Source organism: Daucus carota, chromosome 1 (assembly GCF_001625215.2).
Source record: "Daucus carota subsp. sativus chromosome 1, DH1 v3.0, whole genome shotgun sequence".
In the NCBI taxonomy this organism is placed as follows: domain Eukaryota; kingdom Viridiplantae; phylum Streptophyta; class Magnoliopsida; order Apiales; family Apiaceae; genus Daucus; species Daucus carota.
In genome coordinates, this window is record NC_030381.2 from 10,312,400 (window position 1) to 10,384,488 (window position 72,089).

Below are 72,089 nucleotides of genomic sequence, written 5' to 3' on the forward strand. Positions count from 1 at the left end.
TCCACAGTTTCCTGTGCTTTGATCATTCGGTTGTTTTAATCACTAAACTAGAATACATCCTGTCGAATTTATTCTACGAACTAGTGGACATTAAAACGAACCATATTAATTATATAACGACTTAAAAATTGTTATATTAATTAATTTAAATCTGATTAACAAGTTAAACTCCAATCAGATTATTCCGCCGCGATTATTTTGTGACGATTGTATTCAACCCCCCCTTCTACAATCGTATCTGGACCTAACAATTGGCATCAGAGCAGTTGATACCATTTTCAGTATCAGATCCTATACACACTCTGTAACGTCCAAATATTTTTTATTCGAATTAATTTTATTCCAAAAATTAATTTTGATTTAAAATATTTTTTCTTTCAAAAATCCAAATCTCTCCAAACACTATTCACTTCAATTTCAAATATTTTTTAATTCGAATTAATTTTTTTTTAAAAAAAAAATTAATTTTGATTTAAAATATTTTTCTTTCAGCAATCCAAATCTCATCCAAACACTATTCATTTTAATCTTAAAAAATGAGTACGCAAAAGATCAGTAGCATTAAAATCCCACCGTTCAGCCAAGAACACTTTGGCCTATGGAAGAGGCACATGTTCCTATTCCTCCGCACTGCGAACAGAAAATACATCGGGATTTTGGACAAAGGTGTTACTACTCCGATGAAGGTCATTTTAGCACACGAAGAGGATGGTGTGTTGATACCTCATCAGGTCATTCCGAAAGAACTTTCTGAGTACACCGATGAAGAGAGTGATCAGATGAACTTAGATGATGCTCTTCAACTAATCTTGGTTGAATCTCTAAATCCAGTGATGTACAATGCTGTTGTAAATTGTACGAACGCCAAGCAAATCTGGGATACATTAGAGATTATCAATGAAGGCTCAGAGGAAGTTAGGGAAAACAAGAAAGAGATACTGATGGCTCAGTATGAACAGTTTGGTTCCCATCCCGGTGAAGGGATTTCAGAAGTATTTATCAGACTTAATAATTTGATAAATAATTTAAATCTGAATGGGAAATTCTACGACAAGAAAGAAGTCAACTTGAAGTTTCTCTTGACCCTTCCCGAACATCTGGAACACAGAATCACTGCCATCAGGGAAAGCAGAGATCTGCATGAGATTTCTCTGGAAAGACTCTACGGAGTTTTGAAAACTTATGAACTGGAGCAAGTTCAGAGTAAACAGAGATATGGCTGGGGTAAAACACAGAACCATTCGAGAGCTCTAGTTGTTGAGTCACCTGTACTGGAAGAAAAGAAGAAGGATGTTGTTGTTCCTTCTAAGACTACTCAGGAGCTTGTTGTACCTGAGATGGGTCAGACTGCTTCTTCCAGTGGTGATGATGAGTTCTATACAATGGAAGAGCTGGAACTGTTAGAAGATCAATCTCTATCCCTGTTTGCCAAGAAGTTTGGAAACATGAGATTCCGGAAGAACCCTTCCTATAAATACAAACCTACTGTTAGTAAGTTTCAGAAGGGAGGCTATTCATCTTCTACAAGCAAAGGAGGATACAAGACTGGGATGGTGGACAGAAGCAAGTTCAAATGCTTCAATTGTGGTGAACCTGGACACTTTGCAACTGAATGCAAACAGCCCAAGGTTCAAGGAAAGAGAAAAGATTCGTATGATGAGCTGAAGCAGAAGTATGATGCACTGGTTAGAAAGCATCATGGTACTTCTGGAAGTCAAAGCTTCAAGAGCAAATCATATCTAGCAGAAGGGAAAAGCTGGGATGATACAGATAGTGATGAAGAAGAGCAGATTGGGAATGTTGCTCTCATGGCTAATGCTGGATCATCTTCACCTCCTCCTGCTGGAAGCTTTCAGGTAGATCCTACATGCCCTAAACTTTTTATGCAATTAGGACTTGAAAGAGATGATGCTATTAAAAGGTTGAAAGCTGCCAATCTTAAAATTGATACTTTAGTCTTGGATATTCATGCTTATAAAATGAATGAGATGAAAGTATTAAAACCTAAAATAGAACAATTGACTATGGATTTAGGATTACAATGTGCTAAAGTCAAAGTTCTAGAGAAAGGTGAGATTGCTTTAAGACTTCAGCTAGACGAAGAGAAAGTGAAATGTAAAGCCTTTAAGGATGCCTCCATGATAGTCAAAGAACTTAATGATAAACAAGAGATCAAGAGAACTGTTGGAATAGGCTTTGACTATAACAAATCTGTAGGTAAGGCTAGTAACATTACTCCCTTTAAGAAGAGTGCAAAGGAGAGAGGAATTCCTTTTGTTTTGAAAGATTCCCCTCAACCTTTGTTTAAGGCCTCAGAAGCTGAACCTCTGTTAGAAACTCCTGTTGTCATTAAATATGAACTCAAACAGGAAGACCTTAAAATGAAAGAGAGTAATGAGAAGAAAGATGAGATCCTGACATCACTGAAACCAATCAAAGTGAAAGGCAATGTTAGGTTGCCTAAAGCTGGTTTAGGTGTCAACTCTGAGAGAACTAAATTCAACAAGCCTAATAGTTTCGTGAATAGTAAGAACAAGAACAATAGATGTCATTCTACTGAGAACTTTAAATCTGATAACAAGGTTAGAGTAGAATCTATTGATGTTCCTACTACTATGACTGATACTCCTGTTGTTCCTGCTTTTGATGCATGTCATAAATACTGTGGTGTTGATAATTGTATGACTTGTGCTTTCAATTTGATGTCTGCATATTTTAAAAATTTGCATGCTAAAAATGAAAACACATCACCTAGACAACACACAAACAACAAGCATGCTAGATCAAAGACTGCTAGTCCCTCTCACAAGAGAAAGGAGACTTATGTTCCGAAGCCTAAAACCAAGGTTTATAAGGCTGTTCTTAAGGAAGTAAGTTTAGTCAAATCTGAACCAAGTATCAGTCCAAGGGGCTCTGTTGTTACACCTGATAGAAATCAGTTCTTTAAGTTTGCTGGACCCAATCAAGTGTGGGTCCCAAAGGATGTTTAATCAAGTTGTCTTTTGCAGGGTGCCAGTGGAATTGTTCGTGTTACCTGGGTGCTTGACAGTGGAGCGTCAATGCACATGACTGGCAACAAATCCCTGCTGGAGGACATAAGAGAAGGAGCTGGCCCTACAGTCAGTTTTGCTGATAATAGCAAAGGTCGTACTGTGGGATATGGCAAGTACAAAATTGGAAGGATCATCATAGAAGATATTGCAATAGTTGAAGGACTTCAACATAATCTCCTGAGTGTCAGTCAATTCTGTGACAAAGGATATTATGTTCATTTTGAAAAGGAGATATGTATCATTAAACATATCAAGGATAAGCGTCCTTCACTATGTGGCATAAGGAAAGGCAATATATTCGTAGCTGATTTGTCTTCAGGACCTGGAAACGAAGTTCACTGTTTCTACGCCAAAGCGTCTGCTGAAGATAGTTGGTTATGGCATAAGAAACTCTCACACCTCAACTTCAAAACCATGAACTCTCTAGTCAAGAGAGATCTAGTGAGAGGTTTGCCTTCCCTGGAATTCTCAACTGATGATCTTTGTGAAGCTTGTCAGAAAGGAAAAGCGAAGAGAGCATCTCACAAAGGCAAAACCATCAATACCATTACAGATCCACTTCATTTGTTGCATATGGATTTGTTTGGCCCTGTGAATGTTGCATCTATTGATGGAGGAAGATATGCCTTAGTCATTGTGGATGACTTCTCGAAATTTACTTGGGTTTACTTCCTGGCTTCTAAGGATGAAACCCCGTTGACAGTGATTGATCATATAAAGTTAGTTGAATTGGATAAAGGTGTGCCAGTCAAAGCTGTAAGGTCAGACAATGGCACAGAATTCAAGAATCAAACTTTAATCAACTTTTACTCTGAAAAGGGAATTAGAAGGCAGTATTCAGCACCAAGGACTCCTCAGCAGAATGGAGTCGTCGAAAGAAAGAATCGTACACTGATCGAAGCTGCAAGGACTATGATTGCTGAAGCGAAGCTTCCACTGTACTTTTGGGCTGAAGCTGTGTCTACTGCCTGCTATACCCAGAACAGAACTTTGATCAATAAGGATCATATGAAAACTCCATTTCATCTGTATAACAACAAGAAACCTTATGTCAAACATCTTCATGTCTTTGGAGCCAAGTGTTATGTTCTCAAAGATGGTGAAGAGAACTTGAACAAGTTTGAACCAAAGGCATCTGAAGCAATTTTTGTTGGTTATACAAATAATGCTTATAGAGTTTTTGTAATTGATACTCTGTCAGTGAAAGTTAGTGTCAATGTTACATTTGATGACACTAAACTACCAAGTTTACAATCTGCTGATCCATCTGAATCTCTGAAGTTTGATAACTATCCAGATTCTGATTCAGATGATGATGTGCCACCTGAGGTTGCAACAGGTGATGACAACAATGATAATGATCCAGGCAATGGTGGAGGAAATGGCAATAATGCTGGAGATTCCACTAATGCTAGTGGTGGATCATCAAGTCAACCTGGCAACAGCTCAGGGGGAGCTGGTGGATCAACTAGTCATACACATCAGCCTAATGATGATACTGCTAAATCATCAAGGACACAACTTCCAAGGGAAAGGATTTGGAGCAGAGATCATCCCTTTGATCTGATTATTGGTGATCCTGATGTTGGTGTAAGAACTAGAAGTGCTACGACAAATGAATGTCTATTCTCTGGTTTTCTTTCACAATTAGAACCAAAGAAAATAGATGAAGCACTTGCTGATCCTGATTGGGTTCTTGCCATGCAAGAAGAACTCAATCAATTTGAGAGACAAGAAGTCTGGGCCCTGGTTCCAAGACCAAAAGGAAAATCTACTATTGGAGCTAGATGGGTCTTCCGTAACAAGTTAGATGGTGATGGCATTGTTGTGAGAAACAAAGCCAGACTGGTTGCAAAAGGTTATTCTCAGGAAGAAGGAATTGATTACGATGAAACCTATGCTCCAGTTGCTCGTCTTGAAGCCATCAGAATATTTCTTGCATTTGCTGCACACTCCAACTTCAGAGTTTATCAGATGGATGTGAAAAGTGCATTTCTGAATGGAAAGCTGGAAGAAGAAGTATATCTGGAACAGCCCCCTGGCTTTGAAAATCCAGAATTTGCTGATTTTGTGTACTTCCTATTCAAAGCTGTCTATGGGCTTAAGCAGTCACCAAGAACATGGTATGACACCCTCTCTGAATTTTTAATTGAAAATAAATTTACTAGAGGTGTCATAGACAAAACTCTCTTTTACAAATTGCATGATAATGATATGATATTTGTTCAAATATATGTTGATGATATTATATTTGGTTCTACTAACGATAACTTGTGCAAGAGGTTTGCTAAGTTAATGCAGAGTAATTATGAGATGAGTATGATGGGTGAACTATCCTACTTCCTTGGTCTTCAAGTAAGCCAAAAGGAAGATGGAATATTCATTTGCCAGTCAAAGTATGTCAGAGATCTTCTAAGAAAGTTCAATCTAGAAGACTCTTCTCCGGCAAAGACACCCATGGCCACTGCCACAAAGCTTGACCAGGATAAATCTGGTAAGAAAGTTGATATCACAAGCTATCGAGGTATGATTGGCTCATTACTTTATCTTACTGCAAGTAGACCAGATATCATGTTTGCAACATGTTTATGTGCTAGGTTTCAGGCTGATCCTAAGGAATCACATCTTATAGCCGTCAAAAGAATCTTTAGATATCTTAAGGGTACACCTGGTTTAGGTATTTGGTACCCTAAGAATACTGGTTTTGACTTAACCGGCTATACAGATTCTGATTATGCAGGTTGCAGGATTGATAGAAAGAGTACGTCTGGAAGCTGTCAATTTCTAGGACGTCGGTTGGTTTCCTGGTACAGCAAGAAGCAACACTCTGTGTCCACTTCTACTGCTGAAGCTGAGTACATTGCTGCTGGCAGTTGCTGTGCTCAGATTCTCTGGATCAGGAATCAATTAAATGATTATGGTATTTCTGTCAACAAAATTCCAATATTTTGTGACAATACCAGTGCCATAGCCATTTCAAACAATCCAGTGCAACACTCCCGGACCAAGCACATAGATATCAGGTATCATTTTATTCGAGAACATGTCATGAATGGAACTGTGGTGTTACATTTTGTACCCACAGCTGATCAAATTGCTGACATCTTCACTAAACCACTTGATGAATCCACTTTCTCTAAGTTGGTTTGTGAGCTAGGGATGTTAAATATGCCATGATTCTCTTTGTATATATTATATATTTGTTTTATATATTATTATATATTTTTGTGAATTTTCTGTGTAATTATATGTATTTTATTAGATTTTATATAATTGTTTGTACATTATCTGATAATTTTCTGAGTAATTATGCATGTTCATAGATGTTTCTGTTAATTTTCTAAGTGCTGCATACTCCCCTGTATTATTTTTCAAGCATTTAGATAATTATTTGTGTCTATTTTGTATTTTTCAAAATTAATTAAGCATAAATATTAGTTTTTAAGTTAATTCATTTTAATGAATTAAAGTTAAATTCATAAATATTTATATTTAATTAAAGTTGAATTTTACAAAATATTTGTGTAATATTTTAGATTTTATTTATATTAGGTTTTTGATTTTATGTGTAAAAAGGTTTTATTTCAAAAGAAAATCAAAAATCATAATATTTGTATTTCTTTTTCTGTTTTTATTCATTTTAAACTCGGTATGACATTTTTCACAATGTCATACCGTGTGCTTTTTTCTTTTAATTCCATCTGTATGACAATTATCGATTGTCATACAAGTGTTGTGTAACATCGGTATGACAAATCTTTAGTTTGTCATATTAATGTCTCTGTAGTGTGTCATACACGCTTCTGTTAAAACTCGGTATGACAATACAAGTGATTGTCATACCGAAATTTCAAAACCCCCTATGACATTCAACTGCGTTGTCATACTGCCATTCTCATATACATACAACCTTACACACACACGACTTCATCGTTTCCACTTCGATTTTTCAAGTTTTTTTTCGATTAAAACTTGCTGGTTACTTGTTTCAAGCATCTCATTGCTTGCTGGTTACTCATTAATCACGATTTTAAGTCGAATTTCTGCCAAATTTCGTTCAAACTGAGTTCGACTGAGTCGAACGAGTTGGGTTGTTTTTGACCGAGTTCACACAAGTCAGTGCCGAGTTCGTGATTACTGGACCTTGGATTGTCTGTGTTGATCGTTTGTTAATTGATTTGGGGCAAAAAAAATTTCGAAACCCTCTTTTGGTATTTCGAATTTTTAGGGTTTTTAAGTGTTTTAAGGACTCGTTTGGCTAAGTGAAGATTAGTGGGACTTAATTGGGATATTGTGGATTTGAATTGGCCATTTACAATTTAATTAATTTTTAATTCGAGTTTAATCAATTAATTCGAATTATTAATTAATTGGGTAATTGTTAATTAATTATTAATTGAAATTTACGAGAAATTTGAGAATTAACATTTTATTTGAAAAATTCTCGTTTAATTCAATTTTTAATTATAAAATGGCTGGCCAATTTGTTATCGGTGAGACCAACTACAACGGATATTTGGACCCTGATTCCAGCTTAGAGAGATTCAGACCTTGGGTGAGGTTTCTGAATAGTCAAAGTTTAGTCAGCACGGCCATCACTGCTCATGCTGATTTACAGATTCGTCCACTTCAAGACTTCTACTCCTCTGCACTCAATACCACTCTCTTGGACAGCTACAGGGTTTCGGGAAATATTACTGGAGGTCGGAGCATTACCATTTCAGTAGATGATGTCAACAGAATTCTTGGGTTTCCCCGAAACAACTTTGCTGAGATTCCGACAGATGCTGAAATTACTCAATTCTTTCAGACCATTCTTTATCAGGGAGAGATACATCTACCAAGGATGCTGAAAGGGAACTTGAAACCTGAGTGGGATTTATTCTTCGATACACTGGCAAAGGTCTTTTCCCCAACCACTCGAAGTAACTTCAATATCATATCTTCCCTTCTTCAAATCATTGGATTCTGCATTGTTCACAATCGACGAATCAACTTTGGCAAGTTGATTCTTCAGTCGATTCTAAAGAAGTTGGGACCTCTCAGTAGTCGATCAGTTGCACAGAATCCCAGGGTTGTCTGTTTTTACCCTCGGTTCTTAATGCTGTTTTTGAATGATAAGATGACGGACGCCGAGAAGAATTCATACTTCAACTCTCCAATTGCACCAACTCAGCGTGTCTGTACGAAGTTGATGAAAGCTCTGACAAACAAAAGGAAATATGAGAATCTTCCACTCATAGTGACTCCATACCTGATGGAGCAGATCAATGCTCAGCCACAACAACTTCATCAATTCCAAGTGGCTCAACCTCAACAGCAACAACTTCAACAACCTCAACAGCAACAACTTCAACAAGCTCAACAGCAACAACAGCAACCACAAGAACCAGAACCTCTTCAAATGCAACAATCAGAACAACACCAATCACCACATCAATCTCCATACCAATCACCACACCATTCCCCTCTACATCAAACACATCAATCACAATCATTTGAAGACGAACCTCAGGAATACAACTTCTTCGAAGCTCAACCGTCTTCATCTGAACCTCTACCACAACAACACAACCACTATATACCACAAACACAATCAACCTCCCAACCTTTACCTGCTGACTCAACATCAAATCCAGAGTTGCAGTCCTTTCGACAGGACCTACAGGTAGCTCAGGTACTTTCTGACTTCTCATCTAATTTTAATGTTGATGTATCAGATTTTGTTGGTGACCTTGATTTTGTTTTCCAGACTACCAGCAATGAACCTGACAACACACAGGTTCATATCCAAGCTGACGAATTCATTCAACCAACTCTTTCTTCTGCAAACACTGCAATCAACACTACTACTCAACCCCTTCGTAAGGTTGCCAGAAAGAGAAGCTCAAGCAGTTTGACGAGTCAACCCGCAGCTCTGTCTTCCATTAAGAAGCCTAGGTTGGAAGCCCTGGAGACAACTGCAGCCTCATCCTTGCCTTCCCAAAAAGGCTTGGACTTGGAACAGGCAATGAAACAGTCTCTGGATTCATTCTCTCAACAGAATGAAGCCATTGAAGTTGACCGTTCTGCCACGGTACCCTGTACAGAGTCAAGCACTGCGCTAGCACTCACGCTAGTGCAAGACCAAACAAATACACAGGTTACTATGTTTACTGATTGCACAGATTTTCAAAACCAGTTTATCATGTATGAAAACTTTTCTGATCAAACTTTCTTTTCTGATCAGGCGGTACTTGGCAACGTGCAAGTAAACTTGCCCTCACAGGCTTCCGGAGGACAGTTTGTTCCTCCACTACCTTTGAACCCATCTCAGGGGGCATTGGTAGTTTATACAGGTACAGCTGGAAGAGTGCAAACAATGAGTGATGAAAGGCAAACACCGAGCGATACACATGCACGTGAGGCTAGTGAAACAGCTATGAGTGTACGTGAGGTGAGTGCACACACTGACCCGGCTCTGTTTGAGGAACAAATGTCTAAGCTTAGAGCTGAATTAGCCCGGATGATAGCTGAAAATGAGAGGCTAAAGGGTGCACAGTTGGTGACCCTAGAGAAGAAAGCTGATGAAAGGCCATCCAGTTCTTCCAGGGATGAGCTTAAAGGAGAAATTCAAGAGTTGACTGTCGAGATGAGATCTAATCATGCACTGTATATGTCAAAGTTTGATGATATCGACAGAAAGCTGGATCAACTCCTAAGGAACTCAAAGTCAAATGCTGATACCTCCAGAGAGGATCCCTCAACTAAGGGGGAGAATAGAAGAGGAGATGGAGACAAAGGTGACAAGGGAAATAGTTCAAATCAAAGCAATAAAGGGAATACTTCTGAATCTGCCCCTGACACTTCTGGAAAGTCAAAAGGCAAGGAGCCGTTACATCAATCTGAGGATGTCTTCAATTCTGATAATTATGATGATTTTCCACAAGACATGGATGATGATGACGTCTTCGATGCTACTTACCGTCAAGCAGAGGAAGAAGGTAAATTTGAGGAGAGCTATTTATTCCAAGATGAAGAACCTGTTGATCTTGAACACGAAGAAAATGTCCGGAAGTTTAAAGCAGAGAATGAAGCTAGGAAGCGTAAGCTTCGAGATTACCAGAAACTTCTAGAGGACAAGTTAATAACAGAAGAGCAAATCAAGAAAGAAAAGCAGAAAATCTATGATGCTGCGTGCAAGCAGAAGAATCTTGATATAAAAAGGAAAGTTGGAAAAAGCTGGGACATCGCAAAGAGGATTTTCAGTGGACCTCAAAGGGAGTCTTTCAATGACAGAAAGTTCTTATCTCTGATCTACGATCTTCGAGAGGTAAACCCTGATGAGGATATCTTTATGCATGCCTTCGCTTTAGAAATTGATTACTTGACTGTTGGAGTCAATAACTTGCTAGAACAGTGGGAGCTGATTGTATATACACGGAGAAATGGTTCATTCAGATTATCTGTTGAATTTCTTAAATCATTCTCTGTGTCTGAGCTCTGGGTACTTCGCAATAAGGTAAAGCGATGCTCCAACCTGAACGAACTCCTTCGTGATAAGCTGTTGGATTGTGCTGTCTTCAACAGTCCACAGGTTGTCAAGAATCCATATTGTGTAAAGTTCGTTCACAAGGAGCTCTTAAGCACTGTCTATCTGAATGAAGAGGCTTTATCAAAGTATCCTGCTAAGCAACTGGCTCTAGCATCCACTCTACTACGAACCAAGGGCTTCGCTTCTAAAGCCAAGTCTGATGCTGATGATGTGATTCTAGCTTACTGCACCCGAAGGAATATTTCTCAATACTTCCGGAGGATGAAGAATGTTACAAAGGCTCAGCCATCGGATTTCCAGGAAGACCCTGTAGAGTTGGAAGTGTTACATCAACTGGCTCTGGCACGGGAACGTAAGAAGCGTGGTGAGTCCACTACATCAGAAGTGCCAACCAGAGAAGAACCATCAACTCCTGTCCTTCACAGTTCAGATATCGAAGAAGGAGAAGTTGATCTTTAGATTTGATAAGGAATTTGTAATATATGTTCAGTAAGAACATCCTTATGTAATCTAATGTACTTGTTTGAATTCTGGTGAATGTTTAATGAAATACCAGAAACTTTTTGCTATTTACAATTCATGTTTAATCCTTTGTCTTATCAGTTAGTTGAGTTATCCTCTCGATAATTTGCATGTTATGTTAACAAACAAATAGGGGGAGATTGAAAGGCATATGTTAAGCCTATTTGTATTTAAGAGTATCAACTCAACTCTGATAAGAAAGAAAGTAAATTAGCAAGCACTATTGAAGGAATCCGTACGAAGAACGTCAAGTGATTTATTAAAATCATATGTCTGAAGAATTTCAGGATGCTGCTGCACACCACTGAAAGAAGTTCATTAATATGTTCAAGCCTCAGTGTACAAATAATATTTTGTAGCACGTCCAGAAGTCCAGAAGGTATAAAGTTTTAATACTTTATTTATTCAGAAGATTCCAAACTATTTCTACTTATGAAGAAGAACTACGAAGACAAAGACTCGATGAACAAGCCACTTCACAAATGTTTAATTGATAAAGAATATTTGATTCAGCTAGATACAGATGAACCAGACAGTACATTTGTGTGTCAGCTACTCCGATTAAATATTCTGCATCAACAATAGGTGGTCGTTCAATCAAGACAAAGAATCAGATCGTTTAAAGGAAGACAGAAGACCTGCTACTGAAGTTGTGCTCAATATAATTATTCTTTTAATTTATTCACATCTCAAAATAATTATATAAGTTATGTAATTTATTTATTAAATTAATTCACACTCGAATTAATTTAATTTATGAATTTATATAATTAATATAATTAAGTGGATAATTATTGGATTAATTATATAAGAAAAATCATTGTTTATATGGTTTTTGAGCACGGTATGACAATCTATTTGATTGTCATACCGCACTTTGCCAACTGCCTAAGTCAGGAGGCATGACAAACCAAAGGTTTGTCATACCGAATGACTTAGGTATGACAATGGATCATTGTCATACCGAAGTCACAAGGTATGACAATGCCTTGGTTTGTCATACCGTTTGTCATACCACCTGATGACTTAGCCTCCAAGGTTCGATTGTCATACCTTCCCATATTTGTCATACCGTTTGTCATACGGATGTCATACCTATTCAAAATCAGCATGACAATGCTTGTAATTGTCATACCTTCCCACTGATTGTCATTCTGATTGTCATACCTTCCCTTAGATTGTCATACCTTCTCATTTGTGCCATGACAATGCTTGTAATTGTCATACCTTTTGTCATAGCACTTGTGTAATTGTCATAGAGCTTCCTAAGGGTTGTCATGCCTAGCTTTGTCATACAAGTTCAATGGTTTGCCTATATATATGGCTTCACCACTTCATTTGTTCGATGTTCATTGCCTTGTAAACTTTCAAGTTGTTTGTAACTTGCTATTCGTTAAATCCACAGTTTCCTGTGCTTTGATCATTCGGTTGTTTTAATCACTAAACTAGAATACATCCTGTCGAATTTATTCTACGAACTAGTGGACATTAAAACGAACCATATTAATTATATAACGACTTAAAAATTGTTATATTAATTAATTTAAATCTGATTAACAAGTTAAACTCCAATCAGATTATTCCGCCGCGATTATTTTGTGACGATTGTATTCAACCCCCCCTTCTACAATCGTATCTGGACCTAACAGCAGCATACATCCTTGGGATCAAACTTATAAGGGATCGCAAGAAAAGGATGTTGGCTTTATCTCAGGAGCCCTACATAGATGACGTATTAGCTCGTTTTAACATGCAGGACTCCAAGAAGGGTAATTTACCCTTCAGACATGGAGTTACTCTATCAAAGAGGCAGTGTCCTTCGACACCTAAGGAGATAGAGAACATGAAGGTAGTTCCTTATGCTTCGGCGTGTGGGAGCCTAATGTATGCAATGTTATGTACGAGGCCTGATATCTGCTTTGCCGTAGGCATGGTTAGCAGATACCAGTCACACCCAGGACAGGAACATTGGAGTGCCGTAAAAGCAATACTCAAGTACCTGCGAAGGACTAAGGAGTATATGCTGGTTTTCAAGTCCTCTGATTTATTGCCTCTGGGATATACCGATTCGGATTTCCAGACGGATAAGGATAAAAGAAAGTCCTCCACGGGATGTATTTTTACTTTGGGAGGTGGAGCCGTAATAATGAGGAGTGTGAAGCAAAAATGTATCGCAGACTGAACCATGGAAGCCGAATATGTGGCAGCCTCTGAGGCAGCCAAAGAGGCTATATGGTTCCGAAACTTCCTGCTGGATTTGGGTGTGGTTCCTAATCTGCCACACCAAATCACGTTTTATTGTGATAACACTGGTGCTATGGCGAATACCAAGGAACCGCGGGCCCATAAGGCAGCGAAACACATAGAGCGTAAGTATCACCTCATACGATAGTTCGTTAAGCGAGGAGATATCATTGTGGCTGACATAGCATCGAAGGATAACCGGGCAGATCCATTCACGAAGAGCTTACCAGCTAAGGCTTTTCAGGAGCACGTGGAAGCGATAGGAGTCAGATACTTGGTCACATAGTTATTATAGTTGGTAGTGGATTGCTTGTAATAGACACTGATATACTTAAAGAATATCTTGAGTATAAGTGGGAGATTGTTAGGGTTATACTGAAATATTCATTTGAAGTATATAACAATTATTTGAGAATCTTGAATGCATGTTTTCACATTGTCTGTATATTGTATATTATAGACAATCTAGTATCAAATGGGATAGCAGAAGATTAGATTGTCATACTCCTCATATAATATAATAAGGGTTCACAGTCGAGGTGGTGTTAGACAAACCACTGGAACGGCTGAAGTATTATTTGGAAATAGTTTATCTTGACTATTGTTAATACTTATATACTTTGTGTATATTGAACGGGATCAAAATAGTAGAATAATTGTTTCTTTAATTCTGACAATAAAGAACTAAGATTCTATGATGTTATTAATGCTTAAGTTCTTAATCCGGATATAGTGATTGACACTTGTATTTAATGCACATGCCTTGACTCATAAATTAAGTAATTTATTTTAAATTACGAATTTATGTATTGGGCAATGACATTATATACAGAGTGGGATATTGACTATAAAAGGAAACCGTGTCCGAAAAATATATTCGGGTGATGATGTCCTCTTGAAAGCTCATAAAGATAATTATGCTTTAGTCCTGCAGGCAGATTTGTTCTTGCATAATTATAAGGTCGAGTGGATGATCAAGGATAAAAGATATTAATTAAATTAATTGTCAGAAATTAATTTAATTAATGGACATGCGATATCTTAAACATGGGGAATTTATAAGCAATTAATATGGGAACCGAATTAAATAATTAATTTACGGAATTAGGAAAGGTAGTGCAAATATTAGTTCTTTAGTGGATAAAATTAATATTTAATGACATTGGGCCTGGCCCGAAATGTCATTGGAAGGACTGACCTAATGGTCCATGATCCCAACTGTAGCCTATATATATTCTCGTTCTCCTAAAACTGAAAGACACACCAAAAACGAATTTATCCTTGAGTTTGAGAGAGGCAGACATTTTTCTCAAGGAGACAGCTAGGGTTTTGGTTTTCGGAGCTTTAAGGAGAGGCACACCTTGGGAGATCGAAGGCCACACTTCGTCCAAGGAGAATCAAGGAATACAGTAGAGGACGTGGATTTGAATCGCTTGCGCCGTAGCGATTAAGGTTAATATTCTGTTCAAACTTTTAATTAGTATCATAAAACGCAGGACCAAGGTCCGATTGTTCCTACAGAGGAGGCCCAACAATAGTCCACCCAAGTGGCAAAACACTCTAAATCCAAATATGCAAAGCCAACCTCAAGTGCCTCCCAAAAGGCACCTGTTGTAAAATCTAAGAAACACAAACCTGAGGGGAGTGTGATTGGTAAAAGTGAGGGGGAGGGACAGGGTGAACATCAAAGAAGCCCTAAGGATAAGGTTGGAGAGTTGAGTGATAACCAGCCTAGCCGCTAGTCTACAGTCTCCCAAAAGACTGTAGAGATTAATAAGGAAATTAGCTCATCCCTAGCAGCATCCTCCCAAAAAGATGTTTCTATTGAAAATAGTCCCCATCCAGGGACACAACAAAAGAGGGGGAGGGACACTCAATCACCCATAAAATCCTATGGGAGAAAGAAGCTCAAGGGTGATAAATCTAAGCACTCTGCACACACTTCTCAGGCTAAAATCATTGATTTTATGCCTCCAGTTTCTCAAAGTCAGCTTGATGTAACTCTAGTAAATGTGGAGTCACAACCCCTTTCTTCTTCTCAACCTATTTCATACATTTTTGATATTACTATTTCTATACCTCAAACACTTTCCCCTACCTCTTCTGTGGATATGGAGTTAATTCACACCACCATTGTAAATTCTCCATCTTTAGACTTCATGGAGAAGCCCCTCTCTGAGATTGATCATCATCAAATTGATGATTTGTTGGATCTTTCTCATCAAATTTCTTCTTCTGTGACAATTTGTTCTGTGGATTTACACTCAAAATCAATCACCACGGACTCAACTGTCACAGCTTCTTTACCTATTTCTTCTTTATCTTCAATGGATCTCCTTCATCCGTTGAACAGTGTTTGTCCTTCAACTGATGCGCTTAACAGCCTTCATAAGTTGAAAGCCTCTTCCATGACTGTTTCAACTGATGTCTCTCATCAGTTGACAACTACTGGTACTTCAACTGATCTACCATCCTCTACAGTAGTTGATCACATCATAGCACAAACACTTTTAGGCTTGAGTGAAGTGGGCCAATGAGTGGAGAGGCAGCCTTGGGTGCTGGCAAATAGAGAGGGTGTGGAGAGTCTGGCTATTTTTTCAAGCCAGGAAAAAAAAGAGGAATTGAGTGGCCCTTTAGACAGCGTAAGTGAGGGAGAGGTGAGCTGTGTTGTGAGCCAAGAGGAGCCCTTGATGCAAGAAAAGAGAGATTATGAGAGAAATGCAAGTGTCAATGAAGGATCAAGTGAGCAAGATTTTCAAGCTGAATATAGAGCCATTTTGGACAGTGTGCCACTTGATCCTGAGACTTTCACTCATGGAATGCCTTCCATACAAGCTTTTGCAAGATTGGATAATCAAGCAGCTGAGTCTTAATCTTATTCACACCACCTCATCTATGCTCAGTGCAAAGGAGGCACTTGCAGCTTTGCCTGCCAATGATGGTGATGATTTTCAATATGTAGATGAGAGTGATGAGGACATTAATGAAGCTCTTGGGAATTCACTTAATGAAGAGCCTGCAGAGCCATCTACTTCTCTCCCTTCTTGGCTCTCAATACAGTTAGCTAATGTCACAACTGTCAGTCTGGAATTGCAAAGACAAGCTGCATCAATTCTCAATTCACAAGCTGGCAGCTCCTCTTCCTCCATAACTGCCACTTATGCCAGTCAAGCTCTAGACAATCTCAGATTGCGTAAATATCAGTCTCTCCACTTTCAGAAAGAAGTATAGCATCTTAACTCTCTCATCACTTCTGTCAAAACTGATCTATCCAAACAGATTGAAGAGAAGATTCCTGCTAAAGTCATATCTCAATGTCTGCTTCTGAGAAGAAATAAGCTTAGTTAGAAAAGCAAATGGAGGCTCTGGAGGGAAATGTCAAAATTCTCAACTCCAGAATGCATGAGTTGCTTCAACACCAAAGAGTACAAACTGATCTTTGTTAGGGTTATACTGAAATATTCGTTTGAAGTATATAACAATTATTTGAGAATCTTGAATGCATGTTTTCACATTGTCTGTATATTATATAGACAATCTAGTATCAAATGGGATAGCAGAAGATTAGATTGTCGAGTTCCTTATATAATATAATAAAGGTTCACGGTCTAAATGGTGTTAGACAAACCATCGGAATGACTGAAGTATTATTTGGAAATAGTTTATCTTGACTATTGAATAATACTTATATACTTTGTGTATATTGAACGGGATCAAAATAATAGAATAATTGTTTCTTTAATTCTGACAATAAAGAACTAAGATTCTATGATGTTATTAATGCTTAAGTTCTTAATCCGGATATAGTGATTGACACTTGTATTTAATGCACATGCCTTGACTCATAAGTTAAGTAATTTATTTTAAATTACGAATTTGTGTATTGGGCAATGACATTATATACAGAGTGGGATATTGACTATAGAAGCAAACCGTGTCCGAAAAATATATTCGGGTGATGATGTCCTCTTGAAAGCTCATAAAGATAATTATGCTTTAGTCCTGCAGGCAGATTTGTTCTTGCATAATTATAAGGTTGAGTGGATGATCAAGGATAAAAGATATTGATTAAATTAATTGTCAGAAATTAATTTAATTAATGGACATGCGATATCTTAAACATGTGGAATTTATAAGCAATTAATATGGGAGCCGAATTAAATAATTAATTTACGGAATTAGGAAAGGTAGTTCAAATATTAATTCTTTAGTGGATTGAATTAATATTTAATGACATTGGGCCTGGCCCGGAATGTCATTGGAAGGCCTGACCTAATGGTCCATGATCCCTACTGTAGCCTATATATATTCTCGTTCTCCTAAAGCTGAAAGACACGCCAAAACGAATTCATCCTAGAGTTTGAGAGAGGCAGACGTTTTTCTCAAGGAGACAGGTAGGGTTTTGGGTTTTCGGAGCTTTAAAGAGAGGCACACCTTGGGAGATCGAAGGCCACACTTCGTCCAAGGAGAATCAAGGAATACAGTAGAAGACATGGATTTGAATTGCTTGCGCCGTAGCGATTAAGGTTAATATTCTGTTCGAACTTTCAATTTGTATCATAAAACGCAGGGCCAAGGTCCGATTGTTCCTACAATGGTATTAGAGCGAGGTTGCAGTTCTGCATTTTATGATATGTAGTACATGTCATGATTATATATATGCATGTATGTAGTGGTTCTGTGATGCAGGTTGTAATCCACTATTATGGCCATGTTTTAATTATGTGTTTTGGATCCCACGTGGTTTATCGTGGTTATTCTGTTATGTTTGGATTCCACGTGGTTTATCGTGGCTGTTGTAAATCACGAGGGTTGATCGTGATAGTTTTGATCTTGTAATTCAATTTGTAATTGTTTTAGATTATGATTTGATGTAATAGAATAGGCTGGTTCGTCTGTACAATTTGTATGTAATTGTTTGATCAACGGGGCTGCAAGAAAAAAGGATCTTTCGCTGCTGCGATTAGGGTTTCGGGGGTGCTGCACTATTTTGGCCGTAACTTTTGAATACGGTGTCCGATTTGGGCGAATGAGCACTTTTTGGAGACGGCAGAACGAGACGGAGCTAGCTCGAACACGGGGAACCCCGATTGAGGTGTTTTTGGAACTTTTCGAGGCATTCTGAGGCCGTTTAGGCCTCCAAACGGGCCATAATAGTGGACGTGTTTTATTATGATTTACATAATACTTGATTATTGTTGTTATGTGTTTCTTGTCTTTGTTGTTATGCCATGTGATACTAACCCTTCGCATGCTAGAATGACATGGACATAGGGATGTTTTTCATTAATGCTTTAATCATGATAGTATGCTGCCATGTTATGTGTTCTTTGTGTTGCTATGATCATGATAGTATGCATGTGGACTTCGAAGAACTAACATAGGGCGATGCATCTAGATTAAAATCCTCAAAGTAAATTCTAAGTGGGAGAGGGAGTTAATATTATATTAAATCTCATGGTCTCCATCATTGTTTGTATGTAATTTAACATAAAGACGAATATAAATTATGTATACGTCACCCATCGTGGCATGTAATTTATGGTGTCTAGAATGTTATAGATATTACTGGAACAAACTTCTTAAATTAATACGAATAGATACGAATTTTCATTATCTCTGGATTTGGGGCGATTTCTAAGGCTTATGGGTATTAAGTGAGACCGATGTGACTCCTCCACTGCCTAGAAATCAAACCAGACACGAATATTGAATTGAAGTATTCTATTCGAGGAATATTGGAAGGTATACATGCCGCCCATCGTGGCGTACCAAGTTCCATAGGTTTCGGATAATTTAAGATTTGATGATGGTATACACTTAGCTATGAAAAATAATATAGACCACCCCAACGTGGCTTATTGTTTAGTAATAGGACCGAAGTAACGTTTAAACAAATTTAGGTGGTATACATGTCACCCATCGTGACGTACCAGAAACTTATGGTGTTTAAACGTAAGTGCATTTAATTTTAATAATTGTTAGAGGAACCAATAGGTCTTAATTTTTAATGCACCCTTCTTTATGTGTAATGTGATTTTTTCATGCATGATTCTCAGGATAAAATGGGCTTTAATCCACTGTTCACCATACTTAAGGAACTTTTTAGAGATCAGAATAGGGCTGCTAGGCAAGTAGCCATGAAGGCTTTAATGAACACTCAGATGACTGAAGGTACACCTATAAGGGATCATGTTCTCAAGATGATGTCACATCTGAATGAGATAGAGATCCTTGGTGTAGAGCTTGACGGGGAAACCCAGATTGACATTATCCTTATGAGCTTCCCCAAGAGTTTTGAGCATTTCCGCTTGAATTAGAACATGAACAATAGGCAGTATAGTCTTGCGGAACTGCTGACAGAACTTCAGGCAGCTGGAGGATTATTTCGCCAGAGTGTTCAAGTGAATGTGGCTGCGAAAGGTTCTTCCTCTAAGCCGAAAGGTAATAAGAAGAAGAAAAAAGCTCAGACAGAGAAAGCTGTGAAGGCAGTGGGAGCTCAAGGTGGTGTGAAAAAGCCTAAGGGGAAGTGCTACTGGTGCAAGCAGTCGGGTCACTGGAAAAAGGGTTGTCCTCTTCCTAAGAAAACAAACGATACTGTTATGTCTCTTTCACTAGTTACAGAAACATTTGTAGCGGCTATATCTACGAGCACTTGGTGTGTAGATACTGGAGCCACTGATCATGTTTGTAACTCTATGCAGGGGTTCCAGCAATCCAGAATGCTTAGAGATGGTGAGATCTACGTGTTCATGGGAGATGCTACGAAAGTAGCAGTAGTTGCAGTATGGGTTATTCATTTATCTTTTGGTTCTGATAGGATTTTGGTTTTGAACAATTGTCTTTATGTACCTTCTTTTAGAAGGAATTTTATTTCGGTTTCTAAACTTGCTATGGATGGTTATAATGTTTGTTTGGATCGTAATGTTTCTATTATGATGAATAAACGGATTATATGTTCTGGTACATTGCAAGACAATTTGTATATAATTAATCATAGTCAACCCGCACTGCAACTACATCATAGGGTATTGAACAACACATCTTCTACCTCTAATAAAAGAAAGGAACCTTCTAGTTTGAGCCAAACATATCTTTGGCACTTGAGATTAGGTCATATTAACTTGAGGAGGATTCAAAGACTGGTAGTAGATGGGGCTTTAGGCTCATTGGCAGTGGAGCCATTTCAAGTTTGTGAATCCTGCTTGGAAGGTAAAATGACCAATAGGCCTTTCAAGGCAAAGGGGAATAGAGCCAAAGAAGTGTTAGGATTGGTTCACTCTGATTTATGTGGACCTATGAATATCCAAGCAAGAGGTGGTTATGAGTATTTCGTCACTTTTATTGACGATTATTCTAGATATGGGTACATTTATTTGTTGCGCCGTAAGTCTGAGTGCTTTGAGAAATTCAAAGAGTACAAAGCTAAAACGGAGAAGCGACATAATAAGAGTATCAAGTCACTACGATCTGATCATGGTGGCGAATACTTGCTTGGGGAATTCAGGGAATATTTATCAGAGAATGGGATAGAATCCCAGTTGACTGCACCAGGCACACCCCAGCAGAACGGTGTAGCAGAGAGAAGGAACCAGACTCTTTTAGAGAGTGTTAGATCGATGATGAGTTATTCGGATTTACCCAAGTCATTTTGGGGACATGCCTTAGAGACAACAGCTTATCTTCTGAACTTAGTACCTTCTAAGTCGGTTCCTAAAACCCCTTTAGAATTGTGGACCGGGGACAAACCGAGTCTGAGACACATTCGGATATGGGGTTGTCCAGCTCATGTGCTGAACAAGAACACGACTAAGCTAGAATCTCATACAGAAGTAAAGCTGTTTGTAGGCTACCCCATGGGAACAAAAGGTTATTTATTTTATAGTCCTAAGGATCGGGATGTCACTGTTAGCACCGATGCAAGATTCTTAGAGGAAGACTATATAATGAATCACAAACCCATGAGTAGTATCATTTTAGAGGAACTAGTGGGAGGGGCGAATAATGAACCTGTAGTACAAGTAGAACAACCACAGCAGACTTTGCAACCGGTCACTAATACCGCACCAGTTCCTCGTCGTAGTGGGAGGGTTGTTCAACAGCCCGACAGATTCATGTTTTTGGGAGAGTCTTCAGACTTGGTCTCTGGTGAACATGATGATGATCCCCAGACATACGAAGAGGCAATACAAGACAAAGATGCAAGTCTTTGGCAAAAGGCAATGGATTCTGAGATGGAATCAATGTATTTCAATCAGGTCTGGGAGCTCGTGGAACCACCCAAAGGTGTAAAACCTATTGGATGTAAGTGGGTCTACAAGAAAAAGAGGGGATCAGACAAAAAGGTGAAAGCCTGGAAAGCAAGACTTGTTGCGAAAGGGTATACTCAGAAAGAAGGTATCGATTATGAGGAAACCTTTTCGCCAGTAGTCATGCTTAAGTCAATCCGTATTCTTTTATCTATAGCATCTCATCTCGATTATGAGATTTGGCAAATGGATGTCAAGACAGCTTTCCTTAATGGAAATTTTGAGAAAACCATCAATATGCAGCAACCAGAGGGATTCATTAAAGAAGGCCAAGATCATCTTGTGTGTAAGCTGAAGAGGTCTATTTATGGACTTAAACAAGCTTCTAGGTATTGGAACATTCGTTTTGATCAGGCAGTCTAGTCGTATGGATTTGATCAATGTCCAAGCGAAGCATGCGTGTATAAGAGATGTGAGGGAAATGCAGTGGTTTTTCTAGTGCTTTATGTTGATGACATTTTACTCATTGGAAACAATGTTAAGATGTTGTCTTCAATAAAGGCATGGTTGTTCAAACAATTTGAAATGAAGGACTTAGGTGAAGCAACATACATCCTTGGGATCAAACTTATAAGGGATCGCAAGAAAAGGATGTTGGCTTTATCTCAGGAGCCCTACATAGATGACGTATTAGCTCGTTTTAACATGCAGGACTCCAAGAAGGGTAATTTACCCTTCAGACATGGAGTTACTCTATCAAAGAGGCAGTGTCCTTCGACACCTAAGGAGATAGAGAACATGAAGGCAGTTCCTTATGCTTCGGCATGTGGGAGCCTAATGTATGCAATGTTATGTACGAGGCCTGATATCTGCTTTGTCGTGGGCATGGTTAGCAGATACCAGTCAAACCCAGGACAAGAACATTGGAGTGCTGTAAAAGCAATACTCAAGTACCTGCATCGAAGGATAATCGGGCAGATCCTTTCACGAAGAGCTTACCAGCTAAGGGTTTTCAGGAGCACGTGGAAGCGATAGGAGTCAGATACTTGGTCACATAGTTATTATAGTTGGTAGTGGATTGCTTGTAATAAACACTGATATACTCAAAGAATATCTTGAGTATAAGTGGGAGATTGTTAGGGTTATACTGAAATATTCGTTTGAAGTATATAACAATTATTTGAGAATCTTGAATGCATGTTTTCACATTGTCTGTATATTATATAGACAATCTAGCCATCAAATGGGATAGCAGAAGATTAGATTGTCGAGTTCCTTATATAATATAGTAAAGGTTCACAGTCTAAATGGTGTTAGACAAACCATTGGAACGACTGAAGTATTATTTGAAAATAGTTTATCTTGACTATTGAATAATACTTATATACTTTGTGTATATTGAACGGGATCAAAATAATAGAATAATTGTTTCTTTAATTCTGACAATAAAGAACTAAGATTCTATGATGTTATTAATGCTTAAGTTCTTAATCCGGATATAGTTATTGACACTTGTATTTAATGCACATGCCTTGACTCATAAGTTAAGTAATTTATTTTAAATTACGAATTTGTGTATTGGGCAATGACATTATATACAGAGTGGGATATTGACTATAGAAGGAAACCGTGTCCGAAAAATATATTCGGGTGATGATGTCCTCTTGAAAGCTCATAAAGATAATTATGCTTTAGTCCTGCAGGCAGATTTGTTCTAGCATAATTATAAGGTTGAGTGGATGATCAAGGATAAAAGATATTGATTAAATTAATTGTCAGAAATTAATTTAATTAATGGACATGCGATATCTTAAACATGGGGAATTTATAAGCAATTAATATGGGAGCCGAATTAAATAATTAATTTACGGAAATAGGAAAGGTAGTGCAAATATTAATTCTTTAGTGGATTGAATTAATATTTAATGACATTGGGCCTGGCCCGGAATGTCATTGGAAGGCCTGACCTAATGGTCCATGATCCCTACTGTAGCCTATATATATTCTCGTTCTCCTAAAGCTGAAAGACACACCAAAACGAATTCATCCTAGAGTTTGAGAGAGGCAGACGTTTTTCTCAAGGAGACAGCTAGGGTTTTGGGTTTTTCGGAGCTTTAAAGAGAGGCACACCTTGGGAGATCGAAGGCCACACTTCGTCCAAGGAGAATCAAGGAATACAGTAGAAGACGTGGATTTGAATCGCTTGCGCCGTAGCGATTAAGGTTAATATTCTGTTCGAACTTTCAATTAGTATCATAAAACGCAGGGCCAAGGTCCGATTGTTCCTACAATCTTCTCCAACATCTTCTCATGGCATCTGGCATATCTATTCCTATACCTCCTACACTTGCTGCTAACAAAAAGGGGGAGAAAGAGCCGTTGCCTTCTCCTGTAGAGTTGGTGAGAAGAATTCCTCCTCCTTTCTACACTGAAAAAGAAAAGAAGAGACTTGCAGCTCTGGACACAATTGAAGAAAGATTGGCACTGTTGGGCAAGAAATCATCTTCAACTTCACAATCTACAGCCACAACAGTCCCAACCTCTTTTCCAACCACAACAACAATTCTCAGGGTAATCACACCTGAGATTATTATTTCTTCAAAGAAAGAGAAGGGTGAGCCATCTAGCTTGAATGAATTCAATGCCATCCTATCTCCAATCAACTGTGGTTACTCAAGGACTGGAAAAGATTCAAGCTCAATCTATTTTCCTCCAGCCAGGCCTAACAAAAATTAATACAAGCTTCTGGGCCAAGAAATCAATAGCTACAAAGATTCTACAGATGAGGCTTTAAAAGCTCATTTTGCCATCATCTACAGAGAAGGCCAAAAGCTATTTATTGGAACTGGCCATCCTCATTACTCATTTGCAAAAGCTGAAGAGGTGGCCAGAGAATGTGAAAGAAAAGAATTTGAATCACAACTCTCTATGAATCAAGAAATAGAGGTTGATGAAAGGTATGCAATTGAGCTGGAAGAGGAGTTGGAAGCTGAACTTCTTCAAAATGAAAACAGGATTGTTCTTGAAAATCCTCTAAAGAAGAAGAGAGTCAAAACTAGATCAAAGATGCCTAAGGCTGCCAAGAGAAAAGAAGAAGAGCCAGAAAAGTCTGTATCATTATCAAAGTCTTCTTCTCCAATCAAGGTCACCCCAGTTATACATTCAGACACCAACTTTCATGAAGAGCAAATCATACCTAAGGAGGAGTCAATTGATATTGAAAATATACCAATCCCAGCCTTCCTTGTCCAAGAAACCTCAAGGCCAAAGAAGAAAGGGAAAACAGTGGCAAAGAAATTGGCTAACCCTCCAAAACCTCCTAAGGAACCTGAGAATGCAGATGACTATCTTGTCATAGCAAATATTGAAGAAATTTCTGAGCTGGAGCTGGATTTGAATGATCTTCATGAAGTGAGAGGAATAGAGCCAACTTCCAAGCTTCCTGAAAGATTGATTTTCTCATACAAAAGTAAAGGTGATGTCACCAGGCCTCTTCACAGAGTTCTGAGTTCTGAAGGATTCAGCTCTCTCACAAAGATCTATGCTGCCATGAAGAGAACAGGAGGATTTACACCACCATCCAAACAAATGGTGTTAAAGAGAATTCTTGAAATCAGGAAAGAATGGAACTCAGATGCTAGCTTGCAAAGAAGGCTAAAAATCCCCTACACTAGAAAGAAAATTCACCATGAGCCAACCGCAATTATGGAGTTCAGGGACAACCAAGGTGTTGGGAGATTTTTCAGACCTAAAGATCAACTCAAAGTTGCTAGCCTGAACACTCTAAAGACTCTCCAATCCAAGCTCAACATCCAAGATAGTTATGAAGAATGGTTCTATTGGATATTTTAGAAACAGATTGATATTCTTGAAGAAAAACTTAAGTCCAGGAGAAGAAGATCTTCTAGGAACAAGTAAACTGCTCAGTCTAGAGGAGCAAAGTCATCTGTAAAACTTTATATCTCTTGCATTTAAATTTTGTATTTTGTTTTATTTGTGTTTTGTTATCATCAAGTGTAGAATTTATGTCTGCATCTTCTCCAGTCATAAATTGGGCGAGATTGTTAGGAATCAATGATTTTGATGATAACATAAACACTCTGTAGCATGTTCTAGTTAGAACCTTTATCAAAATTCAGTTGTAAATGTTACATTTCTTGTTTGTGAGAATTATCAACGGATGGACAAAATAGGATGGCTAATTGTAAATATCCAATGCCATGTAATTTTGTCTAAGTGAAGGATATTCAACTGATGAGTTGTAACTATTCAACTGATGAAGACTGGATCATGTTTCAACTGATGAAGACCAAGCATTCAACTGATGAACACAAAGTGTTCAACTGATGAAGCTAAAGTATTCAACTGATGAGACTAGAACAGGACTCAACTGATAAAGTCTGTAATTCGTTCAACTGATGAAGCCACTTTCAACTGATGAAGCAAATAGCAGTTGAAAGTGACTAGAGATTAATTCTGACAAAGTCACATGGATCGAATTACACCAAAATAGACATGGAAGCCTGATTAGGATAATAAAGAAGAACCAGAAACATTCTTATCTCATGCAATGCAATCTGGATCAAATCAAGATGATGGTCAAAGATGAAGACATCACAGAGAGCTTGCATAAGACAAAGATGTGCATCATAGTTTAGATTAGAGTGCACAATTTGTATTCTAGTTAAAAAGCTTTGTAAAACTTGGAGTATATAACCAAGTTAGCAGCATCAGTTGAATTTGTTCGAATACTTGAGAGAAAATCTGAGAGTTAGAAACTGTTCAAGTAATGAACCTGCAGCTGTGCGAATTGTAATCAATCCACAGATTCTTCTATATAAAATCTCACGGGTGGATCAATCAATCCACCCGTATTTTTAATACTTGGTGTTTTTCTGATTTATTGTTTTTAAGTGTTCTTGTTCTTGAATCTTTTAATTTGTAAAAGATTGTATTTAACCCCCTTCTACAATCTTTTTTATAGTTAGTGTAAAATAACACTCCTTAAGTCCAGATTACCAGAATTCATAATATTTGTCAACCTTGCTTAATAAGCTTGGTTTATGTACTATAGCATGACTGATCATCTGTTATAGTCAGGTGTCCAATTATTTTTTTAAAGCCCAATAAATTGTGAATAGTTTAAAAAGAAGTTATCCTGCGTTCAAGAGATATTTGCTTATACATTCATTTATGCAGTTTTAAAGATTTTCACTTCTTTACTGTGGCATTGCTTTACAACAAGATATGAATTTCATTCTGTTGTACTTGCTGAGCATTTCTTTGGCTCATACTTGTTTATTTTCAAATTAACCCTTTTCAGATGCCAAGGATTAGAGCAGACGCTTACAAGGGTTCCTAGAATTATCTTTTGTGCGAGGTAAATCACAGGATGCTAGAAGTCTTGGGCGAAGTTTCGATTAGTCAGTAGGACTTGTTTCTTTCAAGTTGTATTATAGTTGTAGTGAAAAACTCATGTAGTAAGGTACCTATGTCATTGTTCATTTGTAGTGACAGTTTAAACCTTTCCCAGACTTAAACCTGACAAGATCTTTGCTTAAGGGTGTAATGGTATATATTTATTAGGTTAACCTATTCAGCTGTCAGTAGTTTATTTTATTGTATAGTTTATTCTTTTTGGTGACACCGAATCTACACCCCGGATTCTGGGCTGTCATAGTTGGTATCAGAGCTACAGGTTTAAGTAACTTTGTTAGGTTAGGTTAGATAGAGAGTCTACCCATATCAGTGTTATTTGGACTTGGTGATTGAGTCAGCAACACATGTTGAGTTGAAAGCTAAGATTACAGAATGTACTTTTATTAAATATTTGGTTAGGATATATTGTTATAGTTCAAAAACCATTGCATAAGCCAATCTATGGTGTAGTGTGAGTGATGACAGGAGTATGAGGTCTCTAGTGATTTATATAGACAAGGCAGGTGAAAGGTTTTGCAACCTGGACAATAGAGTGTACTAACTTTTTATCTACCTAGATACCACTCAAAATATTTATCTAGGAACTCACATACAACTGACACACAGCCAAATGGAAATACACATGATGTCAAATCAATTTAGACGCATTTCCGAAAAATGTATCAATGGCTTTGTGAAGATATCTGCAAGTTGTTTTTCTATAGGAACACAAATCAGCTTGACTATGCCCATTTCAACATGCTTCTTGATACAATGATGCCTTATATCAATGTGCTTTATCTTGGAGTGTTGAATTGGATTGTCAGAGATAGCTATGGCACTTGTGTTATCACAAAAGATAGGAATCCCATTTAATACAAGTCCATAATCCATTAGTTGATTCCGCATCCATAGAATTTGTGCACAGCAACTTCCAGCAGCAATGTATTCAGCTTCTTCAGTTGATTGAGAGACTCAATGTTTCTTCTTAAAACCATGAAACCAATCTTCCACCAAGAAATTGACAACTCCAAGTTGTGCTCTTTCTGTCAATTCTGCAGCCAGCATAGTCTGAATTTGAATATCCAACTAACTAAAATCTAGTGCCCTTGGGATACCATAAATTCAAGTTAACAGTCCCCCTTAAACATCTAAGAATTCTTTTCATAGCCATTAGGTGTGATTCTCTGGGATCTGCCTGAAATCTTGCACAGAAACATGTTGCAAACATGATATCTAGTCTACTAGCAGTTAAGTAAAGCAGAGAGCCAATCATTTCTCTTAACAAGCTTGAGTCCATTTTCTTTCCTTTAGGGTCTTGATCTAAGCTTGGTGACATTAGCTATAGAAGTCTTTGTAGGATATGAATCTTTTAACTTGAACTTCTTAAGAAGCTACTTCACGTATTTATCTTGGCTTATGAAGATTCCATCCTCCTTCTAGTAAACTTGTAGTCCTGGAAAGAATGATAATTCTCCCATCATGCTCATCTCATACTTGTTCCTCATTAAGGATGAGAACTTTTCACATAGCTCTTCATTTGTTGATCTGAAAATAATGTCATCAACATAGATCTGAACCAAGATGATGTCTTTGCCATAATGTTTGTATAATAATGTTTTATCCACGACACATCTGGTGAACTTGTTTTCCAACAGAATGTTCTAGGTGCTTGCTTTAAGCTGTAAAGAGCCTTCAACAGCTTGTAAACAAAATAAGCAATTTATGAGTCTTCAGTGGGCTGTTCAATATACACTTCTTCTTCCAACTCTCCATTTAAAAAAGAACTTTTGACATCCATCTGGAATACCTTGAAATTGCAGTGAGCTGCAAAATCAAGAAAGATCTTTATTACCTCTAGTCTTACAACAAGTGAGAATGTTTCACTTTCATCATAATCAATTTCTTCCTGTTGACAGTAACCTTTAGCAACAAGTCTTGTCTTGTTTCTTGTCACATTCCCACTTTCATCCAATTTGTTTTAAATACCCATTTAGTCTCTATCACAGATTTGCCTTTAGGTCTGGGAACAAACTTCCATACTTTGTTCCTCTCAAACTGGTTGACCTCCTCCTACAAGGCTATCACCCAATCTGAATCCAACAATGCTTCATCAGTTGTCTTCGGTTTATTCTGTGTTAAGAAACATGAGAACATGTTGTCAGCCTAAATATTCCTCCTTGTCTTTACACCAATGGAAGGATTACTAATTATAAAATCATTGGTATGGTCTCTGTTCCACTTGGTAGCTCTAGGAGGATCTCTAACTTGATCAGTTGAGCTTGAATCGTTTAAATGAGAGGTGCCTTCATTTTTATCGTCCATGTTTCTAGAATCACCATTGGTTGGATGATTTATGGAAACTTTATGTGATTGAGCAGCATCTCCATTCAAGTTATTGGCAGCAACTTCTTCATTGTTGACAGTATGGGTAAAAGTAGGTTCATTATTGACAAACTCCTCATATTCAAATAATCCTTGATTCTCAAATCTTAGTAGCTCCATCTGATCTTCATCATGAAGTCCTGAAAGTCTTGTCTCATCGAAAGTGACATTCACACTTTCATCAATGATCCTGTGTTCAAGAATGAACACCCTGTAGGTAGTCCTTTCAATCCCATAGCCCATAAAATGCCTTCATGAACCTTGGTGTCGAACTTTCCTTTCTTCTCATGACTTTCATTCATCAAGAAACATTTCCTACCAAAAACATGGAAGTACTTCATAGTAGGTTTCTTATCTGTCAAAAGATAGTAAGGAGTGTTTCCATGAGTTCTGTTGATAATAGTTATGTTCTGAGTATAACAAGAAGTGTGCATGGCTTCTGCCCAAAACTATGTTGGTAGCTTGGCGTCATGCAACATAATTCTCGCAGCTTCAATAAGGGTGTTATTCTTCCCTTCCACAACTTCATTTTCCTGTGGAGTTCTAGTAGTTGAGAATCGTTGAACAATTCCTTCATACTTACAAAAACCTTTAAGTAGAGTTTCTGAATTCAGTACCATTGTCACTCCTCATAAATATGACCTTGGCATCTGGAGTTCTATCAAGAACTTTGATAAGATCAATGATTTCCTGAGCAGCTTCATCTTTAGTCTCTAGGAATTTCACACATGTATATCCGGAGTAATCATCCACCATGACTAAAGCATATCTCTTCCTTGTCAAAGATGGCACGTTAACTAGACCAAAAAGATCCATGTGGATGAGCTTCAATGGCTCCATGTTGGTATTGACATGGTTGGATTTGTTGACATCTCTTTTCAATTTTCCCATTTGACAGTCCTCACATGATCCTTCTTCAAAAAACTCTTACTGAGGAAGTCCTTTAACGAGCTCCTTCTTCATTAACAAATTCATTATTTTTGAAGTTTAAATGAGAGAATTTTCTGTGCCACATCATGCTATCATTAATAGTGTCCTTGCTATAAAAGCAATAGTTTTACGAACAAGTTATCTATCAAGATTACATAGGGCAGTGGAAGATGGTTAAAATCACACTACAAATCACGTATGTCGAATACGTAAACCTATGCTCGCATGGCAAGTTCTAAATCTATATATCCACTTTCGCTTCAATAAAGATTAACAAACAACTTAGATGTTAGCTATGCATCCAAAAAGAATACCAGCGCAAGTACATGGATCGTCCCTTTCACATGACATTGCATTCTACCCATTGATCTCAAAAGAGTACCTGATATTCTTTATTCTTTTTTTTCTTTTTTTAGAAAGGCATATTCATCCCTTAGCTCCCCCAAACTTAAGATTTACAAACTCTAAGTTCAAAAAGGGAATAATCCAGACTTTACGCCCGATTCAACGCAAGGACTCAAGAAATAAGTTAGTCTAAGTCTTATCTCTAGAGCATAAGTGTAATTAAAATTCCACACAAGCAATTCCCAAGTAAGCAAGACATCACATACGATCAAGACTACTAGCCAAGAAATTATGCACATAAACTCATCATAGGACATCAACTTGGAAGACAACTCTCATGATTCATGCAAATGCAACTATATGCACACTACTTGAACATACGAACAAAATGCCTAAAAAACAGATATGAAACAGATATGCGATATGCACTAACATGATACTATAATCTGCTAAATGCATCATGCACACTATATGAACACGCACTACTACTACTACTAATATTACTAATCCTTACATTACCACCCCAAACATAAAATATTCAATGTCCCTATTGAAGGCGATAATAAGGATACAAGAGCATACCTAGAAGTCGACAGGATCACCCTCCTCGGCCGGCCGATACACCATGCCAGCTCCAAACACTGACCAATCAACTTCAACACCAAAGGCTCGAAAAGCACTCCCAAGAGCTTGTGTCAAATCCTCATCAAAACGGCGATGAATGTCATGCATGACATCTATACGCCGAGTCAACCTTTAAAACAACACATCACTTAAGTAATTCGGCGGTAGTTTGAGTTCGATTTTGGGAGCTTCTTCAATAGATAGTTTACATTTTGAAGCTCTACTAATTCACGAGACTCGAATGGCATATCAACCTTCCTCTTCCATGGAGATGTATTCAAGAACTGGAGTTGCTCTGCTTCTTCTTCATCTTTGAAATCAGAATCTCCTGTTAAGACTCTCTCCAAGGTCTCTGGCCTTAGATTTTGCACAATCACTTGTCGAAAGATAACTTGCCAATAGTGCATGGTATTGTGAAACTCCCCGGATCTTTGAGTTTAGGAGACAATTTCTGTTGTAGCACCGTACTGCACTCTTCCGTTAAAGCAACAGTCTCCAACTCCTCGAGCTTCAATTTTCGAGATAGAATATCCTTCATGAACTTAGCATAGCTCGACATTTGTTGTAGTGCTTCCGCAAAAGGGATCTTGATCTGCAATTTCTTGAAAACCTCTAGAAATTTTGCGAATTGCTTGTCGAGTTTCTGCTTCTGAAGTCTTTTCGGATATGGGGGAGGTGGATACACTTGCTTGACTCCATCATCATGTTTAGGAGCAGATTTTTCAGGTGAATCCTTGCTTTCTTCCACGTTGCTTTTATTTAGATCAGCCCCAACAACATTTTTTCCACTTTCTGACTCAGAGGAGAGCACGGGTGTTTCTTCCTGCTGATTGCTCTCTTCTTTGTTCTGCTCTACTGCTGATTCTTGTTTCTTCGTATCCTTCCCAGACCTAAGGGTGATTGCTTGTACCTGTTCTTTTACTTCCTTCTTTCCCGGATTGGCATTAGTATCACTAGGAAGAGTTCCTTGTGGTCAATTTAGAAACGCATTAGCAATCTGCCCAATCTGATTCTCTAAAGTTTTGATTGACACCGGTTGGCTTTTACACATTAATCTCAATTCTTCCAATTCAGATCTTTCGTTTGAAGACTGTCCAGCCACTCCGTGATTTTGTTGCTGGAATCCCGGTGGATGGAATTGCTGCTTCGGTGCAAACTGCTGTTGAAAACCAGATGGGTTGAATGGTCTAGCTCCATGCTACTGAAAAGTTAGTTGCGGTTGTTGCAAGAAATTCTGATTGTTGGTCCAGCTGAAATTCGGATGATTCCGATTGTTGGGGTGATAAGTAGTAGGGGCTGGCTGCTGAGACCTCTGAAAATTGCTCACAAACTGAGCTGATTCACTAGATATGGCACACTCATAAGTAGAATGTGTACCCGCACAAATCTCACAAACAGTAGGTGGCTGCTGAACTCCCAAGTTTGCTAAGGAATCCATTTTCATAGTAAGAGCTTTCAGCTGAGCAGCTATGGCTGTAGTAGCATCCACATCCAGAATTCCTGCTGCTTTGCCTTGATGAAGACGCTGCGTAGGATTCTGATAGTCATTCGCCGCCATCATCTCGATCAACTCATAAGCTACCTCATTGATCTTAGCCCATAGAGCTCCACCTGATGCTGCATCAAGCATAGGTCTCGATCGAGGTCCCAGGCCATTATACAAACAATTTATCACCATCCAATACAGCATCCCATGATGAGGACACTTTCGAAGCATCTCCTTGTAGCGTTCCCAAGGTTCACATAGAATTTCAACAGACGGCTGAGAAAATTGAGTGATAGAATTCCTGATTGCAGCTGTTTTGGCCATAGGGAAGAATTTAGTAAGAAAATTCTGAGCCAAATCCTCCCATGTCGTAATAGATCCTGCAGGTAGAGAATGCAACCATCCCTTAGCTTTACCCTCAGAGAAAATGGGAACAGCCTCAATTTTATGGCATCTTCAGTAAAACCATTGAACTTGAAAGTATCGCAGATTTCGATGAAATCTTGAATATGCATATTAAGATCTTCCGTCGGAGCACCCCCAAACTGAACTGAGTTTCGAACCATCTGAATAGTGCCCGGTTTGATCTCAAAAGTCTTAGCCGCGATGGCTGGACTTACAATTGTAGATTGAACGTCATTTATTTTCGGCTCAGAGAAAGCCTTCAGTGCTTTAGTATCTGTTGCTGCTGCTGGTTGTTCACCCATTGTATTGCTCACTGTCACTTCTGCTTTTACCAATGCTTCCTTACGAGTTTGAGAACGTGTTCGCATACACGTCACTCAAAAACCTGATACACACACAAAAAAAATAAAAGTGAGAAAAGAATTTAAGTTAGTGAACTTTAACGACCACTGATGACAAGCACATAAACTAAAAATATAACACCGTGTCCCCGGCAGTGGCGCCAAAAACTTGTTCGCACAAAATCACGCAATCGTACGTGGTCACAAGTAATATAGAATAAAATTTAGTTCATTCCCACAGAGACTAGTGTAAACAGAATATGCATTTATCCAACTGTTAGGGTTATACTGAAATATGCATTTGAAGTATATAACAATTATTTGAGAATCTTGAATGCATGATTTCACATTGTCTGTATATTATATATTGTAGACAATCTAGTATCAAATGGGATAGCAGAAGATTAGATTGTCAAACTCCTTATATAATATAATAAATGTTCACAGTCTAAATGGTGTTAGACAAATCATTGGAACGACTGAAGTATTATTTGGAAATAGTTTATCTTGACTATTGAATAATACTTATGTACTTTGTCTATATTGAACGGGATCAAAATAGTAGAATAATTGTTTCTTTAATTCAGACAATAAAGAACTAAGATTCTATGATGTTATTATTGCTTAAGTTCTTAATCCGGATATAGTGATTGACACTTGTATTTAATGCACATGCCATGACTCATGAGTTAAGTAATTTATTTTAAATTACGAATTTATGTATTGGGCAATGACATTATATACAGAGTGGGATATTAATTATAAAAGGAAACCATGTCCGGAAAATATATTCGGGTGATGATGTCCTCTTGAAAGCTCATAAAGATAATTATGCTTTAGTCCTGCAGACAGATTTGTTCTTGCATAATTATAAGGTTGAGTGGATGATCAAGGATAAAAGATATTGATTAAATTAATTGTCAGAAATTAATTTAATTAATGGACATGTGATATCTTAAACATGGGGAATTTATAAGCAATTAATACGGGAGCCGAATTAAATAATTAATTTACGGAATTAGAATAGGTAATGCAAATATTAATTCTTTAGTGGATTGAATTAATATTTAATGAAATTGGGCCAGGCCCGGAATGTCATTGGAAGGCCTGACCTAATGGTCCATGATCCCTACTGTAGCCTATATATATTCTCGTTCTCCTAAAGCTGAAAGACACACCAAAAACGTTCATCCTAGGGTTTGAGAGAGGCAGTCGTTTTTGTCAAGGAGCCAGCTAGGGTTTTGGGTTTTCGGAGCTTTAAGGAGAGGCACACCTTGGGAGATCAAAGGCCACACTTCGTCCAAGGAGAATCAGGGAATACAGTAGAAGACGTGGATTTGAATCGCTTGCCCCGTAGCGATTAAGGTTAATATTTTGTTCGAACTTTTAATTAGTATCATAAAACGCAGAGCCAAGGTCCGATTGTTCCTACAATGGTATACTCGAGATATACTCAAAGAATATCTAGAGTATAAGTGGGAGATTGTTAGGGTTATACTGAAATATTCGTTTGAAATATATATCAATTATTTGAGAATCTTGAATGCATGTTTTCACATTGTCTGTATATTATATATTGTAGACAATCTAGTATCAAATGGAATAGCAGAAGATTAGATTGTCAGATTCCTTATATAATATAAAAGGTTCACAGTCGAAATGGTGTTAGTCAAACCACTGGAACAGGTGAAGTATTATTTACAAATAGTTTACCTTGACTATTGAATAATACTTATACACTTTGTGTATATTGAACGGGATCAAAATACTAGAATAATTGTTTCTTTAATTCTGAAAATAAAGAACTAAGATTCTACGATGTTATTATTGCTTGGATTCTTAATCCGGATATAGTGATTGACACTTGTATTTAATGCACATGCCTTGACTCATAAGTTAAGTAATTTATTTTAAATTATGAATTTATGTATTGGACATTATATACAGAGTGGGATATTGACTATAAAAGGAAACAATGTCCGAAAAATATATTCGGGTGATGATGTCCTCTTGAAAGCTCATAAAGATAATTATGCTTTAGTTCTGCAGGTAGATTTGTTCTTGCATAATTATAAGGTTGAGTGGATTATCAAGGATAAAAGATATTGATTAAATTAATTGTCAGAAATTAATTTAATTAATGGACATTCGATATCTTAAACATGGGGAATTTATAAGCAATTAATATGGGAGCCGAATTAAATAATTAATTTACGAAATGGTAGGTATCTGTATAACGCAACACAGTTTTAGCTTCATTACAGTTGTCCAAAAATATCATAGCTAAGGCAACGTTTTGAGAGCAACGGTTTCAAAAACCATTGCGTAAGCCAATTTTAATTACCAGCTAAGGCTTTTCAGGAGCACGTGGAAGCGATAAGAGTTAGATACTTTGTCACATAGTTTTATAGTTGGTAGTGGATTGCTTGTAATAAACACTGATATACTCAAAGAATATCTTCAGTATAAGTGGGAGATTGTTAGGGTTATACTGAAATATTAGTTTGAAGTATATAACAATTATTTGAGAATCTTGAATGCATGTTATCACATTGTTTGTATATTATATATTGTAGACAATCTAGTATCAAATGACATAGCAGAAGATTAGATTGTCGAACTCCTTATATAATATAACAAATGTTCACAGTCTAAATGGTGTTAGACAAACCATTGGAACGACTGAAGTATTATTTGGAAATAGTTTATCTTGACTATTAAATAATACTTATATACTTTCTGTATATTGAACGGGATCAAAATAGTAGAATAATTGTTTCTTTAATTCTGACAATAAAGAACTAAGATTCTATGATGTTATTAATGCTTAAGTTCTTAATCCGGATATAGTGCACATGCCTTGACTCATAAGGTTGAGTGGATGATCAAGGATAAAAGATATTGATTAAATTAATTGTCAGAAATTAATTTAATTAATGGAAATGCGATATCTTAAACATGGGGAATTTATAAGCAACTAATATGGGAGACGAATTAAATAATTAATTTACGGAATTAGAAAAGGTAGTGCAAATATTAATTCTTTAGTGGATTGAATTAATATTTAATGACATTGGGCCTGGCCCAGAATGTCATTGGAAGGCCTGACCGAATGGTTCATGATCCCTACTGTAGCCTATATATATTCTTGTTCTCCTAAAGCTGAAAGACACACCAAAATGAATTCATCCTAGGGTTTGAGAGAGGCAGTCGTGTTAGGTCCAAAGTATCGTAGAAGGGGGGGTTGAATACGATACTCACTACAATTTAAAATTCTTTCGAATCTTGCGGATAAATAAATTGCAGTCCTGTAATGGGTTTCGTGTTCCGGATATTTATTGGGTCGGTTTCTGAGGATATGAAAATATTAAACCAACACACAATATTTTCCAAGGTATATCTGTATATTGATAAATACCTCGAAGGTGCTATAAATCCAAACCCGAAGGTTGGCTACAATGGCTACTACTACTTACACTCACAAACCCTAGCTTCTAAATATATATATAATACAAAACTAAGCTAGAGTTTATTTGTGTGTAGTAGTGTGCAAGGCACAAAGCCATTCCACCATAAAGGTGGTGGAGAGTGTGTTACAAATGAGAACAAACTGGGGTATTTATAGACTTTTCACAAACTAACCATGGTTAACAGGTTTTGAGTTGGCGCCACTGGACTTGCGCTCTACATGGCTTCATAGTGTGTCTGAAACTTAGAATAAATTCTAAGCTTGAAACACAACAGCATTACTTGGTCAAACCTTGCGCCAGTCAATTGTTGCGCCTTCCTTCACTCTCTACTGTAGTGACTTAGCCAAATTTGCAGGGACACAAGGTTGCGCAGAGTGGCTTTACTGTGAGGGTGGCGCCAACTTTGACTAGAGTCAAAGTTTGCGCTTATACACCTCCAGGAAGAGATGACCTGGTACTTAAACATATTTCTATTGCTTTGTACTTGCGCCATACAGTGAACACATCCCCTGTTCTCTCTCCTGGTTAATATATAACCAAGTTGCGCCAGAAACATATATACATATATATGTATATTGAGTTTGCGCCTAGACTTCACAGTGTATGTGTTTCTGACTTAGAAAGAATTCCATGGCAATAAACTTGCGCCCCAACAGTGGTGACTCCCCACTGTTATCACTCCTTGGACTTCTTCCAGGTCAAAAGTTGCGCCATGTATGCTTCGAAAAAAATCATTCACAAGTGTAATGTCTTGTGTGAAACCCTACATGCACATGCAAACCCTAGGTTGCCCTAGACACCTGACATCATCACATGCATGCATAATATATATATAATATAATATATTATGTTGTTATTATATTAATAAATAAAAATATATATAAATATATACACACATATATATTATATTTATATGAACATATAATAATATATGTACATATATTTAAATATATTCTCATATATTTAAATATATTTAATATATAATTATATGTAAATACAAATGTAAATATATATATAAATATATATAGAGATATATATAGTTATTTATAAATATAAATATAAACATAAATATATATAAAGAAAAGTATATATAAATATATACATATATATAATATTTATATAAACATATAGTAACATATATATACACATATATTTAAATATATTCTCATATATTTAAATATATATAATATACATATAACTATGTGTAAATATAAATACAAATATATATATAAAGGTATATATAACTCTCTCTAAATATACATATATTTATGCACATAATATAATATATATATACACTTAAATATATAAATGTTTATGTAAAATATAAATACATATACTATATACATATATATTTATTTAAATATATATACATATAAATATACATATACATATGTTTAAAAACATATATACATATATATTATATATATTATATTTAATTAAATATACATATATACATATATGATTATATTTGTACATATACAAATATATAAGTGCACACATATAAAAAATGTCACTTCCTGATATGGCTTTCTGTGGAAGCTTTGACATATGGCATTTGAGCAGTAAGCTTTGGTATAGCTGGCATTTGGCTTGACTTGGCTTGGCTTTGGAACAAATGACTTGATATAACTGGATCAATTCTTCGATCGATAAATACTTTGCAAAGCTCCGTACGTGCTGATGCTTAGTGCACTGGTCTGGTTCACAAGCGACTAACACTGAAGTCAAACATTGTACCTTCTTTGTCAGCAAACATTGATCAGTCGGTTCCGGGTTAGTTTATGCTTCAGTTTGTTGATTATAAATAACCAACCAAGATATATAGAAATATCTTGCTTCAGGGGTTGCACTGAAATCTTTCGAGTACTTGGACAACATCTTCATTGCTTCCACAATCTTGAATACTTCAATCTTTATTCTTCACTGAGGCATGAACATATTAATGAACTTCTTCCAGTGAACTTATTCCTTCAAGACTGTAGATGGCTTCTTCAACCTTTGTCTTCGTATCTTCCGATTCCGGTGCAGGCGTAGTGTTATTTACTTGTCCTGTTCTATTGTTGAGTTATCATCCCTATGTAACAGATAGGGTTGTCTTTACATTTAGACTTACAATCTCCCCCTATTTGTTTGTTAATCATAACAAGCAAATCTTCTGGAGGATAACTCAACTAACACTAGAAAAAGTAAAGTCCTGGACTAGTAAAAAATGCTACAAAGTTTCTGGATCATATAATACATTTCCAGATTTCATGAATAGAAATAACAGATGTGCATATCACCTTTATTTCTCTGGTTTTTGCTTACCTGCCAGATAATCCTCATAGTCTGTCTTGAAGAGAATTCAAAACATTCCATTATGCAAAGAATAATCAGCAGCTTCATTGAATTCTCTAGTGGTAATGAATAAGTTCCTGTCTACCACTTACTGAAGAATAGATGTATCACTTTATACTTCTCCTCCCGTTACCTTGATCAGGTTCTCCTTGGTGATAAGTAGCCATCTCCCCTTAGATGAAAGATCAATCCTCCTCCGTAGTTGAAGAAGAATCTCCCCCTCAGTAGTACACAGCTAAAGAGTAGTTTAATCCCCCTTAGTTGTAGACAATAGAAGAAAGCTAACTTACTTTTTCTTCCCCCTTTCATATATTCTCCCCCTAAATATATTCTCCCCCTTAGTTGTGGAATCCTCCGAGGATATGTGGTATCAAATATGGTCAAGGAACGTGTCCAATACATCCTGTACCAAAAGATAATATCCCCGTAGAGAACTAAACAACGCTAAAGCTGGGGTCGAAGAAAGAGTTCAGAAGAAGGGTTTACTTTGATTGGGTTGGTTCCTATGCTGAAAGAATAGGTTCCAAACGGAAAAGTAAGGAATAAAAACTGACATTCCAGTAACAACATCCACTTTGTCTTTAGGTATAAATTTGGTAATTAGTGGGTGTCTCACTAAACTGTTCTGCAGGTGTATCACTCAACACTCAATTTTCTCTCGGTTTTTGGGTAAGGGTGTCACTCACGAGTTCTGTAAGTGTATCCCTCCACACAAATACTGAGCTTCCAAAATGCTGAGTACCTGCAAGAAAATCACCTTAGCCACCCTTAAAGGGGGTCACCGGTGGTGCAATGGGAGTTCGTAATTCCCAGTCCCTGCAGACTCATCAGATAAATCCGAATCATGGTCCACAAGTTGCCAACCACTAAGTGGCTTATCCAATTAAGGATCCAGAGTTGTTTGCTCTGGGAGGTTAGACAAAGGCTTAATTATGGCAAAGGCCTAAGTCCTCCTCAATGTCTGTGAAGACACTTGATTCAAGTGAATCATCAACCATAAGTTCACACCGTGAAATGGAATGAACCATAGTTGCTTCCGTCAATTCTTTCAACAACATGTGAGTTTTCGATACTAAATATTATAATATGTACCTCACAAGTGTTTCACTCTTCTCAATTTCCTATGTGTTTGCACTCACTCATGCTCACATATTTCTCATTCTGATATCTCACTGGTTCTTCTCAGAATCTCACCAAGTGTTTAACTCTCAGTGTTTGGCTCACAGTGTTTCTCTCAGCACTCAAAGTATAGTCTTCTGTACCTGCATGAGAAAATCACCATAGCCCCTTCAAGAGAGGTCACTGGCGGTGCAATGGGGTTTCGCAAATCCCCGATCCTCAACCGACTCATCAATAAATTGACTCATAGTCAGAGAGTTGTCGATCTCCTATAAGTAGGAAATCCATTCCGATTGGATCCAGATCTGTTCTGATCTGGGGAGGGAGACGAGAATCCTGAAGATTTGGCAATTGAGATCCTCGTTTCCTCCTTACACCTGTAAAGGCATCAACCATCTTATTTACCGTAAAATGGTGAATGAAGAAGTTGCTTCTGGAACAAAACCTTTAACCTTATTGTGCACTCTCTTGTATTGTGTCCATAATATTTTCTGTTTAGGCTCTTCATCAGAGTGATTACTGATGATGTGCTTGACTCAATACAAGATGCTCTGGCTGACGAGCGAATTTCAATGGACTCATCCTTTTGAGAGAATGATTCCAGAGACTGTTTAATTGCCTTTTCAGCTCTATATTCTTTTGGGAGAATACAGATGAGCAACAGTTACCTCAAGTTTGAAAACACCTATTCTTCTTGAGAGGTAGAGCTGTGGGTACACTATATCCCTCACATCCTTATTTGCTGTAACGAGTACAGTTTCTCCCTCATTGACCTCTAGTCTAAAAAGTTCCTTATTACTCCAGGGGAAAAGTTGGGATGTGTTCTGAATTTGGTTTTATAGTCTGGGATAAAGATTGTTGGTTTTCAGCCTTATGACTATCTAGGAAAGCCAAGAGGCTGATAAAGTTCCAAAGAACAGAATGAGATATAAATGCACTTTAGAAAATCTATGATTTTAAATGAAAGCAATTGCATTTAATCTTTTTAGAAAAAATGAATCAGTTGTGATTGTAAAAATGATTTTCATAAAGAATGACAATCAAAACCGATGAAAGAATCAAAGTTTTCCGTTAAAAACTGGTTTGAGTACGAGAGTCTGAATCTATGCATAAAAGGTTTAAATGAACTTGTCTTTGAAAAAGACACAGACTCCTGTTTCTTACTACAATTTAAAAAGGAAACAAGAAAATTTATGCGCTACAGTTAAAGCACTCGCCACACTAATTAGTGAAAATGCCTCATACTAGCACATCGTCAAAACAGACGCTGCAAGTGACAAAGATCACCAAGTACACAAATACAAGATAATCAATGTCTTGTCCTATGACGCTACATGTATAGATGCAAAATATTCTAAGAAATATTTATGAAATAGAGTAGAGGATACCAATTGTTGAAATCAATTGATAAGAAAATTTCTTTGAAGAAACTCACCACTCCAGAACATAAATATGAGACAAAATAAAGATTTTGTTGTCTCCCTTGTACTCAGAATATTAAACACCTAATATATATTTGCACTAGTGGTTTTAAGAAATATGCAACAATATTTCACCAGTGCCAATACATCACAATCAATTCACAAATAAAACATCAATAAAGCATCAAGAAAAGATACCAATCAAATATTTCAAAGATGAATTAATCATGCTTCTATTATTCTATCAAAGTCAATCATGAAACAAATAAGCATATAATTGTCATGGATCACAATCTAACTAAGATAAAATAATAATTACCTACGCAATATCATATAATTATCAGATCAGCATATAACAACTAAAATTATGACAATCATACAAAGATATTCGCAAGCCCGAGGAAAAGTTGAAGAAAAATTCACAAGTCCTATACATGTAAGCATTGGGTACAAGTAAACTCACACAACTCCTCGCAGAACATATTAACAATTAATATTAGTGATCTACATATAAGCATGCAAAATATCACTAACACTAAAAGTATCACAACTATATGCAGTTAGACATGAAATAAGATATCAATTAATAAATCATCAAATATCCAACACAAATAGTTATGCTTCAAATATATACACTAATATAAATGGATTCAGCCTAGAGAGAATCTAAGTAACTCCACAAATACTAGTATATCATGACTAAAGTCTAACTAGATTCTAACCACATACCAATTACTGATACAAGTCACAAGTCTAGAAACAAATAAGTCATACTTCAGATTTTATACCTTTAAAAATGAATTCAACCTAGAAAAAAATCCTAAGTATGTTCACATATACAGATATATCACGACCAAATTATGACAAAGTTCTGTACTAAATTCCAATTGTTAAAGAGGTATAGATCAAGAAAAAAAAACATAATTAAGTCATGCTTCATGTCATCTCTAATCATTTAAATCATGAACAAATAAGTCACTTAATTGTCATGCAACACAATTTAAATAATTGAAATAACAAACACTCATGCTAAAACATATAATCACCATCTAAGCATGCAAATCAATAAACATGGCAATCATATATAATAACAAAAAGCAAGAGGTACTGGATTTAAAAAAAATTCACAAGTCCTATGTATAGACAATTTAATACTCATGAATTCATTCAAGAAATACGATAGACATGCTCATGAAAGAAGTAATACCTTATAGAAAATATAGTATGTGATCTACTTGCAGTGAAGTAAAGTGATAAGTTGAATACCTCTGAGACTTGACATTTCAGTTGATGTACCTTTCTTGTACTGATCAAGTCAAGTGGTTGTTGGCATAAGACTTGGCAGGTCTAAAATCTTCCAAAATGCGCATATTTAAAATATCCTTGACTTCCTTTTATTGCCATCATTCTTTAGGCTAACTAGTAGACCATAAAGAATTGCAACTTTCCAACAAACTCATCATATCACTAATCTGCATTCACTTAGCAATTATCTTGCACAAGTGACGTTAGTCCACATATAATATAATCATGGTATCACAGCACAGATAGTTGTATTGTGTGTGCCTTATATCATGAGAGGTAATAATTTGGATACCAAATATGACTCTAGCAAACAGATATTAAAATAATATGCTAGTCAGAAGTCATACCATGTCCGTGACGATCATCAGGTGTTGGAGAGTAACTCATAGAGAGCTGGTGAAGAAAGAGAATACATATTCCGTTGGATCTGCAACTGCAAAGTCCTTAAAATGTTGCATGAAGCTTCATCTTCTAGCTCACTGCATTATCCTGAACCCGAGTCTCGTCAATGGTGCTTTAGTTCAATCATGAAGGTCGTTGAGTCCCCTAAGATGTAGAGTCCTGAACTTGAAGATTCTGTTTCCATTATCTTCATAACCTTCTCCTTTGTAGTAACTCTAAGCAACCAAATTGGCTTGTCCCACGTAACAGAGCCAAAAATATCCAGTTGGAATCTGAATACCCGACAAGTACTAGGTACTGAATTGTCTTTAGGTCAGGGTATCAAAATCCACACAATCTGCTTTCCAACTTGATTGAGATCATATTTCTGTGCAATCACTCAATCTGGATCCCTTTAAGAGCTTCTGAATCTTCCTCAAGTTTCACTTCAAATTGAAACCCAAAGAAATAACATTCTTTCACAATAGCTCTTCCAATCTTCACTTCACCGTTAGGAACATTTAAGCACTAGAACCCGGGAATGATATAGACTCAAACCCTTTGTCTAAGCAGATATGTTCTTGATATGTCCTGTTCATCTTCAATGTGGTGTTGAGTTTGACTAGTGGATCCACCAAATGCTCCCCCTAAGCTGTTGCTGGGATCTCCTTAATAATCCTTATCCTTGCAAAGAGATTCTGCTTGATTCTGAATCATTATTATACCAATAATATCACCTTTAACAGCTTGGAGCAAAGTGTCGTTCAATGTCCTGTCCAGACTTACAATCACCTTTTGTTGATTAATCACAATCACCCTGTAGACTGTAGACTCCATAGAGTAGCCGAGGAACGTATTCTTTGATCTTCAAATGCAAGACTTTCAAAGAGGCATTTTCCTCCAAACACATACCAAAAGTTAGTGTTTGCTTCTGATTGGCCACTGACAAGAATGGTGTCTTTCTGGATTTATCAATGATCAGGGTTCATCTTGATCAACCTTCATTTGTGACGTCTTGTCCTTCGAACACATACGAACAACACGAAAGAATCTAGAGTAGTCAATGATCTTCGCAAAAAGATATTTGGCTTTGTTTGCAGACATGACATTAGCTGATCTGTAGAAATCCATACGTATCATCTCAAGCGGCTCAGTAATGTTAATCATATCTTTGCTTCTGTGCGATGCTCCTTCGACTTCCCTATTTTGACATAACTCATATCCTTCATCCAATTTGAATTCCAGATGAGGTAGTCCTCTCACCAATGCTCTTCTTGCAAATAGAAAGAGCTCCTTGTTTTGACATACAAGTTTGAGAGCTTCAAGTGCCATAGCTAATACTTATCTGATGAAGTTTCACTATCAAAACAGCTCACTCCATCTTCAGTTGAAGTTCCATATTAGCTACGAGCAAAATTCACATCCATCCTGATTTGAGATAAAACACTATTCCATGAGCCGACATACTGTCATTTGTTAGAGAACAGTCTGATACTAGGAATTTGTGTGCTTTGACTCTTCCAAGAAAGATATGCTTCCATGATGACATTCCAGGAAAACAGGCATGTCCTGCAAGAGAATCTTTGTTGTCATCTTTCAAAGATTATTGACGGAACTGCTCACATGATCACATTTGCTAACAGGATACTTTTTGTGAATCATATGATTTCAGCTACTCAGCAAACAGAGTGCACCAAAAATCATATGGATCATATGTAACCTGCAATCACAAATGGAAAGAGTTCTATGGTCCCCAATCATAACTGGGTCCGTATGGATTAGAGATTTTTCTTTAACAATGGTAACAACAGAAGCAACCTTAACATGCTAATTCTTATCTAGACATTGCCCTAATGTGATTCTCAAACATGCTTTTCTAAAATCAATGCAATTACAAATACATGCATTCATGACATGAAAATAAGCAGACATATATGATGTTGAATACACATGGCAAACAATCAAAGATAAGACAAGAGCAAGACAGGCAGTTATGCAATTCAGGAGATTTAATACTCTCTACTTAAACCAATTAACACAAGTGCAACAGGTAGCAAGTAGAATTACATATATTCAATAATCTTCGAAAAGCATAAGGATCATAGACAAATTAATAATCACATTATCAATTCAAACTAATCCCACTCTGTTGTTATATGGCATTATACTATCTCTATTACCTAAGTCAGTTTTAGATCTAACATGAAGTTCTAAAAGTTCTACTGACACAAGATAGACATTCCATCATAGAACAAATAAATTCCTTAACAAACAATTCAGATTAGATAAGCAAATCTAATTGTACTAGGGAATCTGAAAGTAAATGTTTTAACAAAGTTATACATGCTAGGATCATAACCCCTAAAACTAAGAGTTGTTTTCCAAAGGAAAGCTTCTAATCTCACCATTGCAAATAATCAAATCCTAAATATTCATACACATGCTAAGAATCTGCTAAAGACACATGCATAAAATTATCATCAATCCTAGTAACTAGAAAAGTGATCTAGCATACTAGTTCAACATTATCTACTGTGATGCTATCATGCTTGTGCTTGTGTGTTAAACAATTCTACTCAGAGATTTATAACATGCTTTGAATATAATGAAATGAGTATTGCAGAGTTAGAAAGAATTCATACATGAGATGTGCAAAGTGAATCATCTTCAGAGAATGCTTGGATAGCCAGATAACCATAATCATCCTTCTCATCAGCAATTGATCCATCTCACACCTTTCCTAAAATAGCATAAGAACTTGTTGTGATGCTTCTTTCAAAACTTCCACTTGAATTTCAGACAATCCCTATCATCCTTGTTTGTCGAGGCTTCAATATATATGGCAACCCTTCTTTGCTAAAGATACCAATCAATATTGTGTGTGCTGACCAACTCAGTTTTCAAACAACCTGTCGAACTAATCCTCGAAGAGTCTCCACTTGAAACCAATGGATTCCATCTGAATCTTACATGACTAAACCTCTCAGACAGTGTTATACTAATCCTTGAAGTTCTGTCCTCACATTATTCAAAAGTGTTAACTTTCGTCGACTTGAGCTTTCTCAAATTCAGTAGTTACAAACTCTTCTGTTCAATCCTAAGGTTCTGACATAAATGCACGAAACTGATTTGATGTGGTAGTAACTCGATAATTATATCCATAAACCTCCACAGTTCTCTGTCTTTGGTTCAGTTGATTCTGGATGGATTTAGCATTGATACAATTCACTGTGTAATTGTATATCCCTGAATCACTGAGTTAGATTTGAAATCCCTTGAAGATTCTTTTGCAAAAACTTCTCTTTTCCTACTACTAGTGGTGCCATTCAAAGTTGACATTCCGAGCCCTGGAAAGATGCTTCATTGTAGATGTAGCAAATTCCCATCCTGATCTGGTGATCTGATAATCAAGTCGGAGTAATTACTCAGATCAAGGCCTGAAGTACCTTCTTCAAAATCCACTGTTAGTAGTACCAAATTAGTAATGGAATCTTCTTCGAATCACAATCATCTTTGTCGAACATGGAAAACTGCTTCTAATAATCCTTTGAGTAATCAATTGGATTGGGTCATCAATGTAATTCCATTACCGGTTCTAAGAATCTGGTATTTGAAAGCCCGATGTTTGTCTTGTAATCTGTCAGCCTGATCTGTCTCAACTAAATGTCAATCTGATTTGTCTTGGAGTAGAATAATTAAAAAGGTTACGGGACACTTGATTATTTAAACTAAGTTTAAATTATAAAGAAAATAAATTTTAAAAATAAGTTTTAAAAGATGAAAGAAAATAAAGTATAAAATAAACTTAGTTAAATCTATAAAGTAAATTTAATTATATTTAAAAAATAAATTCAAATAAATTTATAATAAACTGAATAAGTTTAGAACAAATTTACTTCGAATTCATTTAGTAAATATATTAAAATTTATTAGATAAATTTAATTTCTGAAAATATTCAAGTGTCTCGTCTCCAATTAAATCATAGCTTCCAGAACACACGAAATTGAACCCTTGAACTTGAACTTATATCCATAATCAGTTAAATCCTCTTAAATTTATATTTCATATTTTAACTTAAATTTAAATCATAAACTATACAAATTTAAATAATAAATTTATAAAAATTTATGATAAACTTGATAAAGTCTAATAGTAAACTTTACAAGTCTAAAATAAATTTAAGCAAATTTATTAAATGAATTTAGTAAAGTTTATAAAGTAAATTTAATTAAGTTTATAAGATAAATTTAATTAATTCATAATAAACTCAATTAATAAGTTTAAAATAAATTAAGTCAAATTTATAAAATAAACTTTTTTAAAATTTAAAGTATAAATTTATAAGTCCCGGTCCAAAGTTCAGTATCCGACATATAATCCTTGCTTAGGCCTACGGACAAATTCAGCAACACAAAACGGAAGAACATTTCCCCTAATCAAATATCAAAAGCTAGGTTCTTGATTTTCCGTACGATAAGGATCCTGATTTGTATATCAATCAGCCTGGCTCTGATGCCAATTGTTAGGTCCAAAGTATCGTAGAAGGGGGGTTGAATACGATACTCACTACAATTTAAAATTCTTTCGAATCTTGCGGATAAATAAATTGCAGTCCTGTAATGGGTTTCGTGTTCCGGATATTTATTGGGTCGGTTTCTGAGGATATGAAAATATTAAACCAACACACAATATTTTCCAAGGTATATCTGTATATTGATAAATACCTCGAAGGTGCTATAAATCCAAACCCGAAGGTTGGCTACAATGGCTACTACTACTTACACTCACAAACCCTAGCTTCTAAATATATATATAATACAAAACTAAGCTAGAGTTTATTTGTGTGTAGTAGTGTGCAAGGCACAAAGCCATTCCACCATAAAGGTGGTGGAGAGTGTGTTACAAATGAGAACAAACTGGGGTATTTATAGACTTTTCACAAACTAACCATGGTTAACAGGTTTTGAGTTGGCGCCACTGGACTTGCGCTCTACATGGCTTCATAGTGTGTCTGAAACTTAGAATAAATTCTAAGCTTGAAACACAACAGCATTACTTGGTCAAACCTTGCGCCAGTCAATTGTTGCGCCTTCCTTCACTCTCTACTGTAGTGACTTAGCCAAATTTGCAGGGACACAAGGTTGCGCAGAGTGGCTTTACTGTGAGGGTGGCGCCAACTTTGACTAGAGTCAAAGTTTGCGCTTATACACCTCCAGGAAGAGATGACCTGGTACTTAAACATATTTCTATTGCTTTGTACTTGCGCCATACAGTGAACACATCCCCTGTTCTCTCTCCTGGTTAATATATAACCAAGTTGCGCCAGAAACATATATACATATATATGTATATTGAGTTTGCGCCTAGACTTCACAGTGTATGTGTTTCTGACTTAGAAAGAATTCCATGGCAATAAACTTGCGCCCCAACAGTGGTGACTCCCCACTGTTATCACTCCTTGGACTTCTTCCAGGTCAAAAGTTGCGCCATGTATGCTTCGAAAAAAATCATTCACAAGTGTAATGTCTTGTGTGAAACCCTACATGCACATGCAAACCCTAGGTTGCCCTAGACACCTGACATCATCACATGCATGCATAATATATATATAATATAATATATTATGTTGTTATTATATTAATAAATAAAAATATATATAAATATATACACACATATATATTATATTTATATGAACATATAATAATATATGTACATATATTTAAATATATTCTCATATATTTAAATATATATAATATATAATTAACTATGTGTAAATATAAATACAAATATATATATAAAGGTATATATAACTCTCTCTAAATATACATATATTTATGCACATAATATAATATATATATACACTTAAATATATAAATGTTTATGTAAAATATAAATACATATACTATATACATATATATTTATTTAAATATATATACATATAAATATACATATACATATGTTTAAAAACATATACATATATATTATATATATTATATTTAATTAAATATACATATATACATATATGATTATATTTGTACATATACAAATATATAAGTGCACACATATAAAAAATGTCACTTCCTGATATGGCTTTCTGTGGAAGCTTTGACATATGGCATTTGAGCAGTAAGCTTTGGCATAGCTGGCATTTGGCTTGACTTGGCTTGGCTTTGGAACAAATGACTTGATATAACTGGATCAATTCTTCGATCGATAAATACTTTGCAAAGCTCCGTACGTGCTGATGCTTAGTGCACTGGTCTGGTTCACAAGCGACTAACACTGAAGTCAAACATTGTACCTTCTTTGTCAGCAAACATTGATCAGTCGGTTCCGGGTTAGTTTATGCTTCAGTTTGTTGATTATAAATAACCAACCAAGATATATAGAAATATCTTGCTTCAGGGGTTGCACTGAAATCTTTCGAGTACTTGGACAACATCTTCATTGCTTCCACAATCTTGAATACTTCAATCTTTATTCTTCACTGAGGCATGAACATATTAATGAACTTCTTCCAGTGAACTTATTCCTTCAAGACTGTAGATGGCTTCTTCAATCTTTGTCTTCGTATCTTCCGATTCCGGTGCAGGCGTAGTGTTATTTACTTGTCCTGTTCTATTGTTGAGTTATCATCCCTATGTAACAGATAGGGTTGTCTTTACATTTAGACTTACAATAAATATAAATATAAACATAAATATATATAAAGAAAAGTATATATAAATATATACATATATATAATATTTATATAAACATATAGTAACATATATATACACATATATTTAAATATATTCTCATATATTTACTAATATAATAACAACATAATATATTATATTATATATATATTATGCATGCATGTGATGATGTCAGGTGTCTAGGGCAACCTAGGGTTTGCATGTGCATGTAGGGTTTCACACAAGACATTACACTTGTGAATGATTTTTTTCGAAGCATACATGGCGCAACTTTTGACCTGGAAGAAGTCCAAGGAGTGATAACAGTGGGGAGTCACCACTGTTGGGGCGCAAGTTTATTGCCATGGAATTCTTTCTAAGTCAGAAACACATACACTGTGAAGTCTAGGCGCAAACTCAATATACATATATATGTATATATGTTTCTGGCGCAACTTGGTTATATATTAACCAGGAGAGAGAACAGGGGATGTGTTCACTGTATGGCGCAAGTACAAAGCAATAGAAATATGTTTAAGTACCAGGTCATCTCTTCCTGGAGGTGTATAAGCGCAAACTTTGACTCTAGTCAAAGTTGGCGCCACCCTCACAGTAAAGCCACTCTGCGCAACCTTGTGTCCCTGCAAATTTGGCTAAGTCACTACAGTAGAGAGTGAAGGAAGGCGCAACAATTGACTGGCGCAAGGTTTGACCAAGTAATGCTGTTGTGTTTCAAGCTTAGAATTTATTCTAAGTTTCAGACACACTATGAAGCCATGTAGAGCGCAAGTCCAGTGGCGCCAACTCAAAACCTGTTAACCATGGTTAGTTTGTGAAAAGTCTATAAATACCCCAGTTTGTTCTCATTTGTAACACACTCTCCACCACCTTTATGGTGGAATGGCTTTGTGCCTTGCACACTACTACACACAAATAAACTCTAGCTTAGTTTTGTATTATATATATATTTAGAAGCTAGGGTTTGTGAGTGTAAGTAGTAGTAGCCATTGTAGCCAACCTTCGGGTTTGGATTTATAGCACCTTCGAGGTATTTATCAATATACAGATATACCTTGGAAAATATTGTGTGTTGGTTTAATATTTTCATATCCTCAGAAACCGACCCAATAAATATCCGGAACACGAAACCCATTACAGGACTGCAATTTATTTATCCGCAAGATTCGAAAGAATTTTAAATTGTAGTGAGTATCGTATTCAACCCCCCCTTCTACGATACTTTGGACCTAACAAGTCGTTTTCCTCAAGGAGCCAGCAAGGGTTTTGGGTTTTCGGAGCTTTAAGGAGAGGCAAAACTTGGGAGATCGAAGGCCACACTTCGTCCAAGGAGAATCAGGGAATACAGTAGAAGACGTGAATTTGAATCGCTTGCGCCGTAGCAATTAAGGTTAATATTCTTTTCGAACTTTTAATTAGTATCATAAAACGCAGGCCAAGGTCCATTGTTCCAACATACGCTCTATGTGTTTTGCTGCCTTATGGGCCCGTGGTTCCTTGGTATTTGCCACAGCACCAGTATTATCACAATAAATCGTGATTTGCTGTGGAAGATTAGGAACCACATCCAAATCCAGCAGGAAGTTTCGGAACCATATAGCCTCTTTGGCTGCCTAAGAGGCTGCCACATATTCGGCTTCCATGGTTGAGTATGCGATGCATTTCTGCTTCACACTCCTCCATATTACGGCTCCACCTCCCAAAGTAAAAACACATCCCGAGGTGGACTTTTTCTTATCCTTATCTGTCTGGAAATCCGAATTGGTATATCCTAGAGGCATACATCAGAGGACTTGTAAACTAACATATACTCCTTAGTCCTTCGCAGGTACTTGAGTATTGCTTTTACTGCACTCCAATGTTCCTGTCCTGGGTTTGACTAGTATCTGCGAACCATGCCCACGGCAAAGCAGATATCAGGCCTCGTACATAACATTGCATACATTAGACTTTCACATGCTGAAGCATAAAGAACTGCCTTCATGTCCTCTATCTCCTTAGGTGTCGAACGACACTGACTCTTTGATAGAGTAACTCCATGTATAAAGGGTAAATTACCCTTCTTAGAGTCCTGCATGTTAAAACGAGCTAATACGTCATCTATGTAGGGCTCCTGAGATAAAGCCAACATCCTTTTCTTGTGATCCCTTATAAGTTTGATCCCAAGGATGTATGTTGCTTCACCTAAATCCTTCATTTCAAATTGTTTGAACAACCATGCCTTTATTGAAGACAACATCTTAACATTGTTTCCAATGAGTAAAATGTCATCAACATATAGCACTAGAAAAACCACTGCATTTCCCTCACATCTCTTATACACGCATGCTTCGCTTGGACTTTGATCAAATCCATACGACTGGACTGCCTGATCAAAGCGAATGTTCCAATACCTAGAAGCTTGTTTAAGTCCATAAATAGACCTCTTCAGCTTACATACAAGATGCTCTTGGCCTTCTTTAATGAATCCCTCTGGTTGTTGCATATAGATGGTTTCTTCAAGATTTCTATTAAGGAAAGCTGTCTTGACATCCATTTGCCAAATCTCATAATCGAGATGAGCTGCTATAGATAAAAAAATACGGATTGACTTAAGCATGACTACCGGCGGAAAGGTTTCCTCATAATCGATACCTTCTTTCTGAGTATACCCTTTCGCAACAAGTCTTGCTTTCCAGGCTTTCACCTTTTTATCTGATCCCCTCTTTTTATTGTAGACCAACTTACATCTAAATAGGTTTTATACCTTTGGGTGGTTCCATGAGCTCCCAGACCTGATTAGAATACATTGATTCCATCTCGGAATCCGTTGCCTTACCATTGCCTTTTGCCGAAGATTTGCATCTTTGTCTTGTATTGCCTCTTCGTATGTCCGGGGATCATCATCGTGTTCACCAGAGACCAAGTCCGAAGACTCTCCCAAAAACATGAATCTATCAGGCTGTCGAACAACCCTCCCACTACGACGAGGAACTGGTGCGGTATTAGTGACAGGTTGTATAGTCTGTTGTGGTTGTTCTACTTGTACTACAGGTTCATTAGTCGTCCCTCCTACTAGTTTCTCCAAAACGATACTACTCATGGGTTTGTGATTCATTATATAGTCTTCCTCTAAGAATCTTGCATTGGTGCTAACAGTGATATCCCAATTCTAAAGACTATAAAATAAATAACCTTTCGTTCCCATGGGGTAGCCTACAAACAGCTTTACTTCTGTACGAGATTCTAGCTTATTCGCGTTCTTGTTCAGCACATATGCTGGACAACCCCATATCCGAATGTGTCTTAGACTCAGTTTGTCCCTAGTCCATAATTCTAGCTTATTCGCGTTCTTGTTCAGCACATATGCTGGACATCGTAGAATTTTAGTTCTTTATTGTCAGAATTAAAGAAACAATTATTCCACTATATTGATCCCGTTCAATATACACAAAGTATATAAGTATTATTCAATAGTCAAGATAAACTATTTCTAAATAATACTTCAGCCGTTCCAGTGGTTTGTCCGACACCACTGCGACAGTGAACCTTTATTATATTATATAAGGAATTCGACAATCTAACCTTCTGCTATCCCATTTAATACTAGATTGTCTACAATATATAATATACAGACAATGTGAAAACATGCATTCAAGATTCTCAAATAATTATTATATACTTCAAACGAATATTTCAATATAAACCCTAACAGAGGTGTCAATTAAAGGACCTGAAAAGCTCAATGAAATCATTCTGTCTATAGGGGATAAAAAAGTGTTGGTGGGTGAAGACTTGGCTCCTAACCTGGAAGCGAACTTGGTGGAATTCTTAACTACCCATCTGGATGCATTTGCCTGGGAACATGAGGACATTACTGGCATTAGTGCAGACGTCATCACCCACAAGCTCAACGTAAACCCAGAATCCAAACCGGTACAACAAAAAAGGAGGAATTTGCAACAGAGCAAAACAAGATCATCAATGAAGAAGTGTCCAGGTTCCTAAAGGCGGGAATGATCAAAGAAGTTGACTATCCTGAATGGCCGGCTAACGTCGTGATAGTACAAAAGAAAAATGGGAAATGGAGAGTTTGTGTAGATTATACGTACTTGAACAAAGCATGCCCCAAAAACCCATACCCACTGCCGCATATAGACACCATGGTGGATTCAATCGCTGGGCATGAGCTACTAACATTCTTAGATGCTTCCAGCGGCTTCAACCAAATTCAAATGGATCCATCAGATGCCGAGAAGACGGCATTCATCACGAAAAGGGGAATCTACTGCTACCTAGCTATGCCATTTGGTTTACGAAATACAAGTGCAACTTTTCAAAGGCTTTTCAACAAAATGTTCAAACAACAAATTGGCAAGACAATGGAAGTCTACATCGATGACATGGTAGTAAAATAAAAGAATGTTGAGGATAACGTGAGGGACCTACGAGAAGTTTTCGACATACTACGCATGTACAACATGAAATTGAACACAGCGAAGTGCTACTTCGCTGTCTCCTCGGGAAAATATCTTGGACACATGATCACTATGAGAGGAACCCTGAGCCAATCAAAGCCATATTTGACCTGACCAGCCCTGTCAGCTGACAGGACATGTCGCAACCTTGAACAGATTCATATCACGTTCCTCTGACATGTGCAGGATGTTCTACAATGTCTTGAGAAAAAAGAAGGGGTTTGAATGGACAATGAAACACGAAACAACACTTAAGGAGTTGAAGGAGTACTTGACATCACCCCCTTTGTTAGAAAAACAAACACCAAACGAGGATCTCTATGTCTACCTCTCGGTAACCGATCATGCAGTCAGTAGTGTGCTAGTGAAGGAACACGAGGAGTCACAGTCGCCAGTTTATTACGCCAGCAAAAGCCTAGTTGAGGCAGAGACAAGGTACACTTCCCTCAAAAAACTTGTTCTTGCTTTAACAGTGATATCTACAAAATTGCGACATTACTTTGTAACACACAAAATTCACGTAATGACAAATTTCCCTCTAAGGTTGGTGTTGAGCAAGCCAGAGTTGATTGGACAGATGGCGAAGTGGTCTATACGACTGAGCACTTACGACATTGTCTATGAGCCCAGGACCTCGATAAAGTCACAAGCGTTAGCTGACTTCATGGCCGATTTCAGTCCAAACCAGATGGAACAAGCAGAAGAGGAACTCCAACGACTAATCTCTAACACCGAACTTCAATCATGGACACTGTACATGGATGGAGCCTCCAATGTGAACGGCACGAGACTGGGGCTTGTACTAAAATCACCACAGGGGAATGTGATGCCCTAATCCATATGCTGCGAATTCAAAGACACCAATAATGAGGCTAAATACGAGGCATTGGTCACGGGACTCATGATAAGTGGATTTCATATCCACTTGGAAGCCTTCGTTTTGACTTAAATCGATGAAATGGCCTCAATCTTTTGATGTCTTTGATTTATTTTAGTGTGTGTTGTGTAGGTTTCTTGGAAAGATGACGAAGAGGAGATTCCTAGCTTTTATTGAAAAAAACGGCGAAGCAATCGGATGCACGAGCAGAGAGTTATGGGCAAAGAAGCGTCGGCTGCGCGTTCTGACTTTGTGAGGCGGCCGCCTGAGATGTGAGGCGCCCGCCTCACACTCTGGGCGGGATTTTTGGCCCGTTTTGACCGTTTTTAATCCGTTTGAAGGCCCGTTCACTGGGGAAGTTAAAGAAAGGTTTGGGGGACTGAAAACATAACCTAGAAACATTCTAAGGAGCACGTGACGGCTACGGAGAAGATCAAGATCGAATTTCATAGCTTTTACTTTTGTAATTCTTCGAAGTAGGCGTAACTTTGGATGCTCGTTTCAGATTTGTTTCTTATCTCTTATTCTAGTACTTTGAGTTTGTTTTTCCTATTCAGTACCATGTTTACTCTTATTCCCATGATGATGAGAAGTTCGATTATGAACTAATCATTATCGTGGGATTCTAGCGGATTTATATATGGATTTCAGTAGTTAATTTGCCTTAATTATTTATGTGATGAAAGTTTGATTTCTTTGTATTGGTTGTGCTTATTCGTCTTGGATGCGTAGCTAACATCTTAGATTGTTTGTTAATCTTTATTGAAGCGATAGTGGATATATTGATTTAGAACTTGCCATGCGAACATAGGATTATGTATTCGATATACATGATTAGTGGTGTGATTTTAACCATCTTGCATCGCCCTATGTAATCTTGATAGATAACTTGTTCTTCAACCGTTATGTTTTTAAATTCTATAGACATATAGGGTCTAAGCATAATTGGTGTCTATTTACCTTCTATCTTAATTGTGGATGTGTAGCAGTATGGTGGACGTATAACGATAGTTAGCGTGTATCGGTTTCGTGTTATCTGATTAGTTATCAACCATCACATATCGATACGGCATAACTCTGAAGGAAGTATATAATGAAGTTAGAATCCCATGTTTTTATTCTCATTAGTAAATCGTTATTCTCTTAGTTTATAATTCTTAGTTTCATAATTCGAATTGAACTAGTTTAGTTAGATAACAAAAACTCAATTTGATACTTGTCCAAGCATTGAATAATAATCATACATTGTTGCATAATTGCATATTTCTGAATACATCAGTCTCTGTGGGTACGAACTGAATTTGATTCAATACTACTTGTGACCACATACGTTTGCATGATTTTGTGCGAACAAGTTTTCGGCGCCGCTGCCGGGGACTCGGTGTTATATTTTAGTTTATGTGTTTGTCATCAGTGGTCGTTAAAGTTCACTGACTTGGATTCTTTTCTCACTTTAGTTCGTTTGTGTGTGTTTCAGGTACTTGAGTGACGTGTATGCGAACATGTTCTCAGGCTCGTAAGGAAGCATTGATTAAGGAAGAAACGGTAGAGATTACTACAATGGGTGACCAACCACCAGAGGAGAATGATGCTAAGGCTCTTAAGGATTTCTCTGAGCCGAAAATCAATGACATTCAGTCGAGCATTATCAGGCCAGCAATCGTGGCCACCACTTTTGAAATCAGACCGGGCACGATTCAGATGGTTCAGAACTCTGTTCAGTTTGGGGGTTCTCCAACGGAGGATCCTAATATGCATATTCAGGATTTCATCGAGATCTGTGACACTTTCAAGTTTAATGGAGTTACCGAAGATGCTATCAAATTGAGGCTGTTCCCATTCTCTTTAAGGGATAAAGCTAAGCGATGGTTGCATTCTCTTCCTGCAGGATCTATTACGACATGGGAGGATCTGGCTCAGAAAATTCTTACTAAGTTCTTCCCTATGGCCAAAACAGCTGCAATCAGGAACGCTATCACTCAATTCGAAAGTGCCCACATCATTGGATGCCTGATTGGATGGTTATCAATTGCTTCTATAATGGCTTGGGTCCTCAAGCGAGGCCAATGCTCGATGCAGCATCAGGTGGAGCTCTATGGGCTAAGAGCTATGAAGAGGCTTATGAGTTGATCGAGATGATGGCTGCAAACGAATATCAGAATCCGACTCAGCGTCTTCATCAGGACAAAGCATCAGGAATTCTAGATGTTGATGCTACTACAGCTTTGACTGCTCAGCTTAAGGCTCTTACTATGAAGGTGGATTCTTTGAAAAATCTAGGAAATCAGCAGCCACCTTCAGTTTGCGAGCTTTGTGCTGGTGCACATTCTTCTGATCAGTGTGCTATATCTAGTGAATCTGCTCATTTTGTGAGCAACTTCCCGAGGTCTCAACAGCCAGCTCCTGCCACTTATCATCCCAATGATCGGAATCATCCGAATTTCAGCTAGAGCAATAATCAGAACTTCATGCCACAACAGCAGCAACAGTTTCAGAAGCAAGGAGCTAGACCTTTCAACCCTTCTTGTTTTCAACAACAGTTTGCACCGAAGCAGCAATTCCATCCACCTGGATTCCAGCAACAAAATCATGGGGTGGCTGGACAGTCTTCCAACGAAAGATCTGAATGGGAAGAGATGAAATTAATGATTAAAAGCCAAGCGGTGTCAATCAAGACTTTGGAGAACCAGATTGGGAAGATTGCTAACGCGTTGATAAACAGACCATAGGGAACTCTTCCTAGTGATACCGAGGCCAATCTGGGTAAGAAAGAGATGAAGGAACAGGTACAGGCTGTCACCTTGAGGTCCAGAAAGGTTACGAAGGAAAATAAATCAGCAACATAGCGAAACGAGGAAGGAGAGTGATCAACAGGTTGAAACACCCGTGCTCTCTTCTAAGTCTGATAGTGGAAAAACTGTTGTTGAAGCTGACAAGGATGAAATCAACGAGGAAGCAAGCAAGGAATCAGCCGAGAAGGCTAGTCCGAAAGCTGATATTGGGATCAAGCAAGTATATCCACCTCCCCCTTTTCCGAAGAGGCTTCAGAAGCATAAGCTCGACAAACAATTCGCTAATTTCTAGAGGTTTTCAAGAAATTACAAATCAACATACCTTTTGCGGAGGCTCTAGAACAAATGCCGAGTTATGCTAAATTCATGAAAGGTATTCTATCTCAGAAACTCAAACTTGAGGAATTGGAGACTGTGGCTTTGATCGAGGAGTGTAGTGCTGTGTTGCAGCATAAATTGCCTCTGAAGCTAAAAGATCCCGGGAGTTTCACAATCCCGTGTACTATTGGGCAATGGTCATTCGACAAGTGTTTATGTGATTTGGGAGCTAGCATCAATCTGATGCCCTTGTCTATTTTCATGCAACTTGGTCTTCCGGAGCTGAAACCTGCTAATATGTCTTTGCAACTAGCTGATCGTTCGATTACATATCCAAAGGCGATAGTTGAAGATGTGTTGGTAAAGGTGGATAAGCTAATCTTCCCTGCTGATTTTGTCATTCTCGACTTTGAAAAAGATAAGAAGATTCCCATCCTCTTGAGAAGACCATTCCTTGCGACAGGGCGGACGTTGATTGATGTACAGAAGGGTAAACTCACATTGAGAGTTCAAGATCAAATGGTCACTTTCAACATGTTCAATGCCATAAAACTTCCATCAGATGAGGAGGAATGCTTTAAAGTGGATATGCTCGAAGCTGCAGCTCATTCAGAAATTGACAACAGGCTGAAAACTGACATCTTGGAAAGGGTTCTATCAGGTGACTCGGAATTCGGAGATGAGGAGGAAGAAGAACACCTTCAATACTTAAATGCTTCTCCTTGGAGAAGAAGGATGGAACCTCCAATAGAATCTGTTGAGTAATCAGAGTTGAAGGATTCTCATGAACGGCTGAAACCCTCTATTATCGAAGCTCCTAAACTTGAGCTTAAGCAACTTCCCGAACACCTAAGGTATGCCTTTCTTGCCAAAGCTTCTACACTACCTGTGATTATTGCATCTAACCTTTCAGGTATCGAGGAAGAAAAGCTTTTGAGAATTCTTAGGGAGTTCAAATCAACCATTGGATGGACTATCGCAGATATCAAGGGAATCAGCCCTTCTTATTGTCAACACAAGATAACGATCGAGGAGGGTAGTAAACCCACTGTTGAGCATCAGAGAAGACTCAATCCAATCATGAAAGAAGTGGTAAAGAAGGAGATTCTTAAGTGGCTTGATGCTGGAATTATTTATCCAATCTCGGATAGTTCTTGGGTGAGTCCTATTCAGTGTGTGCCTAAGAAAGGAGGCATGACCGTGGTAGCTAATGAGAAGAATGAGCTCATTCCGACTCGAACAGTCACAGGTTGGAGAATATGCATGGACTATCGGAAGCTCAATAAAGCCACCAGAAAAGATCACTTTCCATTGCCTTTCATTGATCAGATGCTTGATAGGTTGGCTGGTCATGAGTACTATTGTCTTCTTGATGGGTATTCAGGGTATAATCAGATTTGTATCGCACCAGAGGATCAGGAGAAGACTACTTTCACTTGCCCTTTTCGCACATTTGCTTTCTGTCGTCTTTCTTTTGGACTTTGTGGTGCACCAGCAACTTTTCAGAGAGGCATGATGGCTATTTTCTCCGATATGATTGATACCAATGTAGAGGTATTCATGGACGACTTTTCGGTATTCGGTTATTCTTATGATGAATGCTTGAGCAACTTGAAGATGGTACTGAAACGATGTGTGGGAACCAATCTCATGCTTAATTGGGAAAAATGCCACTTCATGGTTCAAGAAGGCATCATTCTTTGGCACAAGGTTTCAAGCAAGGGTCTTGAGGTAGATAAAGCAAAGGTGGAGACAATTGAAAATCTTCTTCCACCAATCTCAGTCAAGGGAATTCGGAGTTTTCTTGGTCATGCGGGTTTCTATCGACGTTTCATCAAGGATTTCTCAAAAATCACCAAGCCCCTGTGCAACTTGTTAGAGAAGGATGTGCCTTTCAAATTCGATGAAGAGTGCTTGGCTGCGTTCGAAACTCTCAAGAAGAAATTAATTTCAGCACCTGTAATTACTGCACCTGATTGGAATGAGCCGTTCGAGATGATGTGTGACGCTAGTGACTATGCAGTGGGAGCCGTGCTTCGTCAGAGAAAGAACAACATCTTTCATGTGATTTACTATGCTAGTAAGACTCTCAATGGTGCTCAGCTAAATTACACTACTATGGAGAAGGAGCTGCTGGCTATTGTTTATGGATTCGAGAAATTCAGGTCTTATTTGCTTGGGACGAAGGTGTTGGTTTACACCGACCATGCTGCCATTCGGTATCTGGTATCGAAGAAAGACTCGAAGCCTCGTTTGATTCGTTGGGTTCTCTTACTTCAAGAATTCGAGTTGGAGATCAAGGATAGAAAGGGTACTGAAAATCAGGTGGCTGATCATCTGTCTCGGTTGGAAGATCAAGCGCGAGCATCCAAAGACACCACTTTGATCAACGAGTCTTTTCCTGATGAACAACTATTTGGGGTCCAAGAAGAAGAGCCGTGGTTTACGGATATAGTGAATTATCTTGTGAGTAATGTCATTCCTCCCGATTTGTCTTATGCTCAAAAGAAAAAGTTTCTTCATGAGGCGGAGTGGTATCGTTGGGATGAGCCATTCTTGTTTCGACAAGGTTCAGATCAAATCATCAGAAGGTGCATTCCATACAGTGAGATTAAAGGAATTTTGCAAGCTTACCACGACTCTACTTATGGAGGACACTATGGAGGACAGAAGACAGTTGCTCGTATTCTGCGGGTGGGGTTCTTTTGGCCTACGCTCTTTAAGGACGCTCATCAGTTTGTGTTGAAGTGCGATCATTGTCAAAGGGTTGGTAATATCTCCCGTAGAGACGAAATGCCCCTTAATGTACTTCTTGAGGTTGAAATCTTCGATGTGTGGGGCATAGACTTCATGGGACCCTTTATCTCGTCTTGCAATAATCTCTACATTCTTCTTGCTATGGATTACGTGTCTTAATGGGTTGAAGTCAAGCCTTTACCAACCAACACAACTGTAGTAGTCATCAGTTTCCTTCAGAAGAACATATTCACTCGCTTTGGTACTCCTCGCGTTATAATTAGTGATGAGGGATCACACTTTTGTAATCGCAAGTTCACAGCGCTGATGGAACGGTTTGGTATCAATCATAGAGTTGCTACTGCTTATCATCCTCAAACGAATGGGCAAGCTGAGGTATCTAATCATGAAATCAAGCGAATTGATGTGCTCGAAAAGAGATTTTAAATCGCAAGCGCACGATCACCGTTTTAATATATTTAGATTCGTCCACAGAGATTAAAATTATTTTTCACGATCCTTTAATATTAATCTAGGCGGAATAGAAATTTTAAGTCGTGAGGGGATATATTTTTCAAACTAAAAATTAAGTAGAGAATATAATCTAATTATCTTTGATTAATTGTCTAAATTAAGTGACCAAATACTTTCAAAACAAACGATGAAACATTAAATCAAAGAAATTGAACCCAAAGCCAGTGAACAACAATTGCGGCCAAATGTTTTTATCCCAAACAGCAAGACACAAACTTGGCATAATATCTAGCCATACTCAAAAATCAAGCTAATCCAGCAAATCAAGAAACAATCAACACGCGTGACTTAGGCAGAAAACAAAACAAAGTCACAACTTAATATACAAAACAAGACAGGGAACATTACTGACTCGACTTAATGGAATAGACAACTGGAAACACTAAAGAAATCAACTAAAACACAATCCACACAGTCAGCACTCGGCTTGAATAAAAACTCAGGCAAACAAAGAAAACGAAATCACAGGACTCATCCTAACAAAACTAAACCAACGAAAACATAACATAAACAAATTTCAAAACGCAGAAAACAGAACCAACTAGCTACAAACCCCGACTCGCATTAACACAACATTCTAACGCGATACAAAACCAACTCGGCAAGACCAAAACCAACAGCTAGAAAGACAGAACTGCTGCAACTCGTAACAGACTCGGAGAACGACTCGGTTAAATACAAAGCAGACTCGACATGAACAAACCCAGATTCGGTAAACTAGAAAATCAAAACAGAGCAAACAAAACTCAGGCCTAGACTCGGCAAAGCACACAGACTCAGTACCAAAGAAATTAGAAACTAAACTATCAAACTCAACCGAAAGAAACCCAGCAACTCATGAAACAGAACAAACTCGGTGGAATCAGACTAAACTCAGGTGACTCGAAGCAACAAGAATGACTCGGAACTGACTCAATGGAACAGACTCGACTCAGAAAAACTACAAACACGCAAACAAGAATCAAACCCAACTGACTAACTCAGTAAAGCAGCTTCGAAACTCAGCCATAACAAAACACAACTCGGCGAAGCAGAGTCGCGACTCGGTTACAAAACTCGACGAAACAGAAAAAGAAACCAGGAACTTAAACAAAAACCAGCAACAGAAAACCGGCAGCAAGAATCAACACACTACAAAAGCGACACTAAACCCAGCAAACACAACTTTAATCAAAGAAGGCCACGACTTGATGTGGAGGAGAAAAGAACGGTGGTGAGATTTTGTTTAATTAAAAAGAAACAGGGGATGGGGGTTTTGAATTAAACATATGGAAAACAGGGGACAAGGGTTTTAGAAGTTAAAACAGAGCATACCGATTTAATAAAGAAAACAGAGTAAATAAATGGGATGCTAACCGAGGGTTTTAAAACTAATTTTATATAATATTCTTATAATTACTACTTAGCAATTTAAGTAATAAACTAAGAACAAGAAAATTTAGGGTTTTAAATTTAAACCCTAACACAAATTAATTTTGTGCTAGGACTTAGTTTCTTACTAAATCAAATCTATAATAAGAGGTCTACACTAATCACAAGTTTAATGATTCTTCATTTCCCAAAAAGCTTAAAAAGCATGTGGTGGTACTTAGAAGAATCATTCAATTTGGAGAACATAAATTAGAAAGACAACACAAGATTAAACTAAAAGAGATTTGCATAGAAATTAAAAAGTGTATACAAGCTTGGAAAGGAAATTGGGGCTAGCAAAATGTAAATCTATCTAAGATACTAACTATAGAAATGACTAGGTAGAAAAGGTGAGTAGGTGGCTAGGGTTACTAGGTTGCTAGGTTGGTGATTACAAGTAAAAGAAGAGGGGTATTTATAACTAAAGAATTAGGGTTTAGGGGTAGGGTGACTCCATCTTGACCATCCATGTGCCTTGAGTGTTGGGAGAATTGTGGCCCTCCATGTGTCCCTTAGTTGCCAACTCTCTTTTTTTCTTCTTTTCTTTTCCCTTTTCTTCTTTTTCTTGCATTTCCTCTTCTTTCTTTATTTATCAACAATTTCCTGAAATAAAATAAATAAGCGATTAATACTACGAAAATAAACAAAAAATAGGCACTTAAATATGCAAAAATATGGACTAATCAAACTTCCCCATACCTATCTTTTGCTCGTCCTCGAGTAAAAATCAAAAGAAAAGAAAATAACTAAGAAAACTAGATGCGATTCCTAGGCTCCTTTTCGTAGGCGTGACGGGTGATTTTAGGTTCACCAACCCGTTAAACTCGTAGACGATCTCTACAAGAGGAGTTTTGTCTCCTAAGGGTTTACAGAAGATATACCCATAAAATCTTCGAGACATTCTAGCAAGTGTCTACTCGACTCTACTCTAATTTCGTTGGTGTTAACAAAAAAACGTTTTTAAGGAAAATACGACTTAAAGACTCTTTTACTAATAATCAAGATACAATTGCCTCTAATCTACTTGAATCGACACAAAGATTTACTAGAAATCCAAGGAGTGTAAGTAATTTAAGGCCTTTGATGGATCCTAATTGTCTAAGAACACTTTCTCTTTTTCAACCAACTTTGAACTGACCCAATCTCTATCGAAACAAAAATCTAGCCAAACTTCACAAACTCTTATTTTCTCTTTTTTTTCTTTTTTTTTTTGCATTGACTTTATTTTGTCCGTTTTCTTAGGCAAACAATGTTACCCATGTAGCGAGCTTTAGGTCAGTGACTCCCAAACCAAACGGTCTTAGGACACTAGGTTTTGAAATCCCCCGACGGACTTAATTGCTCGAGTAACAAAGGCCACAAAACGAGACTAGCCAATCTACTTTTGCCCATTTATCTAAAGATTTTATCTATAAAGAACAATGGGTATTGAAGTAGTTATTCCTTTTTTTTCTATTTTTTTTCTTTTCTTCTTCTTCTTTTTTTTTTTTTATTCGCAAAGGTTCGATTTGACATTGTTTCAACATGTGGGTTCTCTCTCAGGTATCGAATAATATCACTAGACAATCTCTCCATCAAAGGTCTCGTGCAAAAGTGTGTGCCATCTTGGAATTTAAAGTACAAATCGGTCGATACAAGTTTCACAAAGACAACCTTACTCAACTACGTTCAAATTATCTAAAAGACACTACATATATATACTTTTCGAAAATATGCTAAACACCAACTACTCCTAAAGTTCAAGTGAGGGAAAGACAACTTAACTAAAACATCTCTATTTTTGGATTTTTCTAATTTTTCATTTTTTAGGGATTTTCATTTTTTAAGAATTGCACTAAAGCCCTCCCCATACCTAAATCATGCATTGTCCTCAATGTATGCAAAAGAGAAAATTGAAATGAGAGAGTAAAGAGAAAAATACCTGAAATGGATATGAAGGGGATTTTTATTAACGAACGAAACACTTAAACAAACCACACACGCACACATTTCCTTCCCCATACCTGAATTTCACGAGGGAAGGTTCGAAGGAGGAACCACTTCAGCCGATTCCGGAAGGAAATATGGGAGGAAGCTTCGAGAAAGAGTCAAAATGTGTACGAAAATTTTTAGGCACAAAGACTTTCTCTAGCATGTGACAATCGTTTACCCCTATAGGACAAGTATCACTAATGTTCTCCCTAAACCAACTTAATGCTTCTTTATTATTAAGCAAATTAGAGATTATGAAATGTTGGTCATGGTATGAATCACTAGGAATGATGTAGGAAGTAGTGTCATCTTTTCCTAAGGCACTATGCGAATGATGGAACAATGAGTCAAATGTTGGTGGTTCACCTACATGACTCTCGTAATCAGGCCTAGGGTCAACACAAACCATCTCGGGTGGAGTTTCACATTTTGAACAAATGTCGTTCAATTCTCCTAACAACTCCTCCGAGGTCAACTCTTTCAAAGACTCGTGATACTCTCTATTGTTCTCGTTGTTGACTTTGAAATCCTCGTTGAGAAGAGACTCAATCTCACTATCCTCAAAACTAGACCATGTGACAAACTTGTTGACCACATTGACCCCTATAGGTTGCTCATAAAGCTCATTGGGTTCTTTTCCTACATTAAAAATGTTTAAGTCAATGGTCATGTTTCCAAAGGTGAGCTTCATTGAACCATTCCTACAATTAATCAAGGCATTGGATGTAGCAAGAAAAGGTCGTCCTAAAATGATAGGAATTTGGTTCTTAGGATTCGAGACGGGTTGAGTCTCGAGAACAACAAAGTCCACGGGAAAGATAAAATCACCTATTTTGATCAAAACGTCCTCAATAATCCTCTTTGGCATTTTAATGGAACGATCGGCAAGTTGTAGGGTCATATTGGTGGACTTGAGATCCCCTAAACCTAGGGCTTGGTAGACCGAGAAAGGAAGAAGATTCACACTCGCTCCTAAATCAAGTAAAGCTTTATCCACAAAAGTATTGCCTATGACACAAGAAATTGTAGGACAACCGGGGTCCTTATATTTCACGGGAATTTGATTCGAGAGAATCGAGCTAACTTGAGAGGTCAAAAAGGCTTTCTTTGGAACATGAGTAGTTCTCTTATGGGTACACAAATCTTTTAGACACTTAGCATAAGAAGGAACTTGTTGAATAGCATCTAAAAGAGGAATGTTTATCTTGACATGTTTGAAAACTTCTAGAATTTGTTCAATTTGGGCCGATTGTTTAGGAGGAATGAGTCTTTGTGGGTAAGGAACCCTTGGCTTGTAGACTTCTTCGTTGGGCTTTTGAGAAATGGGCCCAGGATTAGGTTCACTCATAGACTCACGGGCTTTTGAACATTCGGGCTTATCATGATTAGTGCTAGACAAAGAAGGATTTGTTCTAGGAATCGACTCCTTATTTTCATTAACGTTCTCACCAACTTTGTTATCCACTTGATTTCCCGACCTTAGAGAGATGATCGCATTAACATTCTCGGGAGGTCTTTGATTGGGAGGAAACTTAGGATTGACCTCGGGTTGACTTGGGAATTTGTTCTTCTCTCGCTCACACAACGCGCTAGCTAATTGACTCAATTGGGCCTCTAACTTAGAAACAGCTTGCACGTTAGAATGCAAAATTTGCCTATCTTGGGTTAGGGTTGTCATGAAAGTATGTTGAGATTGGGTCAAATTAGTTTGCGATTTAACTAAGGCTTCCAAACTCTTTTCTAAGGAATTGAGGCGTTTATCCGAATCATTGAAACCGGGAGGATTCAAAGGAGTTTGAATTGGGTTATGACATGAATTTGGACCTTGATTTGGGTAAGAGTTTGGGTTGGGCCTCTGTTGAAAATTTTGTTGAGAAGTTGAAAAAGAATTTGGCCCTTGATTCATTTGAAAATTGGGTTGAGGAACTTGACAATTTTGACCTTGGGTCCATGAGAAATTCGGGTGATTCTTCCACCCGGGATTGTACGTGGGAGAAAATGCATCATTCCTAGAATTTTGAAACATCGCATTTACTTGTTCAAGTTCGTGCGAAGGTTGGGTGCCGGGATTTTGAAAATTGTAATTAGCGAGCATCGACATTTGTGGGGGAGATTTACTAGTTTCTAAAGCTTCAAGTCTCCTAGTTAGGGTGGCTAGTTTGGCATCGGTTGCCACATTATTTCCTATCGAATGCAAGCCCCTAGCGCTAGATGACTGAATTGACTTTTTGGGCTCCCTAGTTGACTCCCACATCATAGTCTTTTCCGCTAAATCCTCGAAAAATTCCCACCCTTGATCCTCATCTTTTTCCATGAATTTACCTTGGCACATAGACTCTAATAACGCGGTGGTTTGACTATCTAAGGCCTCGTAAACTATCTTGCAAAGTCTCCATTTTTCTATTCCGTGGTGGGGGCATTGTGATAGGAGATTTTTAAAACGATCAAAGAATTTCCAAAAAGACTCATTTTCACTTTGATGAAATTGATTTATTTCATTTGTAATACGAGTCGTTTTGTGGTTTGGAAAATACTTTTTAAGAAACATTACCACAAACCCCTCCCAAGTGGAAATAGAATTGACGGGTAGACTATACAACCATTTTTTAGCATTTTCTTTTAAAGCAAAGTTGATTAGTCTAAGCCGAATGGAATCTTCGCTCAATTGTTGGAGTTTTTGCAAACCGCAAACCTCCTCAAATTCTTGAATAAAGAGATATGGATCCTCACCTTCACTCCCTAAAAACTTCGGCAACATGCTAATGTGATGTGCCTTAATCTCGAAATTATTCCCATTAACGGGAGGAAGGGTGATACACGATGGTTGAGCAGAACGGGACGGGTAACAGCGGTCTTTAAGAGACAACGCCATGTTTACTATCGGTTCGCTAGCTTCTATGGGTTCGGAGTCCGAAGAGGACGAAGAAGGAATTTCGATGATCGGTCTAACTAATCTAGACGATTCGCTCCTAACCCAAGTAGTTCGCATAAACTAGATAGTAAACACGTAGCAAGTAAGTGCGAAAAATTAAAACAAACAAAAGAAAGGGTGTAAAAGTGAAAGAAAAACCTAATTCTAGGGTTCCCTAATAAAAATGAACTAGACCTTGCTCCTAACGTTAAGGACCACCAAAAACTTGATAAATCCAAAATTATTCGGACCGGTCTGGCCAGTTTGGAGCAGGCATTGCCAAGAGGCCAATCTCCGCGCTTAGACACCAAACCTTAATCGGCCAGGTAAGCTTTCGCTTGCCTTAGACACCGAAGAGTCGGAATAATTAAAGATTACCTCGTATTTTAGGTACCTTCTTAATTGAGCGCGAAATCCTAGGGGCTAACGTCTAATTCAATTTTATTAATAGGCTAGGTAATGCAAAATGAAGAATTACGTTGTTGTGGGCCAAGGAAAGAGTGATGAAATCTCTCCCCTTATCTTATGAGTGGTTTTGCCCTTAAGATTTTATTTAAAATGATGCACCACACAACGATATAATTAAAAACTATAAACAACTATGGATGCTCTACACTACGTGTTTTAATCTAGAGAAAAGAAAGAAATTAACGTACCTTGGGGTCCTCCAGCGATCACCACAAATAAAGGTACGAAAATTTTAAAAAAACAAAAATTAAAATCTAAATGATGTGCCCTAAGTGATTAGATGCATGATGCGACACATATGTAGTTCTAACTAATATTTTTGGATTTTAAATATTTGATTTGTTTGTGTTTTTCAATTTTCAAATTTGTTTGTGATTTTCTAAATAAAGACGAAAAAGTGGGGAGATACGGTTTACCAAAGCAAGCTTCCAAATTCCGAGCAAAATTTGTCCACTTTACTCCATAATTCCCGAATAATCCTCCTCGAAATAAAAACAAAAATAGTGAGAAACAAACTAATCCGAAAGATTAAAAATAAAGGAGCGAAAAATTAATTTTAATCCCCGGCAGCGGCGCCAAAAACTTGATGTGCTCGAAAAGAGATTTTAAATCGCAAGCGCACGATCACCGTTTTTATATATTTAGATTCGTCCACAGAGATTAAAATTATTTTTCACGATCCTTTAATATTAATCTAGGCGGAATAGAAATTTTAAGTCGTGAGGGGATATATTTTTCAAACTAAAAATTAAGTAGAGAATATAATCTAATTATCTTTGATTAATTGTCTAAATTAAGTGACCAAATACTTTCAAAACAAACGATGAAACATTAAATCAAAGAAATTGAACCCAAAGCCAGTGAACAACAATTGCGGCCAAATGTTTTTATCCCAAACAGCAAGACACAAACTTGGCATAATATCTAGCCATACTCAAAAATCAAGCTAATCCAGCAAATCAAGAAACAATCAACACGCGTGACTTAGGCAGAAAACAAAACAAAGTCACAACTTAATATACAAAACAAGACAGGGAACATTACTGACTCGACTTAATGGAATAGACAACTGGAAACACTAAAGAAATCAACTAAAACACAATCCACACAGTCAGCACTCGGCTTGAATAAAAACTCAGGCAAACAAAGAAAACGAAATCACAGGACTCATCCTAACAAAACTAAACCAACGAAAACATAACATAAACAAATTTCAAAACGCAGAAAACAGAACCAACTAGCTACAAACCCCGACTCGCATTAACACAACATTCTAACGCGATACAAAACCAACTCGGCAAGACCAAAACCAACAGCTAGAAAGACAGAACTGCTGCAACTCGTAACAGACTCGGAGAACGACTCGGTTAAATACAAAGCAGACTCGACATGAACAAACCCAGATTCGGTAAACTAGAAAATCAAAACAGAGCAAACAAAACTCAGGCCTAGACTCGGCAAAGCACACAGACTCAGTACCAAAGAAATTAGAAACTAAACTATCAAACTCAACCGAAAGAAACCCAGCAACTCATGAAACAGAACAAACTCGGTGGAATCAGACTAAACTCAGGTGACTCGAAGCAACAAGAATGACTCGGAACTGACTCAATGGAACAGACTCGACTCAGAAAAACTACAAACACGCAAACAAGAATCAAACCCAACTGACTAACTCAGTAAAGCAGCTTCGAAACTCAGCCATAACAAAACACAACTCGGCGAAGCAGAGTCGCGACTCGGTTACAAAACTCGACGAAACAGAAAAAGAAACCAGGAACTTAAACAAAAACCAGCAACAGAAAACCGGCAGCAAGAATCAACACACTACAAAAGCGACACTAAACCCAGCAAACACAACTTTAATCAAAGAAGGCCACGACTTGATGTGGAGGAGAAAAGAACGGTGGTGAGATTTTGTTTAATTAAAAAGAAACAGGGGATGGGGGTTTTGAATTAAACATATGGAAAACAGGGGACAAGGGTTTTAGAAGTTAAAACAGAGCATACCGATTTAATAAAGAAAACAGAGTAAATAAATGGGATGCTAACCGAGGGTTTTAAAACTAATTTTATATAATATTCTTATAATTACTACTTAGCAATTTAAGTAATAAACTAAGAACAAGAAAATTTAGGGTTTTAAATTTAAACCCTAACACAAATTAATTTTGTGCTAGGACTTAGTTTCTTACTAAATCAAATCTATAATAAGAGGTCTACACTAATCACAAGTTTAATGATTCTCCATTTCCCAAAAAGCTTAAAAAGCATGTGGTGGTACTTAGAAGAATCATTCAATTTGGAGAACATAAATTAGAAAGACAACACAAGATTAAACTAAAAGAGATTTGCATAGAAATTAAAAAGTGTATACAAGCTTGGAAAGGAAATTGGGGCTAGCAAAATGTAAATCTATCTAAGATACTAACTATAGAAATGACTAGGTAGAAAAGGTGAGTAGGTGGCTAGGGTTACTAGGTTGCTAGGTTGGTGATTACAAGTAAAAGAAGAGGGGTATTTATAACTAAAGAATTAGGGTTTAGGGGTAGGGTGACTCCATCTTGACCATCCATGTGCCTTGAGTGTTGGGAGAATTGTGGCCCTCCATGTGTCCCTTAGTTGCCAACTCTCTTTTTTTCTTCTTTTCTTTTCCCTTTTCTTCTTTTTCTTGCATTTCCTCTTCTTTCTTTATTTATCAACAATTTCCTGAAATAAAATAAATAAGCGATTAATACTATGAAAATAAACAAAAAATAGGCACTTAAATATGCAAAAATATGGACTAATCACGAATCTTAGAGAAAGTTGTGAGTCCGTCGAGGAAAGATTGGGCGTTGAAGCTTGATGAGGCCGTCTGGGCCTATAGAACGGCTTACAAGACTCCATTGAGGATGTCTCCCTTTCAGTTGGTTTATGGGAAGGCATCTAATTTGCCAGCAGAGTTAGAGCATAAAGCATATTGGGCTTTAAAGAAATTGAATTTTGATATGATAGCTGCTGGTGAGAAGCGAATGCTTCAATTAAATGGACTCAACGAGTTCAGGCTTCAGGCATACGAGAACAACAAACTTTACAAGGAAAAAGTCAAGAGATGGCATGATAAGAAGTTGGTGCAAAAGGAGTTCTTCATTGGCCAACAAGTTCTACTTTATAATTCTCGTCTCAGACTCTTTCCGGGGAAGTTAAAATCTAGATGGTCTGGTCCTTTCACAATTAAAACGGTGTTTCCACATGGAGCAATTGAAATCTTTGAGACAACAGCGGATAAAGCATTTAAAGTGAATGGTCAGAGATTAAAGCCATATTTCGGAGAAACGGTGAATCGCGAGTCGGTAAGCATCGTTCTC

At 37.3% G+C, this 72,089-nt stretch overlaps 1 protein-coding gene and 1 non-coding gene across 2 annotated transcripts; one reads left to right on the forward strand and one right to left on the reverse strand.

Annotated features, from left to right (window-relative positions):
- Positions 1-31,262: 31,262 nt before the first annotated feature.
- LOC108217594 (uncharacterized) lies at positions 31,263-33,563 on the reverse strand. The gene is made up of 4 exons (XM_017390434.2): positions 33,257-33,563; positions 32,615-33,170; positions 31,682-32,257; positions 31,263-31,434 (listed from the first exon to the last, which is right to left on the reverse strand). The coding sequence occupies exons 1-4, from the start codon at positions 33,561-33,563 to the stop codon at positions 31,263-31,265; spliced, it is 1,611 nt and encodes a 536-aa protein (XP_017245923.2).
- On the forward strand, positions 32,993-33,099 carry LOC135150037 (small nucleolar RNA R71). Its single transcript, XR_010288391.1, has one exon. It is a non-coding gene; the product is annotated as a small nucleolar RNA R71 (small nucleolar RNA).
- Positions 33,564-72,089: the final 38,526 nt, after the last annotated feature.

What these genes read in the sequence shown, in the direction of transcription:
- LOC108217594 (XM_017390434.2), bottom strand. Translation starts at nt 33,563, where the DNA reads ATGCGAACACGTTCTCAAACTCGTAAGGAAGCATTGGTAAAAGCAGAA. An exon ending in CGATACTTTCAAGTTCAATG is followed by an intron (nt 33,171 to 33,256) that starts GTTTTACTGAAG and finishes CTCTACCTGCAG; the next exon opens with GATCTATTACGACATGGGAG. An exon ending in TTTGTGAGCAATTTTCAGAG is followed by an intron (nt 32,258 to 32,614) that starts GTCTCAGCAGCC and finishes AACTCTTCCTAG; the next exon opens with TGATACTAATGCCAATCCGG.